This window comes from Rutidosis leptorrhynchoides, chromosome 10 (genome assembly GCF_046630445.1).
Source record: "Rutidosis leptorrhynchoides isolate AG116_Rl617_1_P2 chromosome 10, CSIRO_AGI_Rlap_v1, whole genome shotgun sequence".
In the NCBI taxonomy this organism is placed as follows: domain Eukaryota; kingdom Viridiplantae; phylum Streptophyta; class Magnoliopsida; order Asterales; family Asteraceae; genus Rutidosis; species Rutidosis leptorrhynchoides.
Window position 1 is genome coordinate 343,609,878 of NC_092342.1, and position 72,089 is coordinate 343,681,966.

At 35.4% G+C, this 72,089-nt stretch overlaps 4 protein-coding genes and 1 non-coding gene across 8 annotated transcripts; 1 reads left to right on the plus strand and 4 right to left on the minus strand.

Moving 5' to 3' along the window:
• Positions 1-12,829: 12,829 nt before the first annotated feature.
• LOC139872397 (SPX domain-containing protein 1-like) lies at positions 12,830-14,782 on the minus strand. Its single transcript, XM_071860263.1, has 3 exons — positions 14,218-14,782; positions 13,644-13,770; positions 12,830-13,551 (listed from the first exon to the last, which is right to left on the minus strand). Exons 1-3 carry the CDS (start codon positions 14,536-14,538, stop codon positions 13,094-13,096), a joined length of 906 nt encoding a protein of 301 aa, XP_071716364.1. The 5' UTR covers positions 14,539-14,782; the 3' UTR covers positions 12,830-13,093.
• Positions 14,783-17,098: 2,316 nt separating this feature from the next.
• LOC139873509 (uncharacterized) lies at positions 17,099-23,096 on the minus strand. Of its 4 annotated transcripts, none has more exons than XR_011767363.1 (10): positions 22,956-23,096; positions 20,806-22,377; positions 20,411-20,637; positions 19,990-20,322; positions 19,615-19,861; positions 19,336-19,464; positions 19,039-19,254; positions 18,789-18,912; positions 17,414-18,017; positions 17,099-17,334 (listed from the first exon to the last, which is right to left on the minus strand). XR_011767363.1 is itself a non-coding variant. In XM_071861437.1 (10 exons), the coding sequence occupies exons 2-9, from the start codon at positions 22,354-22,356 to the stop codon at positions 17,773-17,775; spliced, it is 3,072 nt and encodes a 1,023-aa protein (XP_071717538.1). In that variant the 5' UTR covers positions 22,357-22,377; positions 22,956-23,096; the 3' UTR covers positions 17,099-17,334; positions 17,760-17,772. The 4 variants fall into 4 exon arrangements, 3 of the variants coding, with proteins under 3 accessions (XP_071717538.1, XP_071717537.1, XP_071717536.1); XM_071861437.1 differs by having other exon boundaries at positions 17,760-18,017; XM_071861436.1 differs by having other exon boundaries at positions 17,099-17,576; positions 17,760-18,017.
• Positions 23,097-40,789: 17,693 nt separating this feature from the next.
• Positions 40,790-40,861, plus strand: TRNAR-UCG (transfer RNA arginine (anticodon UCG)). Its single transcript has one exon. It is a non-coding gene; the product is annotated as a tRNA-Arg (tRNA).
• A 4,735-nt stretch (positions 40,862-45,596) lies between these two features.
• LOC139871440 (early nodulin-93-like) lies at positions 45,597-46,351 on the minus strand. Its single transcript, XM_071859153.1, has 4 exons — positions 46,224-46,351; positions 45,955-46,016; positions 45,757-45,832; positions 45,597-45,682 (listed from the first exon to the last, which is right to left on the minus strand). The coding sequence occupies exons 1-4, from the start codon at positions 46,264-46,266 to the stop codon at positions 45,597-45,599; spliced, it is 267 nt and encodes an 88-aa protein (XP_071715254.1). The 5' UTR covers positions 46,267-46,351.
• A 21,834-nt stretch (positions 46,352-68,185) lies between these two features.
• On the minus strand, positions 68,186-68,710 carry LOC139871441 (uncharacterized). The gene has a single exon (XM_071859154.1). It carries the CDS (start codon positions 68,708-68,710, stop codon positions 68,186-68,188), a length of 525 nt encoding a protein of 174 aa, XP_071715255.1.
• Positions 68,711-72,089: the final 3,379 nt, after the last annotated feature.

The following is a 72,089-nucleotide window of genomic DNA, read 5'->3' on the forward strand; positions in this document are numbered from 1 at the left end:
AACGCAATGGATACAAGTACATACTAAATTCTACACAGAGTTTGAATCGAAAATCCCTTAGCTTTGGTAACTAGTAACTGCCGGTTATAAGAACCGGTGGGCGCGAGTAGTTGTATATGGATCCATAGGGCTTGATATCCCCGTCCGAGCTAGAGCACTAGCCTTTTAACGGACGTATGCTATTTGAGAAGCGTACACGTTGGTTTGCGTGTATTATTAAGATGATTATACAAAGGGTACAAATTATATATACGTTAAGTTTAGTTACCAGGGTGCTCAATTTTTGTAGAATATTTTGATAAACGTTTCTGGATGAAACAACTGAAATCTTGTGATCCACTTTTATATACAGATTATGCGAAACACTAAAACTATGAACTCACCAACCTTTGTGTTGACACTTGTTAGCATGTTTATTCTCAGGTTCCTAGAAGTCTTCCGCTATTTACTTATATGTTAGACAAGCTATGTGCATGGAGTCTTACATGGCATATTTATCAAGGAAACGTTGCATTCACCAAATCATCACCATGTATCTTATTTTGACTGCATTGTCAATGGAAGTACTATTGTAAACTTATTTACGGTGATTGTCTATATGTAGAAATCATCAGATGTCGAAAACCTTTGATTTAAATATTCATTTATGGTGTGCCTTTTCAAAAGAATGCAATGTTTACAAAACGTATCATATAGAGGTCAAATACCTCGCAATGAAATCGATGAATGTCGTGTTCGTCCATATGGATTTAGAGCGATCGTCACAATTACCAAATAATGGTAATCTAAAGTACAACGTTTACACACGTCCATTACATAATGGGTTACAATAATATATTACACCAATTTATTTTTCGAATGCAGTTTTACTTTAAACATTAACATACAAGCATGCTGACTCCAAATCTTGTCCTTAATTTAGCATGCAACAGCGGAAGCTCTTAATAATCACCTGAGAATAACATGCTTAAAATGTCAACAAAAATGTTGGTGAGTTATAGGTTTAACCTATATATATATATATATATATATATATATATATATATATATATATATATATATATATATATATATATATATCAAATTGTAACAATAGACCACAAGATTTTATTTTTCAATAACATGCAATCTGCATAAAATATCATTCATATGATGAACACCTAGTAACCGACCTTAACAAGATGCATATAGAATATCCCCATCATTTCGGGACTCTCATCGGACATGATAAATTGAGGTACTAAAGCATCCGTAACCCTGATGAGGCTTTTTGGGCCAAATAGATCTATCTTTAGGATTCGCGTCAATTGGTGGCAATTATAATAAACACCAAAAGAATGCAATGTTGGATTCTTTTCAAAAGAATGCAATGTTTACAAAACGTATCATATAGAGGTCAAATACCTCGCAATGAAATCGATGAATGTCGTGTTCGTCCATATGGATTTAGAGCGATCGTCACAATTACCAAATAATGGTAATCTAAAGTACAACGTTTACACACGTCCATTACATAATGGGTTACAATAATATATTACACCAATTTATTTTTCGAATGCAGTTTTACTTTAAACATTAACATACAAGCATGCTGACTCCAAATCTTGTCCTTAATTTAGCATGCAACAGCGGAAGCTCTTAATAATCACCTGAGAATAACATGCTTAAAATGTCAACAAAAATGTTGGTGAGTTATAGGTTTAACCTATATATATATATATATATATATATATCAAATTGTAACAATAGACCACAAGATTTTATTTTTCAATAACATGCAATCTGCATAAAATATCATTCATATGATGAACACCTAGTAACCGACCTTAACAAGATGCATATAGAATATCCCCATCATTTCGGGACTCTCATCGGACATGATAAATTGAGGTACTAAAGCATCCGTAACCCTGATGAGGCTTTTTGGGCCAAATAGATCTATCTTTAGGATTCGCGTCAATTGGTGGCAATTATAATAAACACCAAAAGAATGCAATGTTGTGCCTTTTCAAAAGAATGCAATGTTTACAAAACGTATCATATAGAGGTCAAATACCTCGCAATGAAATCGATGAATGTCGTGTTCGTCCATATGGATTTAGAGCGATCGTCACAATTACCAAATAATGGTAATCTAAAGTACAACGTTTACACACGTCCATTACATAATGGGTTACAATAATATATTACACCAATTTATTTTTCGAATGCAGTTTTACTTTAAACATTAACATACAAGCATGCTGACTCCAAATCTTGTCCTTAATTTAGCATGCAACAGCGGAAGTTCTTAATAATCACCTGAGAATAACATGCTTAAAATGTCAACAAAAATGTTGGTGAGTTATAGGTTTAACCTATATATATATATATATATATATATATATATATATATATATATATATATATATATATATATATATATATATATATATCAAATTGTAACAATAGACCACAAGATTTTATTTTTCAATAACATGCAATCTGCATAAAATATCATTCATATGATGAACACCTAGTAACCGACCTTAACAAGATGCATATAGAATATCCCCATCATTTCGGGACTCTCATCGGACATGATAAATCGAGGTACTAAAGCATCCGTAACCCTGATGAGGCTTTTTGGGCCAAATAGATCTATCTTTAGGATTCGCGTCAATTGGTGGCAATTATAATAAACACCAATTCTTAGGCTACCAAGCTAAAAAGGGGCATATTCGGTTCGATAATTCAACATAGAATGTAGTTTCGATTACTTGTGTCTATTTTGTAAATCATTTAGAAAACTGCATGTATTCTCATCCCAAAATTATTAGATATTAAAAGTGGGACTATAACTCACTTTCACAGATTTTTACTTCGTCGGAAAAAGACTTGGCCACGGGTCGATTCACGAACCTATAACAAATATATACATATATCTAAGTATGATAGAAATATATTCATATCATATTTTATTACGTGTTAACGATTTAAGTTGTTAAGTTAGCATTCCAACGTTAGTAGTCCACAATTAGTAGTACATAAATAAATAAATATATGCATATTATCTTGAATCAATCCACGACCCAGTGTATACATGTCTCAGACTCAATCACAACTCAAGGTATATATATTATTTTAGAATCAACCTCGACCCATTATATGCTAACTCGAGCATTATCGCATATAGTGTCTTATGGTTATTCCAAAATAATATATATAGATGATGTCAATAAGATATGTCAAAACATTGTATACGTGTCTATGGTCTATCAAGGTATATTTTATATATATATATATATATATATATATATATATATATATATATATATATATATATATATATATATATATATATATATATATATATATATATATATATATATATATATATATAAATATATATATATATATATATATATATATATAATATAGAATAAGTTAGTTAAGATATGGTTAGTATAGATTTGGTAAAAAAACTTTTGTAGCTAAAACTAGTAATTTTAACCAATTTTGTTTTACCCATAATTTCTTCGTTATAAATCCATTTTGAGTGAATCAAATGGCTATGGTTTCATAACGAACTGAAATTTATGAAACTAAACAGAAAAAGTGATGGTTTATAGTCGGATTTACAGGTTACAAGTCGTTTTTAAAAGAGGTAGTCATATCCGTCGAAAGAACGACATCTTGATGACCATTTTGAAAATCATACTTCCACTTTGAGTTTAACCATGATTTTTGGATATAGTTTCATGTTCATAAGAAATATCATTTTACCAGAAGAAAAACTTTTAAATCAAAGGTTAAGATAGTTTTTATTTTTCCAACCCAAAACAGTCCCCGGTTTTACTACAACGGCGTATGTCCGGTTTTACGGTGTTCTTCGTGTTTCTAAGTTTTAAATCATTAAGTTAGCATATCATATAGATATAAAACATGTATTAGGTTGTTTTTAAAAGTCAAGTCAGAAGGATTAACTTTGTTTGCGAACAAGTTTAGAATTAACTAAACTATGTTCTAGTGATTACAATTTATAATCTTCGAATAAGATGATTCTATAAGTATGAATCGAACGATGTTATGAACATCATTACTACCTCAAGTATAGTAGGTAATCCTACTGGAAATGATGAAAAAATAACTTGAGCTTCAAAGGATTTTGATGGCTTGGAAGTTCTTGAAGTAGAATCATGACACAAAAACAAGTTCAAGTAAGATTATTACTCGAATTAAGATAGTTATAGTTATAGAAATCGAATCAAAGCTTGAATATGAATATTACCTTGAACAAGAAAGATAACCTACTGTAAATAACAAAGGTTTCTTGATCTTGGATGATTACTTGGAATGGATTTACAAGATTGAGAGTAATCTAGCAAACTTGAAAGGGTTTTCGAAGTGTTCTTGAGTGGTTGTTTGTATGATGATTATAGATAATAACTAAAGCTTGTATTTGATAATTTCTTGCTGGAAAAATAGTAGTTTAGACGTTCATGGAGGAGTGTGTGTGTTTTGAGAGAGAATTGGAAAGAAAATTGGAATGAAATTGAGTGAATGATGAGTGGTAAGTGGTGAGTGGGGTTAAAAGGTGTTCTAGTTGGTTGACTAGTTCATGGTAGAAGTTAAACTTGATTAGTCATGCATGACATAATCAAGAGTGGAATCCCATGCTACTTCTTATTGGTATATACCCATAGTAAGTATGTCTAGAAGCTGTGTATAATATGGGTATGAATACTGTATGACTAGAATTGTTGATGAAAATGAATGGGAATGCAATTGTATGAATTTTTGTTAAGTAGAAGTATTTTGATATATGTCTTGAAGTCTTTCAAAAGTGTATTAATACATCTTAATACACTACATATATATACATTTTAATTGTGTCAATAAATCATCGTTAGTCGTTACATGCATGTGTTGTTTTGAAACCTTAAGTTAACGATCACGTTACATGTAATTAATCCCGTTGTTAATGTACTTAATGAGATTCTAAATTGTTATGTTATCATGATAACATAGTGTATTAATATATCTTAATATGATATATAAAAATTAAGACATTATTACAACAATAATCGTTACATATAAATATCGTTTTGAATTCCTTAAGTTAGTAGTCTTGTTTTATGTATATAGTTTGTTGTTAGTATACATAACAAGATACTTAAATATAATTTCATCATGTTACACATATATATATGTTCATATATATATATATATTATCATGTCATATACAAGTTATAACATTCGTGAATCATCGGACAAACTGGGTGGCCAAAGGTTAACACAAAATCCGTTTCAATTAATCAAGTCTTAACAAGTTTGATAGCTTAACATGTTGGAAACATTTATTCATGTAAATATTAATCTCATATAATACATAATCATGGAAAAGTTCGGGTCACTACAGTACCTACCCATTAAATAAATTTCGTCCCGAAATTTTAAGTAGATGGAGGTGTTGACGCATCATCTGGAAATAAGTGCGGGTATTTCTTCTTCATCTGATATTCACATTTCCAGGTGAACTCGGGTCCCCTACAAGCAGTCCATCGGATTTTAACGATTGGTATTTTATTTTGCTTAAGTCCTTTAACCTCACGATCCATTATTTCGACGGGTTCTTCAACAAATTGTAGTTTTTCGTTAATTTTAATCTCGTCTAATGGGATAGTGAGATCTTCTTTAACTAAGCATTTCTTCAGATTCGAGACGTGGAAGGTATTATGTACGCTAGCGAGTTGTTGAGGTAATTCGAGTCGGTAAACTACTGGTCCAACACGGTCAATAATCTTGAATGGCCCAATGTATCTCGGGTTTAGCTTCCCCCGTTTTCCAAAATGAACAATGCCTCTCCAAATACCTTAAGCATGACCATGTTACCAATTTCAAACTCTAAATCTTTTCTTCTAATGTCCGTATAGCTCTTTTGCCGATTCTGAGCGGTTTTCAACCGTTGTTGAATTTGAATGATTTTCTCGGTAGTTTCTTGGATAATTTCTGGACCCGTAATTTGTCTATCCCCCACCTCGCTCCAATAAATCGGAGACCTGCACTTTCTACCATAAAGTGCCTCGAACGGTGCCGCCTCAATACTCGAGTGGTAACTGTTGTTGTATGAAAATCTGCTAACGGTAGATGTCGATCCCAACCATTTCCAAAATCAATAACACATGCTCGTAGCATGTCTTCAAGCGTTTGTATCGTCCTTTCACTCTGCTTATCAGTTTGTGGATGATAGGCAGTACTCATGTCTAGACGAGTCCCCAATGCTTGTTGTAACGTCTGCCAAAATCTTGAAACAAATCTGCTATCCCTATCAGAGATAATAGAGACTGGTATTCCATGTCTGGAGACAACTTCTTTCAAGTATAGTCATGCCAACTTTTCCATTTTATCATCTTCCCTCATTGGTAGAAAGTGTGCTGACTTGGTAAGACGATCGACTATTACCCAAATTGTATCATAACCACTTGCAGTCCTTGGCAATTTAGTAATGAAATCCATGGTAATGTTTTCCCATTTCCATTTCAGGATTTCTGGTTGTTGAAGTAGACCTGATGGTTTTTGATGTTCAGCTTTAACTTTAGAACAAGTCAAGCATTCTCCTACATATGTAGCAATATCGGCTTTCATACCCGGCCACCAAAAGTGTTTCTTGAGATCTCGGTACATCTTTCCCGCTCCGGGATGTATTGAATATCTGGTTTTATGTGCTTCTCTAAGTACCATTTCTCTCGTATCTCCAAACTTTAGTACTCAAATTCTTTCAGCCCTATACCGGGTTCCATCTTCTCGAATATTAAGATGTTTCCGATCCTTTAGGTATTTCATTCTTCAAATTCCCTTCTTTCACAACTCCTTGTTGCGCCTCATTTATTCGAGTAGTAAGGTTAGTATGAATAATTATATTCATAGCTTTTACTCGAATAGGTTCCCTGTCCTTTCTACTCAAGGCGTCGGCTACCACATTTGCCTTCCCCGGGTGGTAACGAATCTCAAAGTCGTAATCATTCAACAACTCAATCCACCTACGTTGCCTCATGTTCAGTTGTTTCTGATTAAATATATGTTGGAGACTTTTGTGATCGGTATATATGATACTTTTAACCCCATATAAGTAATGCCTCCACGTTTTTAATGCAAAAACAACAGCGCCTAATTCCAAATCGTGAGTCGTATAATTTTGCTCGTGAATCTTCAATTGTCTAGACGCATAAGCAATTACCTTCGTTCGTTGCATTAATACACAACCGAGGCCTTGTTTTGAGGCATCACAATAAATCACAAAATCATCATTCCCTTCAGGCAATGACAATATAGGTGCCGTAGTTAGCTTTATCTTCAACAATTGAAACGCTTTCTCTTGCTCATCCTTCCATTCAAATTTTTTCCCTTTATGCATTAATGCAGTTAAGGGTTTCGCTATTTGGGAAAAATCTTGAATGAATCTTCTGTAGTAACCAGCCAATCTTAAAAATTGGCGTATATGCTTTGGAGTTTTCGGGGTTTCCCAATTTTTAACGGTTTCAATCTTTGACGGATCAACCTGAATACCTTCTTTGTTCACTACGTGTCCGAGGAATTGAACTTCTTTCAACCAAAATGCACACTTTGAAAACTTAGCGTACAATTTTTCCTTCCTCAACAATTCTAGCACTTTTCTTAAATGCTCTTCGTGCTCTTGATTATTCTTTGAGTAAATAAGTATGTCATTGATGAAAACAATGACAAACTTGTCAAGATATGGTCCACACACTCGGTTCATGAGGTCCATGAACACAGCTGGTGAGTTAGTCAATCCAAACGGCATAACCATGAACTCATAATGACCGTAACGCGTTCTAAAAGCAGTCTTTGGAATATCTTCCTCCTTCACCCGCATTTGATGATACCCGGAACGTAAATCAATCTTCGAATAAACCGACGAGCCTTGTAGTTGATCAAATAAGTCGTTGATTCTTGGTAGTGGGTACCGGTTCTTGATGGTAAGTTTGTTCAACTCTCGGTAGTCGATACATAAGCTGAATGTACCATCCTTCTTTTTGACAAACAAAACAGGAGCTCCCCACGGTGATGTGCTTGGTAGAATGAAATCACACTCTAAAAGTTCTTGTAATTGTCTTTGTAGTTCCTTCATTTCACTGGGTGCGAGTCCTTAAGGAGCACGAGCTATCGGTGCAGCCCCTAGTACAAGATCTATTTGAAATTCAACAGATCAATGTGGAGGTAGTCCTGATAATTCTTTCGGAAATACATCGGGAAATTCTTTTGCGACAGGAACATCATTGATGTTCTTTTCTTCGGAATTGATTTTCTCGACGTGTGCTAGAACGGCATAGCAACCTTTTCTTATTAGTTTTTGTGCCTTCAGGTTACTAATAAGATTTAACTTTGTGTTGCCCTTTTCTCCGTACACCATTAAAGGTTTTCCTTTTTCGCGTACAATGCGAATCGCATTTTTGTAACATACGACCTCTGCTCTCTCCTTTTTCAACCAGTCCATACCAATTATCACATCAAAACTCCCTAACTCTACTTGTATTAAATTAATCTTAAACATTTCGCCAACCAGTTTAATTTCTCGATTCCGACATATTTTATCTGCTGTAATTAATTTACCGTTTACTAATTCGAGTAAAAATTTATTATCCAAAGGCGTTAATGGACAACTTAATTTGGCACAAAAATCTCTACTCATATAGCTTCTATCCGCACCCGAACCAAATAAAACATAAGCAGGTTTATCGCTAATAAGAAACGTACCCATAACAAGCTCCGGGTCTTCCTGCGCTTCTACCGCATTAATGTTGAAGACTCTTCCACGGTTTTTCCCATTATTATGATCCTGATTTGGGCACATAGTTTTGTAGTGGCCCTTCTTTCCGCATCCAAAACAAGTAATGTGGGCATTATTTGTTCCTTTAACCACTGGTCCGTAAGCTTCACACTTCGTCGCACCATGACCTTTCTATTACATTTGGTACATACTACCCCACAGTATTTACCCGGATGATATCCTTCACACCTATTGCATGGAATTTTCTGATTGTTGTTGCCATTGTTGTTATTGAGATTGTTGTTGGGATTGTTGTGGTTGTTATTGTTGTTGGGACAGTTGTTGTAGTTGTTGTTGGGATTGCGATTGTTGTTGTTGCGATTGATGTTGCGGTTGTTGTGATAGTTGTTGCGATTGTGATTGTGATTGTTGTTGTTGTTGTATTGGTGACCCTTGTCACTATTTTCCTCCCACTTTCTTTTGACTTGCTTCATTTTGGTGCTGTCATTATCTTAGTGTTGTCCCCTTTATATCCTGCTGTCCTTTTCTGTCCATCCTGCAATGTCAGGATCGCATCGTGCTACCACGAGTGTCCTTTCTTCTTTAGTGTCACCATAGTACCTTTCTAGCCTTATCCGTTTCCTAATATGGCGCTATGTTCGAACTGCGCGATCAATGTTTGTGAGTTCTTTGTTAAAGTGTGACAAGATTGCACGCTAGTCAGTATAAGATATGATCTCACGCGATTTATGTGGGGTGACGCGTGCTGATCTGATACAGCGCATATAGATGTGCAGCTATGTGCATCATTAAGTTCCCCCAGTTCTATATTGCGCGCAATTTGTTGTGCGTGATGTAGAACTCTAATTATGCCTTATAGTGCGCTGAAAGGTGCATTTAATTCAAGGTGTTGTGCACGATGTAGAACGTCTGATGATGACGTTTAGGGCGTCGAATAGTTGCATTTGATGCAAAGAAACACTCGTGTTGTAGAATTTTACTCATGACATATAGCGTTTTTCTTCGACATTACAAAGGAGACTTTTTCTTCAACACAATTCCTTCTTGATACCCTCAATATGCGTTTGTTCTCAAATATTCTACATTTGTGGATACGTTTTTCTTGTGGGTGAGCATAATGTCACTGGAATCTGGGATCACAACAATCCTCTTATGGGTGATCATAATGTCACTAGGCTAACAACAAACTGTGAGGAGGTAAACACAAAGCCAGGGGATAGACTTTTCAAATACTAATTCTGAATGATGGAGGGTTCACCTAGATGCATAATATAATAATAGAAGTGCTCAACTTCACGAGACACGGACAAACCTGATCAAACAAGTTATAAGTCATTATGATCTTGTTACATATAACCCACAAACAAAATTTTAAAAAGTCTTGTATTCCGTGGCACAGAATTTGAGGTGAATGGTTGTTATTAGCTTTCATTTCATGTATGCATGAATTTTGATTTGCGAACTATGAATTACTATAACACTTTGTTGCAATATTGAGTTGTGATGTAACTAATGATATATTAATGGTTGTTCTGGTGAATGGTTGTTATTAGTTTTTGTTTCATGTTGCATTCTGTAATCCACTTCCTTCTTTTTAAGGTTTGTGAATTTATTGCTGTTATTTTAGTTGCCACAATTGTTTATGAATCGTATGGAGGAGGTAGTAACCTTTAGAACCTTAGACAGCTGTCAAAATATATACATGTAACGTTGTTGCTGGGCTGATTACAACCAGGCGCTGCAAACACATTTTCTAAGGCCTCATATGATATATTCATTCCTCATAAACCTGAAGGATAAGCCACAGAAAAAGGTAAATATACGGGGATTCTGTTATTCAATAATGTTCCTTATCATATCATCTATACCTTCTGTAATAGGCCTCCTTGTTCGAAACCGATAATGTAGAATTTTAACAGCCGCATCTATATGCGGAGAGTTAAATTATTATCTTTTTGAAACCAATACCAATGACATATAAAGATTTTCTATCTTAGATTGTTTATAAACTGAACATATCTGCTACAAAAACCACCATTTGGCTGTGTTCCTTTGGCAGTGAAGTTGAACTAAACGAAGTAAGAAATACAGTTTAGCAACTACTCTTTCTCAACTCCATATGTTAACGGGATGGTCAAAAATTGTTGTGGTGAATAACACGTTACCTATTAAAATAGAGTTTACTAGAGTTGAAGAATAAAACTGTCCACAGGTTTTGTGAGATTCGTCTTCTTTCTCATTAAATCCAAGTTACCTTTTAAAATATTGGTTTGTACTTTTGTCCTTTAACTTGTTGACTTTGTCAAAGGGCATCAACCACTTTTCGGTCAAATTTCTTATGGTGATTTTAGTGTTATCTAACAATCATTTTTAGGTAATTACGATTTACTTGAAAGCATGAGTTTTCTTTTTCTAGTAATACTTAATAATGGGTTCGGAGAGTATTGAGTGCACACCCGTAAGAGTTTACTAAACAAGGGTCGCCGAGCAGCACCCCGACCCAAAAAATTTGGGTACTATACAATATTACCAAAACTCACATCCTAATGGTTTTTCCCGTCAAAACGAATGGTTGTACCCATTTGTTTGGTAACCAGATTTAACCATTTTTCCCTCCAGGAAAACAGATATATGTTTTCATACGAAATACAGAGAAAATTCACATTCTCAATAATACTCTGATTTGATTTGTTCTTGCCTACAATCAAATTGATTTATTGTCTTATCTTAATTGAAATTTTGTGCAACCAAGGCTTGTAAGGGTCGAAATACTTAATTAGGAAAGTGATTCACGATTCAAGACACAATCATGGATTATCAAATTACAACCGGTTTTTATAACAAATTCTTCGCCCAGGATGTTTATGGTGCTAATGATTTGGCAATGGAACAGATGAATCATGTTGTTGGCATACTTAGCAAGATTTGCAGCTTGACCTATTTTAATATTATATTATATCATGCTCTGATAAGCAACTACTCATTCAAATATGATTATAATAGTTTATATTATATGGTCAGCTCGACTAAAATGTTCTTTGTTCCAATTAGTATATAAATAGTTAGATTTATTCTGCCAAATTTGACTATATATGTTATTGTTTCAAGAACGATATTAATTAATCTAATATTTATGACTGATTTAGGATGATTTATGCATAAAACTTTTACTTTGGGCAACTTTTGACCCATTTGACCAGGAGAACTTTTTGTTTCTTACCCTTCAACCTGGATATTTAATTTCTTTCTCTTAAGTAATTTCCAGAAACAGAGAGGATTGGAATCAGTGTATTTCGTCTGTGCTTTAGCTTAATCTCTTATCTCTATTTTCTCGTTAAAAATAAATCCTTGAGACTTCATGTGTTCCTATTCTCGACTATTTTGGGTATGTCTGACCACAACGTTCTGACCAGGTTTTGAATATTTCAACCAATTACAGTGCACCAGCTGGACACCAACAACCAACATTAAGACTGTTTCCGACCCTGACTGTAATGTCAAAGTCAGATTTTGCACTTTTTGGTGAAAAAGTGGATTTTTGACTGTGACTGTACTTGACCTCCGTTAACCCAAAATGTCAAGTTTTAGTGTCAAATATTTGAAAGATGAGGTGGTAAAATCTGATTGGAAATTGGGTGGGAAAAAATAAATTAAATATAAATATAAAATGGTAAAAATCTGTGATTGGCTCAACATAATTTCACGCACCAAACTTGTATCGTCAAAAATGCAACTGACGGAAGTGGCTTCAGAAATTGACGCATGGTTAATGGCGTCAGAAACTGACTCACGTTTGTTAACTAATGCTGCGTTAGTACAAGTCTAATGGATCTTAATCAAGGATTCAATTTACTCCCAGAGTTACTTTGACCCATTACCCAGAGAGCCAATTTAAGTATTTTCATAAGATGATTTAATCATATAGCCCATTACTGGGTCGGGAAGTAAAGCAATCAAAGATGACATAGGGGTCCTCCTGTGTGAAAGTTCAAAATTGCCATTCAAATGGATTGCTAATATCAGAATACTAACTTTAATCTTTAATAATAATAATCTTTAATCTTCAATAATACTCCATAAGAATAACCCTATTTATTATACAAACATGCAGAAATAAGGGTAGCCTTTAAAGGTTTTACAGAAAAGACAAAAGCAACAAAAATCTTGTGGTTAATCATCATCATCATCATCATCATCTTTGTATTTTACATCCTCTCCTCTGTTAGCATCTAACACAAAGCACCGATTGATGCATTTCAATAAAAACATGTAAAACAGATCACACGTACCCCTATACGCATATTATTTTGCTAGTTGTTCATGAAGAGGAAGTTTATTCCAAGTTTCATCTATTCCACTTACTTGCATAGGCGGCAACGAGAACACACTAACCGTAGAACTCTTACTTCTAATTTCTTTTAAAGCCCTCAAGGCCGAAATGGTGCTCTTTGTGTACAAGCTCTTCATGTATTCGAGCTCAGCAAGTTCTTTAGCTTTTGAAGATCCCTCGTTGGCGGCTGCACTGGTGGTGGGTCCCTCACCACCACCATCACCACCGCCACTATCACCGCCAGCTTCATCAAATGAAGCTGGCAGTTCAGTTAGCGGGAAGTGGCGGTCGAGCATAGCTTCACACTCCTTTACAAGCTTGTAAAGTAAATCTGTGGTGAAGAATGGTTCTTGTAGAACTTTTTGAATGAAAGGTAAACGAAGGAGAGCTCCGGTTCTTTTATCGTACTTCTTCAATATCTTTACTATTCCTGTTTAAAACAAACTTAATAAAGTCAATGATAAAATTCTAACTTTGGAATTAATAATAAAATGATTGAAGTATTTGAGAAAGATTAGTAACCTGTGTAATTAAGAGCACTATAATTCTCTAATAAAACCATCTCTCCATGAAAATCAACTATTTCTTTTCGTATCTTGATCATCTCTTCGTCTAAATCCTTGGCATTCATTACACTATCCTGCAATTCCTGTTGATCAAAACCAGATATAGTTACGAAAGATTGACTTCAAACTGATGGTCTGACTTTGACTTTTTTAAATTGACTCTTGTATGGAATAGATATGGAAAAGGGAGCCATTATATCCACCCCTTGAAAGTACTCAAGGGTCATTTTTAGTAGTAGAACATAAAAAAAAAAAATCTTATTACAAGACAAAAACCACTATAGTCTAAATGAACTAGTGAAGTCCCCTTTTCAAACACCCAAACAAAAACTCATAATATTCCATGCAAGTTAGAATTTCTTAAGAAATAATATCTTTAAGAGTAGCAACATAAAGTAATATTAATATCCATATCATCATTAATATTTTAAAATCAAATGATATGAATTAATCAAACAGATCTATGTCATCACAAATTACTGATAAACAAATCAATAATTAATAAATTGATACGGAGTAATTGATAATACCTTCAATTTAATAATATACTCTTCTTCTTTCTCAACGAAGAACGAATTGAATTTCTCAACTTCCTGTTCCAACAACTCAACGAAATCAATTTCTTCAGCCGACATCTCACCACCACCGGCCACCGTAGATTCATTGCCGGTGATCCGCGTTCTCTTCGCCGGTGGATTACAATCAACATCATTATTATTATTATCACCTGATTTCTGTTGTGGTTTAATGAGCTTCAAGCGTTTTTTCAATTCTTTGTATGATAAAAACTTGTCTCTCCATTCAGGTAATGTTTCTTCGATCTGATTGTTTAAACTCTTTCCGAATTTCATTATTGATTTGATTGAATGAGAATTTGTGAAATTGATTGGAGGTTTGATAATGTGTATGTGTAATAAAGAGAAATAATAAGTGAAAATAGGGAGTATATATATGTATAATAAATTGAATTGAAATACAATAAGATGAAGAATGAAGGGGTTAGAAGAGGGGAGAATATGCGGAAAAAGGGGAAAGCATATTCTGGACTAGAGAATATTTTTTAGTTATATTCTTGTTGTGGGAGCAGAAAATGACGGTTGCTCATGGTCCTCTACTTGGCTTCAAAATGAAGCTACTAGATCTCTTTAATTGTAGTTAGGCAAGTAGTATATAATTGTACTTTAATTAATTAATTGTAGTTTTAATAGATTTTATCAATTTAGCTAGTGACTTTTTTTTTTTATTAACTTTTCATTGCATCAGTGTATCATTTATTTCAACAAAACTTATCATTTTCCTTTTTTTTTGAACATGAGTAGGGGATCACGCGGTGACTTAAACATCACACGTTCATCTCTCGCAATTGTATAGCCGGCCATCAACTGGTGTTTAGGAGAAACTCGGCTCAATCCGAGGGCATGAGCAATAAAACTCGCCTCTCCCACTTTCTTCGCAACGTGATGTGCCGAAGGCACCTTTAATTGGAATTCAAAGGTAAAGGGACAACCTTATTTAGTTCGGTCGGTTTCATGGGCGAAACCGTGTAATGCACACCCCTATGAGCAATAAAACCCGTCTCTCTCACTTTCTTCGCAACGCGATGTGCCGAAGGCACCTTTAATTGAAATTCAAAGGTAAAGGGACAACCTTGTTTGCAATGATGCATCCCACGGGAGTCGAACTTCTGATCTCTCGTTAAGAGAGTCAGACCACTACCACATGAGATACAACACAAAGTTTAACGTCAATCAATATAATGAAACATATAAAACAAAAAATGAGAATATTAACTACGTAAAATTTTAGATTGTAGATTCTTTTAATTTTATTTATATAAATAAAATATATATATGAATATCAATTGCTAAAGTTAATAAGGTGAAGACAATGCGAGAATTTGCTAGCTAAAAAGTTAAGTGAGATAATTTATAATTACATTGACTAATGATGAGAGTTGCAAGATGTTGATTCCATCATGCAAGAAAATATCAAATAAAGAATGGGTCATGGGTCAGGATATAAGGGCATATTATGAAAGATGCTTGAATTTTCAAAGTAAAATGACTTTTAAAAAGCAGCAAAGAAAAAGGGTGATAAGGTTCTGGGCATATTCTAGGTTTGGTTCTTTTTGTGCTCTTTGGTTTAGCCAACATATATACAACTACCCCACCCACTTCTTCTTCCTTCTTCAAGTTTTTTTGATAAATTATATTTTACATTCTATCTTTCCTAATATATTATCTATTTATGTCATCTTCACCAATACTTTTACTTATTCGTGTTTTACTTTAAGCGTTATGGCTAATAGCTACATATTTTATCAATTTGCCACATATAAAGCCTTCCTTAAGTACAATTTAAACAAAGTTTATGTAATAGTCTTAACAATAAATTTAACAAAATAAACTTAAAAAACAGCAAACCTAAGAATAGTAGTCTGAACTTACAGAAAAATTCCAATAAAAAAGATATACTCCTCATCAGTGGCGGTTCTTTGTGTATCCAAAGGTGGTGTCCGTCCACCCTGAATTTTACGGAACAAAAATTTTTACACTAAAAAAAAAAGAAAAAAATTTACTAAAAAATAAGGTTTTTTTAGTGTTCGTCCCTGCTGGCTATGAAAAATTTACAAAAATTTTACACCCGCACCACCTGTATCCGAGTTCAAGTTCCGCCGCTGCTCCTCATCACAATGGAAAATGCAATTTTGCTTTTTTACTCGGTAAATGGTATATGACACCAATAAATACATTCCCACCGGTTGTGACAAAAGCTGCCAAGGTACCAAGAATCCAAGCCTTTGTGTCTGGGTAGTTTGTTCACCTTGGTACCTTGGTTACATCCCCATCGGTTGTGACAAGTGGCGAATCTTTGTACATAGCAATGGTATACGACACCAATAAATACATTTATAAGACCTCATATGGTTCTAAGTTACCAAGAATCAGAGCCTTTGTGTCCGGGTAGTTTGTTCACCTTGGTTACGTCCCCATTGCTTGTGACAAATGGTGAATCTTCGTACATATAGCAATGGTATACGACACCAATAAATACATTTATATGACCTCATATGTTTTTTTAAATTTATAGTTGTATAATATTGACCATTAATATTCGCCACTATTTTATAGTATGTGACCCATTCGAGTTTTATCCTACGTTCGCCACTGACAAATTGTTTAATCAACTTGACTCATGAGCTCATATCATCTTTTAAGAAACATAAGTTATGAAGAAATAAAAGGTTGATGTATGTATGATACATATAAACAATATCTTATTACAGGTCTCCTTCAATTGAGATTATACGAGTATGTAAGATAGAAAGAATAAGATCCACATAGAATGAATAAAGGAAATTCAAAGCAAACAGCTCCTAAGTTAAAGCTATAGTAAAAATATATCACTTCAAATCAAATGAACATGAATTGCATTACAGTGTGGTCAACAAGATTATCAAAGCAAATTATTCGTCAAAAAATAATATAAAAGTACTTACATGCCATGAACCCATGGCGCAATGTATATTGATCTCCACCTGAACATTTATATGTTGTTATTTTACGCGTAATGTTGCCATTACGCCTGTAACCAGTTTAAATTATTAAATAAATATGCCACACCAGCACTCCGACTAAGTGAAACCCCTGCAAATGAATGAACTTATTACTGTCAAAATGATCATAAACCTCAATCTAATATCAGATAAACTGAAAACATGTCAACCTCAACCCATTTGACCTGTCCTTTTACAATGGCGCAATGTATATTAATCTCCACCTGAACATTTATATGTTGTTATTTTACGCGTAATGTTGCCATTATGCCTGTAACCAGTTTAAATTATTAAAAAAATATGCCACACCAGCACTCCGATTAAGTGAAACCCCTGCAAATGAATGAACTTATTACTGTCAAAATGATCATAAACCTCAATCTAATATCAGATAAACTGAAAACATGTCAACCTCAACCCATTTGACCTGTCCTTTTACAAGATAGATTTTTTTACCTGTTCAGCCTATTCACAAGTTAATGGGTCAAAATCTAAAACAAAGCTTGTTATTCGTACCGGAATACAGGCTCTAACAAAGTGCAGGGCTGGTGACGGGTTCTGGCTGCAGGGCTTTCTGCACGAGTTCTGACTGTTCTCTCCCATGAACTGTGTAGAAACCAGTTGCAGTTGCAGCAGATGGAGCACGACCTACGTACTTGACATCATCGATAGTACCTCTATCGAGTGCCTTCATGGCGGTAGCAAGGCGTGGGGAAACGTAACTGTAGGCTCCCATATTCATTGGCTCCTCCTGGCACCACACAACTTCTGCATCTGAAAAATTGGGCAAAAAAGAGTATATCGGTCAAATGTGATGTGCTCAAAAAAATCTTTGAAATTCTTTAATGCATGATTGTAAAAAAACACAGTAAGATTGCCAAGTCTAGACATGATTACGCGAATCAACTCTGATTAAATACCGGATAATATAGATTCATGAAGTGGATGCATATGCGATAACTGTTCTTATGTGCATATGTGTTGTAAAAGAAATCAAGAATGTGATCGATGATTCATAGAACATGTTATGGGGTAATTTTGTCGAAATAGCTTATGCATACTGGTAGAGAATTGAGACCAACAATGCTTTATGAAACTACAGATGTCACATACAATACAAGCCAACTATTTTCCAAATGATACGTGAGTTCGCCTAAAATATACATTTTAAAGTGGTGATATCCCTCATTTGAGTCGATTCACGACGAGATTTTTATACTTAATAGCTTTGTATTTGATATCCCAGCTAGAAATCAGGACCGGAGCCTGTAATAGACCCTAAAAAATAGGAAAATGTTTGGTAATTTTGGCATCCTGATTGTAGCCTTGCAAACTGACGCAGTCCTGTCTCAAGCTGGTCGCAGTCTAGTTAGTCGTAGTCTGGGTCGCAGTCTAGGTCGTAATCTAGTTAGTTACCAAATCAAATCCGGGGGCAGTATATCCTTAAGTTAGAAAATCCTAGATTGACCCATTCATAGGTAAACGGGTTACAGGTGGTCAGTGGCCATGTCTACCAGCCTTATATCATTGGAAGTTTGAACTTACTTGGATAACGCTTTAGCTCTCGCTGGATGAGGTCATACGGGAATGGGCAAAGTTGTTCAACGCGACAGATTGCAATGTCTTTACCATCAACTGACTTCCTCTGCTCATCAAGTTCGTAATAAACCTACAAAATCCCAGCATCACTTAAGCAAAAGGAAGGATAAAAGTGCAAAGGATGCAAAATGGATGATCTAATACTGATACTTATACAGAATAACTTATAACAACGATCCATATATTGATTACAAACCTTTCCGGAGCAAAGAACTAAACGTCTAATTCCTTCTTCAAGATCTGAGTGGTCATTCTGATCCTTGATGAGTCGCTTGAACCTAGTCCCTTGTTTGTCAAAACCAGGGTGACCTTGAACATCATCAAACTCTGATAAATTTGACTTGCACTCTTTGTGACGAAGCAAATTCTTTGGTGACATCACAATAAGCGGCTTACGGAACTCCCTATGCAACTGAAATACAAGAATAAAATGTATGAAGGGTTTATCTCATTAATCTTTTAGTAGATTCTATAAAAATAAAAATATACTAACCTGACGACGCAGCACATGGAAATAATTAGCTGGCGTTGTAACATTAACAATCTGCATATTGCATGTTTGAATTTGATTGCGAAGGGTTGGTTCCATCTCCGGTATAACAAATGGATTATCATCACTCATCTGTCATTAGATTTTACAAGGTAGATCTTGTCAATAAAGATACAAACTACCATGTTATGTAGTAGTATAGTTAAAAGCTGATATAAGAGAGTAAAGGTTGCAACTTTGACCCATTAACATATAAAAGGGTCGATTTGGGTTATGTTTTACCTGAAGAAAACGTTCCAGTCTTGCACTTGAGTGTTCAGGGCCCTGACCATCATAACCATGAGGTAGTAACACAACTAATCCTGTCTGGCGCAGCCATTTAGCCTCTCCACTGCTCAAAAATTGGTCAAATATCACCTGAGCTCCATTTGAAAAATCCCCAAATTGAGCTTCCCACAACACAAGCGAATTAGGGTTTTCCATAGAGTAGCCCAATTCAAATCCCAGGACACCAAACTCTGAAAGCGAACTATTACACAATTGTGATAGTCAGAAACATGTTGAATGCTACACGTGTTGAACAGAGGTGGTCTTTATGATAAAAAAAAACAGTGTTATAATGCATTATTTTATGTCGTTATAAAGATTTGCGATTACCTGTTGCTTACAGTAAACATTTCCTCATTTTGATTCATCATTACATGATCCAATGGACAGTAACGCTCCCCTGTTTCCTGGTCGTGAACAATAGAGTGCCTATGACTAAAAGTACCTCTTTCGACATCTTGACCACTCAATCTCACATGATTTCCTTCCACCAATAACGTTGCAAATGCAAGGGCTTCTGCAACTGCCCAATCAACACCCTCACCAGTCTCGATCATCTTAAAACGATCTGCAAATATCTTCTTAACAGCTCTATGAGGCTTAAAAGTTTCTGGAAGAGTTGTAATTGCTTTCCCAACATTTTTCAAGATCTCTGGTTTGACCCTGCAGAAAAAAAAAAAAAAAAAATACACTTTTAAGTGAGGCCAAGCGACAAGCTTTATCTGAGTAACTAAAATAAGAAAAAACGTACCCTGTGTTACGAATACGTGAAAGCTGTTCAGGGGACTTAAATCCAGTCCAGTAAGCTGAAAGCCAGTCTCTTCTTTGAGGGACATAATCCTTGCTAGCAAGGAATTCTTCATTTAGGATTGCAGTAACCTTGCTTTGTATTCTATCAATATCTTCTTTAGTCGCTTGTCCTGTTTCTAGAAGCTTCTTCTGGTAGATTTCTATGGATGAAGGATGATTCCTGATTATCTGTAAAAACAAGTAACTTTGAAAAACTTAAAAGCAAGAACCTTTATGGTGAAATAAGACATTATCCAGAACAATAAAAAAAAGACTTATAGCAAAGTATAATGTGAAAAACAGGGAGCTTTTTTGTAAAAGTTAAAGTCCGAAAGCTTGTTGCCAAAGAGAACTAACCTTGTACATTTTGGGTTGAGTAAATGAAGGTTCATCAATTTCATTATGACCAAATCTTCTATAACAGACAATATCAACAACAACATCTGAATGAAACGTCTGGCGCCACTCAGCTGCCAGCTCACAAGCATGAACAACAGCTTCCACATCATCACCATTCACATGAAATATTGGAGCGTTCAAAGCTTTAGCGACATCCGTACAATACTGTGAAGATCTTCCTGATTGTGGATCCGTAGTGAATGCAACTTGATTGTTCACTACAATATGAATAGTCCCACCTGTAGTATAATTTGGAAGACCACTCAAATGCAAAGTCTCGTACACTACACCTTGCCCTGCAAAACTTCCATCCCCATGAATCAAAATACCCATGTTCTTCGTCCTATCTGTATCGTTCGAGTAATACTGTTTTGCCCTAGTTTTCCCAATCACGACAGGGTCAACAGCTTCTAAATGACTCGGGTTTGCAACCAAAGACAAATGGATCCGTTTTCCGCCTCGTGTCGGGCGGTCATACGATGTTCCTAAATGATACTTTACATCACCGGTTCCAGTATATAGCCCGACTTCATCAACTGGCTTCGTACCACCACTAAATTCACTGAAAATTTGCCTTAACGGCTTCCTAACAACGTTACCTAAAACGTTTAACCGTCCTCTGTGAGACATTCCAATAACAATGCTTTCAACACCGAGATCTGCTGACCGGTCAAACATCTCTTTCATGCCTGGGATTAAAGTTTCCCCGCCTTCAAGTCCAAATCTTTTAGCAGCCGTCCATTTGGTAGCTAAAAAGTTCTCAAATTGAGTACTCCAAATGAGTCTATCAAGAATAACCTCACGCCGTTCACTATTGTATTGAGTCGGGGTTGGGGTCTCAATTCTATCTCTCAACCAATTACATCGTTCACGATCAGCAATGTGCATGTACTCGTAACCAATACTTCCAGAATAAGCTTGGTCAAGCCTGGTCAATATTGACCTAAGTGTTTGCACGGGTCGATTCTCAGACAAGAAACCAGACATCCTCCATACACCAAGAAAAAACTCACGATCCAAATCAGCTTCAGTAAATCCATAAAAAGCAGGATCTAAATCATCAGGAACTTCCCTTTTTTCCAGACCTAACGGATCAATTTTGGCTTTCATGTGGCCATAAACTTGATATGCTCTAACTAGCAACAACAATCGCATACTCTCTTGAATCGTTTGACCAGATATACCTGGTGATGTAGCAGCCTGACCAACAAAGTTCTTGAAGAAATTGTCCCATGACTCATCAACGCTGTTCGGATCATTCTCCCAAGCTCTTTGAAGCTCTTCAAGGTAGACACTGCTGGTTCCATCTAAGAAGCTATCGGTCAACCGAGAAAGCGGGACCGCTCGAGGGACAGGTGCAGATTGTGCTTTAGACTTGAACACAGTTGTATGAAAACATCGACCTTCTGAAGGAAAAACACGTGTCCTTGCTGCATATGAACCACTCTGTGTTATCGTTCTCCTGATCGCAAGCTTCGATATACAAGATCCGGCCCTAAACCACGTCATCTTTTACAAATCTCAAATGCTCTGTTCCATTGCAAAACAAATTTATACTGTCAGAATCTAAGTAATAAAATCACCATGTATCGATGAATAAAATACTACTACATTACTAATTATAACTTGTGTGCAATCGAATTTAGAGTTCATCGAGTTTAATAACTTGACAGGAAGATACTCTCATTATCACTTTAAAGTAATGGACTAGTTGCTCAACCTATACTGTTTTATAATTAAATATATATGTACACTATTATAACCAACTCTGGAGCTAACAGAAGCAAATCACAGTTTAATCCCCAATTAACAATTAAGCATATGCTACTTTAATTAATTTAAATAATTTAATTAATTTAACTATTCAACTACAAAAGCTACACATAATCGCAGAAACAAATTCAACGAAAATTTCACAAATCAGAAACAAGATCTGCACAATAAATCAATACAATGATCTAAAATTATTGTTTATAGAATCGTATACGCATTCAGATTTATGTATCGGAAATCATTGTAGGTATTGTGATTCAAACAGGAAAGAGTAATTGCAAACCAGAAGAAGAAATTAAGTATAAGTAAGAATTAGTGGAGGAAAAATAACAAACCCTAATTCTTCGGAAGAATTGAATTGCTAATTTTCGAGCTCGAATCTAGAAAATGTAGATGGATTTTATTTTTTGCGTTGAATAAAAGCGTTGAATTTGAACGGACTTGAAAACAGTATAGGGCAGTTGCTGCGACTACGATTCCATTCTTACCGATGAAGATGGCTCCCACATGGTATTTATTTACTACAGCGTATTTTTATTTATTTACGGAGTATTATTTATTTATTTATTTACATTTACATTTACATTTACAATATACATAACAATCGGCACGAATGAACAGTACCGCTACAGTACCTGCTACAGTAACTTTTTTAAAACTTCGTTTGCTACAGTACCGCTACAGTAATTTTTCAGCTTCGTTTACTATAGTACCGCTACAGTAATTTTTTTTTTTTTTGCAAACTTCGTTTAGTATGTTCAAATTTTCTGGCCCAACGAAGTGGGCCAACGGCCACTTCCTAGTTTATATTTAGAAAAAATTTCATTCCTCGTCCCTGAACTTTACATCAATTTTGACTCCCTGTCCTTTTTCTTTTTTTTGTGCATCCCTCGTCAATTTCAGCCGTTTGTTCAGTCATGTGCAAAGCATGTGAGGGTAATTTGGTCTTTTTATTTTATTTCTTTTCTTATTATTTAAATTTTCTTTTCACCCTCATCCCATCTTCCATTCTTCCATCTTCATAATTTCCAAATTAAAAACACTAATTTTATACTTTTATAAAATCAACAAATCAAATTATAAATTTGTTATCCAATATCCATTTTGTTTAGTTTATCCAAAATCCAATATCCAGTATATCATCATCACTTTCTTCACTCTTCATTTATCGTTATCACAACCATACTTATAAGTTTAACTTCTTGTATCCTTGCAAGATGTCATTCATCGAATAATAATCCAATAAAATCGCAGATATCACGATTTCCATGAATAAAAACCTTCTCCATTTAAACTTCTTTCCTTATTCCATAAAATACATATTTTAATTCTTCCACTATTTCAAAACCACTCTTCCTAATTGACCATTCTCTTAACCCCAAATCCGGTTTATTTCTTAATAATTTAGCAAACTATCAGAAACACCTTTCTCCGATTCATATTTATTTTCTTTATATCAATATTTGAGCTTTTACCTAAATCCCCTATTGGGTTTCCATATAAACCAGAAACCCACCTAAAAGTTTGTAGCTTTACATAAAATTTTCAACCTGAAGATGAGCCCTTACCATGATTCACAAGTAATTGAACTCACCGGAAAAATCTTGATTTACAATCGTCACGTTGTCCGCAATCGTCATCTTTATATTCTTGGTGCATATTTACGCCAAATGGTTCTGGTGTCGCCGAGAAGAAGACAGGGTCGCCCCAACTGTAGTGACCCGAACTTTTCCATGTTTATATATATATTAAATGAAATTGTTATTTACAAGATTAAGTGTTTCCAACATGTTAAGCAATCAAACTTATTAAGACTTGATTAATTGAAATAGGTTTCATATAGACAATTGACCACCCAAGTTGACCGGTGATTCACGAACGTTAAAACTTGTAAAAACTATACGATGACATATATATGGTTATATATATAGTTAACATGATTTTATTATAAGTATGTATCTCATTAGGTATTTTAACAATGAGTTATATACATAAAAATGAGACTATTAATTTAAGAAACTCGAAAACGATATATATAACGATTATCGTTATAACAACGTCTTACTAGGTACATATGAATCATATTAAGATATTGATACACTTGGTTAATTATGTTAAATGATAAGTAAATATATTATTAAGTGTATTAACAATGAAATACATATGTAAAAATAAGACTACTAACTTAATGATTTCGAAACGAGACATATATGTAACGATTATCGTTGTAACGACATTTAACTGTATATATATCATACTAAGATATATTATATATCATAATATCATGATAATATAACAATTTAACATCTCATTTGTTATAATAAACAATGGGTTAACAACATTCAACAAGATCGTTAACCTAAAGGTTTCAAAACAACATTTACATGTAACGACTAACGATGACTTAACGACTCAGTTAAAATGTATATACATGTAGTGTTTTAATATGTATTTATACACTTTTGAAAGACTTCAATACACTTATCAAAATACTTCTACTTAACAAAAATGCTTACAATTACATCCTCATTCAGTTTCATCAACAATTCTACTCGTATGCACCCGTATTCGTACTCGTACAATACACAGCTTTTAGATGTATGTACTATTAGTATATACACTCCAATGATCAGCTCTTAGCAGCCCATGTGAGTCACCTAACACATGTGGGAACCATCATTTGGCAACTAGCATGAAATATCTCATAAAATTACAAAAATATGAGTAATCATTCATGACTTATTTACATGAAAACAAAATTACATATCCTTTATATCTAATCCATACACCAACGACCAAAAACACCTACAAACACTTTCATTCTTCAATTTTCTTCATCTAATTGATCTCTCTCAAGTTCTATCTTCAAGTTCTAAGTGTTCTTCATAAATTCTTCAAGTTCTAGTTACATAAAATCAAGAATACTTTCAAGTTTGCTAGCTCACTTCCAATCTTGTAAGGTGATCATCCAACCTCAATAAATCTTTGTTTCTTACAGTAGGTTATCATTCTAATACAAGGTAATAATCATATTCAAACTTTGGTTCAATTTCTATAACTATAACAATCTTATTTCAAGTGATGATCTTACTTGAACTTGTTTTCGTGTCATGATTCTGCTTCAAGAACTTCGAGCCATCCAAGGATCCGTTGAAGCTAGATCTATTTTTCTCTTTTCCAGTAGGTTTATCCAAGGAAATTAAGGTAGTAATGATGTTCATAACATCATTCGATTCATACATATAAAGCTATCTTATTCGAAGGTTTAAACTTGTAATCACTAGAACAGAGTTTAGTTAATTCTAAACTTGTTCGCAAACAAAAGTTAATCCTTCTAACTTGACTTTTAAAATAAACTAAACACATGTTCTATATCTATATGATATGCTAACTTAATGATTTAAAATCTGGAAACACGAAAAACACCGTAAAACCGGATTTACGCCGTCTTAGTAACACCGCGGGCTGTTTTGGGCTAGTTAATTAAAAACTATGATAAACTTTGATTTAAAAGTTGTTATTCTGAGAAAATGATTTTTATTATGAACATGAAACTATATCCAAAAATTATGGTTAAACTCAAAGTGGAAGTATGTTTTCTAAAATGGTCATCTAGACGTCGTTCTTTCGACTGAAATGACTACCTTTACAAAAACGACTTGTAACTTATTTTTCCGACCATAAACCTATACTTTTTCTGTTTAGATTCATAAAATAGAGTTCAATATGAAACCATAGCAATTTGATTCACTCAAAACGGATTTAAAATGAAGAAGTTATGGGTAAAACAAGATTGGATAATTTTTCTCATTTTAGCTACGTGAAAATTGGTAACAAATCTATTCCAACCATAACTTAATCAACTTGTATTGTATATTATGTAATCTTGAGATACCATAGACACGTATACAATGTTTCGACCTATCATGTCGACACATCTATATATATTTCGGAACAACCATAGACACTCTATATGTGAATGTTGGAGTTAGCTATACAGGGTTGAGGTTGATTCCAAAATATATATAGTTTGAGTTGTGATCAATACTGAGATACATATACACTGGGTCGTGGATTGATTCAAGATAATATTTATCGATTTATTTCTGTACATCTAACTGTGGACAACTAGTTGTAGGTTACTAACGAGGACAGCTGACTTAATAAACTTAAAACATCAAAATATATTAAAAGTGTTGTAAATATATTTTGAACATACTTTGATATATATGTATATATTGTTATAGGTTCGTGAATCAACCAGTGGCCAAGTCTTACTTCCCGACGAAGTAAAAATCTGTGAAAGTGAGTTATAGTCCCACTTTTAAAATCTAATATTTTTGGGATGAGAATACATGCAGGTTTTATAAATGATTTACAAAATAGACACAAGTACGTGAAACTACATTCTATGGTTGAATTATCGAAATTGAATATGCCCCTTTTTATTGAGTCTGGTAATCTAAGAATTAGGGAACAGACACCCTAATTGAAACGAATCCTAAAGATAGATCTATTGGGCCTAACAAACCCCATCCAAAGTACCGGATGCTTTAGTACTTCGAAATTTATATCATATCCGAAGGGTGTCCCGGAATGATGGGGATATTCTTATATATGCATCTTGTTAATGTCGGTTACCAGGTGTTCACCATATGAATGATTTTTATCTCTATGTATGGGATGTGTATTGAAATATGAAATCTTGTGGTCTATTATTATGATTTGATATATATAGGTTAAACCTATAACTCACCAACATTTTTGTTGACGTTTTAAGCATGTTTATTCTCAGGTGATTATTAAGAGCTTCCGCTGTCGCATACTTAAATAAGGACGAGATTTGGAGTCCATGCTTGTATGATATTGTGTAAAAACTGCATTCAAGAAACTTATTTTGTTGTAACATATTTGTATTGTAAACCATTATGTAATGGTCGTGTGTAAACAGGATATTTTAGATTATCATTATTTGATAATCTACGTAAAGCTTTTTAAACCTTTATTGATGAAATAAAGGTTATGGTTTGTTTTAAAATGAATGCAGTCTTTGAAAAACGTCTCATATAAAGGTCAAAACCTCGCAACGAAATCAATTAATATGGAACGTTTTTAATCAATAAGAACGGGACATTTCAGTTGGTATCCGAGCGTTGGTCTTAGAGAACCAGAAAATTTGCATTAGTGTGTCTTATCGAGTTTGTTAGGATGCATTAGTGAGTCTGGACTTCGACCGTGTTTTCTTTATAAATGATTGCTTAACATTTTTGTTGGAAACTATATATTATTAACATGTATATATTATGTGATATATTAATCTCTTAACATGTTTGATATTGTGTGATAGATGTCTACCTCTAGCACAAATCCCATTGACTCACCTAATAATAACGAAGAGTCGAATATATATTGGACTGATTCACAAGTTTCCGAAGAGGAACCGGAAGAAGAATCAGAACCGGAAGAAGAATCAGAACTGGAAGAGGAGGAACCGGAGGAGGAAATAGAACCGGTGGGGGAAATAATAAAACGGTTAAGTAAAAGAAAATCCTCAACCAACCGACCAAGGTTAATTATGGTCAATGGTGTTTCCGCCAAGGAAGCAAAATATTGGGAGGATTACCAATTCTCCGATGAATCGGATTCCGAAGAGAATTCCGATGATGTTATAGAAATTACCCCAACTGAATTTAAAAAGGCAAAAGAAAATAATAAAGGAAAGGGCATAAAAATAGAGAAATCTAATTCCAACCCCGATGAACTTTATATGTATCGTCAACCCTCGAAGTCCTTAAGTTGTAACAATGACCCGGGAACCTCTAAACCACCAGGTTTTTCTAAACCAATGTGGAGAACGATGACTCGTATTAGTGGAACATCATATATCCCTACAAACTTGGCAAAACGAACCAAAACCGAAGAAGAAGAAACAAGCGAGTCGGAATAAGATAGTTGTATTCGTGTGGTGTAATATATGTAATATAGTGTGCTTATGCTTTATGATATATGTAAAAATTGCTTGTATTAATAAGTATTTTTTTTTATGAATCTAACTCTTGTCAATTTTACAGTATAAAAACACAAAATGGATAGACAACCCAATATTTTAAGAGACCTACCCGGAGACATGATTGATGAAATCTTGTCTAGAGTCGGTCAGAATTCTTCGGCACAACTATTTACGGTGAAATCAGTTTGTAAGACATTCAAAGAACGTTCCAAGAATGTCTTGGTTTATAAGAGACTTTCATTTGAAAGATGGGGGATATCACATTGGGAAACCCATAAGTTACGATGTGTTTACTTTGACGCATATATTGCGGGGAACCCAAATGCTATTTTATGCAACGGGTTAAGAAATTATTTTGACTCAATGTATCCAAATATATGACTTCATGATTTAGAAAAAGAGGCTAACATGCAACATAAAGAAGCATGCTATGCTTACGGGTTAGTAATGTTCGCTTCTCACCAAAGTGAGAAAAACAACATCGGGATACAACTATTAAACAAAACGTTCCCACAAGTGACGGAGTCGGTAATTGGGGTAAGAAATGAGGTTTTTAGATTGTTACGGGACTGTTGGACATTACGTAACCCTCGTCCCTTTGACGATGTTACAACACGCTGTCTTATCAACGGCCATAACGGTTATGTTCCACAAGACCAAGGATGGGAAGTAATCCTAGTAAAACCAGAATGCATGACTTGTTTCTGGACGTATGAATTACTTGTCTTTATTGCCTTTGCTGAACGACTTGTGTACTAGCTAGAATTATCTTCACAACCATCTTGTATCAAATTTATTGTATGCTATATTTCATGCTATATGTAAAATAAGCGGTGTTGTAAGTTTGTAAAATATTGTGTAAAAGTTTGAACGCGAAATATTATTATAATTAGTTTTTCATATAGAATTGTAGTAGTTGAATTGTATATTAGCTACTAAGTATGAACTTAACGGGTAGGTACTACCCGAATTTAAACTTATAAAACGCTAATATGAAGAAAAAGCTTTTATAAATGAGTTCATATTATGCTACAAAATACTATTAACTACTCTTAATATTCTGTATGATTAACTTGTTCCATTTGACTATTTTGAAGGAAATGGCACCGACTACTCGACACACCGTGAATATGAATGAAGAGGAATTTCGTACTTTTCTAGCTTCAAACATAGCCGCAGTACATGCTGCGCTACATACCAACAATAACCTTGGATCTAGCAGTACAAGAAATCGTGTAGGATGCACCTACAAAGAATTCACTGCCTGCAAACCTTTGGAATTTGATGGAACCGAAGGACCGATCGGATTGAAACGGTGGACCGAGAAGGTCGAATCGGTGTTTACCATAAGTAAGTGTACTGAAGAGGATAAAGTGAAGTACGCTACTCATACCTTCACAGGTTCTGCGTTAACATGGTGGAATACCTATCTAGAGCAAGTGGGACAAGACGATGCGTACGCACTACCGTGGTCAGCATTCAAGCACTTGATGAACGAGAAGTACCGTCCCAGAACCGAGGTCAATAAGCTCAAGACAGAACTTAGAGGGTTACGAACCCAAGGATTTGATATTACCACGTACGAAAGACGATTCACAGAATTGTGCCTATTGTGTCCGGGAGCATTCGAAGATGAGGAAGAGAAGATCGACGCATTTGTGAAAGGATTACCGGAAAGAATCCAAGAAGATATAAGTTCACACGAGCCCGCCTCCATACAACAGGCATGTAGAATGGCTCACAAACTAGTGAACCAGATTGAAGAAAGAATTAAAGAACAGACTGCTGAAGAGGCCAATGTGAAGCAAGTCAAAAGAAAGTGGGAGGAAAACGGTGATAAGAATCACCAATACAACAACAACAGCAATTACAACAATAATCGCAACAATTATCCCAACAATCGCAACATCAATCGCAACTACAACAAACGGCCCAACAACAACAACAACAACAACAACAACAACAACAACAGCAACTACAACAATCATCCCAATAACAATAATAACCGCAACAACAACAACAATCAGAAGCAGCTATGCCAAAGGTGTGAAAAGTATCACTCGGGGTTCTGCACCAAATTTTGCAACAAGTGTAAAAGAAATGGTCATAGCGCGGCGAAGTGTGAGGTCTACGAACCAGGGGTTAATAGAACGAAAGGAACAAATGGTGTCGGAACGAGTAATGGCGGAGCAAGTAGTGTCGGAGCAAGTTATGCCAATGTAGTTTGTTATAAATGTGGAAAACCGGGCCACATTATTAGAAATTGCCCGAACCAGGAGAACACGAATGGACAAGGCCGCGGAAGAGTTTTCAATATTAATGCGGCAGAGGCACAGGAAGACCCGGAGCTTGTTACGGGTACGTTTCTTATTGACAATAAATCTGCTTACGTTTTATTTGATTCGGGTGCGGATAGAAGCTATATGAGTAGAGATTTTTGTGCTAAATTAAGTTGTCCATTGACGCCTTTGGATAGTAAATTTTTACTCGAATTAGCAAATGGTAAATTAATTTCAGCAGATAATATATGTCGGAATCGAGAAATTAAACTGGTTAGCGAAACATTTAAGATTGATTTGAAACCAGTAGAGTTAGGGAGTTTTGATGTGATAATCGGTATGGACTGGTTGAAAGAAGTGAAAGCAGAGATCGTTTGTTACAAAAATGCAATTCGCATTATACGAGAAAAAGGAAAACCCTTAATGGTGTACGGAGAAAAGGGCAACATGAAGCTACATCTTATTAGTAATTTGAAGGCACAAAAACTAATAAGAAAAGGTTGCTATGCTGTTCTAGCACACGTCGAGAAAGTACAAACTGAAGAAAGGAGCATCAATGATGTTCCTGTCGCAAAAGAATTTCCCGATGTATTTCCGAAAGAATTACCGGGACTACCTCCACATCAATCTGTTGAATTTTAAATAGATCTTGTACCAGGAGCTGCACCAATAGCTCGTGCTCCTTATAGACTCGCACCCAGCGAGATGAAGGAACTGCAAAGCCAACTGCAAGAACTATTAGAACGTGGTTTCATTCGACAAAGCACATCACCATGGGGAGCTCCTGTTTTGTTTGTCAAGAAGAAGGATGGTACATTTAGGTTGTGTATTGACTACAGAGAGTTGAACAAACTTACCATCAAAAACTGTTATCTGCTGCCGAGAATTGACGACTTATTTGATCAACTACAAGGCTCGTCAGTTTATTCGAAGATCGATTTACGTTCTGGATATCATCAAATGCGAGTAAAGGAGGATGATATTCCAAAAACTGCTTTTAGGACGCGTTATGGTCATTACGAGTTTATGGTTATGCCGTTTGGATTGACTAACGCACCAGCTGTGTTCATGGACCTTATGAACCGAGTGTGTGGGCCATATCTTGACAAGTTTGTCATTGTTTTCATCGATGACATACTTATTTACTCAAAGAATGATCAAGAGCACGAAGAGCATTTGAGAAAAGTGCTAGAAGTATTGAGGAAAGAAAAACTGTACGCTAAGTTTTCAAAGTGTGCATTTTGGTTGGAAGAAGTTCAATTCCTCGGTCACATAGTGAACAAAGAAGGTATCCAGGTGGACCCGGCAAAGATCGAAACCGTTGAAAAGTGGAAAACCCCAAAAACTCCGAAGCATATACGTCAATTTTTAGGATTAGCTGGTTACTACAGAAGATTCATCCAAGATTTCTCCAAAATAGCAAAACCCTTGACTGCATTAACGCATAAAGGGAAGAAATTTGAATGGAAGGATGAACAAGAGAAGGCGTTTCAATTATTGAAGAAAAAGCTAACTACGGCACCTATATTGTCATTGCCTGAAGGGAATGATGATTTTGTGATTTATTGTGACGCATCAAAGCAAGGTCTCGGTTGTGTATTAATGCAACGGACGAAGGTGATTGCTTATACGTCTAGACAATTGAAGATTCAAGAGCAAAATTATACGACGCATGATTTGGAATTAGGCGCGGTTGTTTTTGCATTAAAGACTTGGAGGCACTACTTATATGGGGTCAAAAGTATTATATATACCGACCACAAAAGTCTTCAATACATATTTAATCAGAAACAACTGAATATGAGGCAGCGTAGGTGGATTGAATTGTTGAATGATTATGACTTTGAGATTCGTTACCATCCGGGGAAGGCAAATGTGGTAGCCGACGCCTTGAGCAGAAAGGACAGAGAACCCATTCGAGTAAAATATATGAATATAATGATTCACACTAACCTTACTACTCAAATAAAGGAGGCGCAACAAGGAGTTTTAAAAGAGGGAAATTTAAAGGATGAAATACCCAAAGGATCGGAGAAGAATCTTAATATTCGGGAAGACGGAACCCGGTATAGGGCTGAAAGAATCTGGGTACCAATATTTGGAGATATGAGAGAAATGGTACTTGGAGAAGCTCATAAAACCAGATACTCAATACATCCTGGAACGGGAAAGATGTACAAGGATCTTAAGAAATATTTTTGGTGGCCAGGTATGAAAGCCGATATTGCTAAATATGTAGGAGAATGTTTGACTTGTTCTAAGGTCAAAGCTGAACATCAGAAACCATCAGGTCTACTACAACAACCTGAAATCCCGGAATGGAAATGGGAAAACATTACCATGGATTTCATTACTAAATTGTCAAGGACTGCAAGTGGTTATGATACTATTTGGGTAATAGTTGATCGTCTCACCAAGTCAGCACACTTCCTGCCAATAAGAGAAGATGACAAGATGGAGAAGTTAGCACGACTGTATTTGAAGGAAGTCGTCTCCAGACATGGAATACCAATCTCTATTATCTCTGATAGGGATGGCAGATTTATTTCAAGATTCTGGCAGACATTACAGCAAGCATTGGGAACTCGTCTAGACATGAGTACTACCTATCATCCACAAACTGATGGGCAGAGCGAAAGGACGATACAAACGCTTGAAGACATGCTACGAGCTTGTGTTATTGATTTCGGAAACAGTTGGGATCGACATCTACCGTTAGCAGAATTTTCCTACAACAACAGCTACCATTCAAGCATTGAGATGGCGCCGTTTGAAGCACTTTATGGTAGAAAGTGCAGGTCTCCGATTTGTTGGAGTGAAGTGGGGGATAGACAGATTACGGGTCCGGAGATAATACAAGAAACTACCGAGAAAATCATCCAAATTCAACAAAGATTGAAAACCGCCCAGAGTCGACAAAAGAGCTACGCTTACAGTAAAAGAAAAGATATAGAGTTTGAAATTGGAGAAATGGTCATGCTTAAGGTTTCACCTTGGAAAGGCGTTGTTCGATTTGGTAAACAGGGGAAACTAAATCCGAGGTACATTGGACCATTCAAGATTATAGATCGTGTCGGACCAGTAGCTTACTAACTGGAGCTACCTCAATAACTCGCGGCTGTACATAACACTTTCCACGTCTAAAATTTGAAGAAATGTTTTGCTAAAGAAGATCTCACTATTCCGTTGGACGAAATCCAAATCAATGAAAAACTTCAATTCATTGAAGAACCCGTCGAAATAATGGATCGTGAGGTTAAGAGACTTAAACAAAACAAGATACCGATTGTTAAGGTTTGATGGAATGCTCGTAGAGGACCCGAGTTCACCTGGGAGCGTGAAGATCAGATGAAGAAGAAATACCCGCATTTATTTCCAGAAGATACGTCAACACCTCCAACTGCTTAAAATTTCGGGACGAAATTTATTTAACGGGTAGGTACTGTAGTGACCCGAACTTTTCCATGTTTATATATATATTAAATGAAATTGTTATTTACAAGATTAAGTGTTTCCAACATGTTAAGCAATCAAACTTATTAAGACTTGATTAATTGAAATAGGTTTCATATAGACAATCGACCACCCAAGTTGACCGGTGATTCACGAACGTTAAAACTTGTAAAAACTATACGATGACATATATATGGTTATATATATAGTTAACATGATTTTATTATAAGTATGTATCTCATTAGGTATTTTAACAATGAGTTATATACATAAAAATGAGACTATTAATTTAAGAAACTCGAAAACGATATATATAACGATTATCGTTATAACAACGTCTTACTAGGTACATATGAATAATATTAAGATATTGATACACTTGGTTAATTATGTTAAATGATAAGTAAATATATTATTAAGTGTATTAACAATGAAATACATATGTAAAAATAAGACTACCAACTTAATGATTTCGAAACGAGACATATATGTAACGATTATCGTTGTAACGACATTTAACTGTATATATATCATACTAAGATATATTATATATCATAATATCATGATAATATAATAATTTAACATCTCATTTGTTATAATAAACAATGGGTTAACAACACTCAACAAGATCGTTAACCTAAAGGTTTCAAAACAACATTTACATGTAACGACTAACGATGACTTAACGACTCAGTTAAAATGTATATAAATGTAGTGTTTTAATATGTATTTATACACTTTTGAAAGACTTCAATACACTTATCAAAATACTTCTACTTAACAAAAATGCTTACAATTACATCCTCATTCAGTTTCATCAACAATTCTACTCGTATGCACCCGTATTCGTACTCGTACAATACACAGCTTTTAGATGTATGTACTATTAGTATATACACTCCAATGATCAGCTCTTAGCAGCCCATGTGAGTCACCTAACACATGTGGGAACCATCATTTGGCAACTAGCATGAAATATCTCATAAAATTACAAAAATATGAGTAATCATTCATGACTTATTTACATGAAAACAAAATTACATATCCTTTATATCTAATCCATACACCAACGACCAAAAACACCTACAAACACTTTCATTCTTCAATTTTCTTCATCTAATTGATCTCTCTCAAGTTCTATCTTTAAGTTCTAAGTGTTCTTCATAAATTCTACAAGTTCTAGTTACATAAAATCAAGAATACTTTCAAGTTTGCTAGCTCACTTCCAATCTTGTAAGGTGATCATCCAACTTCAATAAATCTTTGTTTCTTACAGTAGGTTATCATTCTAATACAAGGTAATAATCATATTCAAACTTTGGTTCAATTTCTATAACTATAACAATCTTATTTCAAGTGATGATCTTACTTGAACTTGTTTTCGTGTCATGATTTTGCTTCAAGAACTTCGAGCCATCCAAGGATCCGTTGAAGCTAGATCTATTTTTCTATTTTCCAGTAGGTTTATCCAAGGAACTTAAGGTAGTAATGATGTTCATAACATCATTCGATTCATACATATAAAGCTATCTTATTCGAAGGTTTAAACTTGTAATCACTAGAACATAGTTTAGTTAATTCTAAACTTATTCGCAAACAAAAGTTAATCCTTCTAACTTGACTTTTAAAATCAACTAAACACATGTTCTATATCTATATGATATGCTAACTTAATGATTTAAAACCTGGAAACACGAAAAACACCGTAAAACCGGATTTACGCCGTCTTAGTAACACCGCGGGCTGTTTTGGGTTAGTTAATTAAAAACTATGATAAACTTTGATTTAAAAGTTGTTATTCTGAGAAAATGATTTTTATTATGAACATGAAACTATATCCAAAAATTATGGTTAAACTCAAAGTGGAAGTATGTTTTCTAAAATGGTCATCTAGACGTCGTTCTTTCGACTGAAATGACTACCTTTACAAAAACGACTTGTAACTTATTTTTCTGACCATAAAACTATACTTTTTCTGTTTAGATTCATAAAATAGAGTTCAATATGAAACCATAGCAATTTGATTCACTCAAAACGGATTTAAAATGAAGAAGTTATGGGTAAAACAAGATTGGATAATTTTTCTCATTTTAGCTACGTGAAAATTGGTAACAAATCTATTCCAACCATAACTTAATCAACTTGTATTGTATATTATGTAATCTTGAGATACCATAGACACGTATACAATGTTTCGACCTATCATGTCGACACATCTATATATATTTCGGAACAACCATAGACACTCTATATGTGAATGTTGGAGTTAGCTATACAGGGTTGAGGTTGATTCCAAAATATATATAGTTTGAGTTGTGATCAATACTGAGATACGTATACACTGGGTCGTGGATTGATTCAAGATAATATTTATCGATTTATTTATGTACATCTAACTGTGGACAACTAGTTGTAGGTTACTAACGAGGACAGCTGACTTAATAAACTTAAAACATCAAAATATATTAAAAGTGTTGTAAATATATTTTGAACATACTTTGATATATATGTATATATTGTTATAGGTTCGTGAATCAACCAGTGGCCAAGTCTTACTTCCCGACGAAGTAAAAATCTGTGAAAGTGAGTTATAGTCCCACTTTTAAAATCTAATATTTTTGGGATGAGAATACATGCAGGTTTTATAAATGATTTACAAAATAGACACAAGTACGTGAAACTACATTCTATGGTTGAATTATCGAAATCGAATATGCCCCTTTTTATTAAGTCTGGTAATCTAAGAATTAGGGAACAGACACCCTAATTGACGCGAATCCTAAAGATAGATCTATTGGGCCTAACAAACCCCATCCAAAGTACCGGATGCTTTAGTACTTCGAAATTTATATCATATCCGAAGGGTGTCCCGGAATGATGGGGATATTCTTATATATGCATCTTGTTAATGTCGGTTACCAGGTGTTCACCATATGAATGATTTTTATCTCTATGTATGGGATGTGTATTGAAATATGAAATCTTGTGGTCTATTGTTACGATTTGATATATATAGGTTAAACCTATAACTCACCAATATTTTTGTTGACGTTTTAAGCATGTTTATTCTCAGGTGATTATTAAGAGCTTCCGCTGTCGCATACTTAAATAAGGACGAGATTTGGAGTCCATGCTTGTATGATATTGTGTAAAAACTACATTCAAGAAACTTATTTTGTTGTAACATATTTGTATTGTAAACCATTATGTAATGGTCGTGTGTAAACAGGATATTTTAGATTATCATTATTTGATAATCTACGTAAAGCTTTTTAAACCTTTATTGATGAAATAAAGGTTATGGTTTGTTTTAAAATGAATGCAGTCTTTGAAAAACGTCTCATATAGAGGTCAAAACCTCGCAACGAAATCAATTAATATGGAACGTTTTTAATCAATAAGAACGGGACATCAACACTTATATAATTTGATTTGTTTGATTTTATGAAAGTATAAAATTAGGGTTTTTAATTTGGGAATGATGAAGATGAGAGATGAGGATGAGGATTGGGATGAAAAGATAAGTTAAATAATAAAGAAAAGAAATAAAATAAAAAGACAAAATTACCCTTACATGCTTTGCACGTGACTGAACAAACAGCTGAAATTGACAGAATCTAGACGGGAGGACGAGGGATGTAGAATTGTGATACATTAGGGACGAGGAATGCACAAAAAAAAGAAAAAGGATATGGAGTCAAATTTGATGTAAAGTTCATGGACGAGGAATGAAATTTTGTCTATTTTTTATTTACATCCTTTTAAGTTTTCACTTTTCATTTTTTTCCCTTACAACCTTTTTTTCCATATCTTTGGAAATTCATAATTTTAAAATTCACTCTCTCACATTATTTTTTTCGTTTCTCCATTTTCCTTGCCTTAACTTTTACTCGTACTATTTCAGTTTTATACTTTAATATTTATTTCTAGTTTTTAATTTTATAATTACATGTTAACAAAACATCATAAAACGCACATACTAAAATTTGAGATCAGCTATGAACTTTCAAACATAATTGTTATTGAAACCCCTATTATAGTTAACGGATATACTAAACCATATATATTTACAAGATTGTTGGCATATCATTCATATCATTGTATTTATAATGCAATATCCATTTTTTTTTTTAAAGCAAGCATTTTATATACAACAAATGAAACACTACATCGAAGAAGAAGCATACAACAACCAAACGAACAACCTATACAAGGAGCTACAGACTATACAGAGAAAGCTAAGAATATATATATATATATATATATATATATATATATATATATATATATATATATATATATATATATATATATATATATATATATATATATATATATATATATATTGGTTTGATCAAGGGATAAGCAACTTTTGGGGTACAAACTGAATAAGTAAATATGGGCCTCCCATATCATAATTTTAAAGAAAAACTCTAATTTAATATGAAAAATACGGAGGGGTAATATGGTCATTTATTAAAAATCTGAACACTTCTTTATTTTAACGAATCTTGTACAGAGAGTATCACACATCTATCGCATTTACATCAAAAACCTAACGTCACTTCCAATTCATCTTCTGTACATATGACTGTACGTTTCTGAATCGCTAATTATCAGATCGAATCGAATCGAATTGATTCCTGATAGCAGATTCGACTGAATTTGATTGATTTAAACAAACAATGTCTGTGATTGTGTGTGGGAAGAGATCTCGAAGATTTAGAAATTTCGCCTAATTTTGCTTCCTGCTTCTAAATAACTTCGTTACTTTACTTCGAATTCTCCGGTTCGGTTTTCGCCGTTTGTTAATTCTCCACCGTCTCCGTCGCTCGTCGATAAACTCCGATCGGTTTTTCCATCCATGGATAAACAGGTTTGTTTTATTGATTCTGTATCTCCGTAATTGAATATCTAAAGTTTTTCCGTTTCGAATTTGAAACTACTTGTATGTGTATATTGATGCTAAATTGTTGAATTATTGTAGTAATAGTTTTTTAATCGATTGAACACTTGAAATATATGAATCAAGTAAATAAATTTGTGGAATTAATATTATATTATGGTTTGATACTTATACAGGCTGTCTAGTAGTTGGATTGATATATGAATTAGCAAACTTTTATTCAGTTTTAACGTTTTAAATTGTAAATAGAGACCTTACTCCTGATTGATAAGATTTTTATTATTGATGTGCATTTACATAGTGTCAATACTTGTGTGTCAACCGACATGAATTAACTCTACTTTCCCATGATAAAATAAATCATTTTGAAGTACCAACAATATGCTTTGATGTCCACCGTTGTGTGTAATACAGGCCTGTGTATTGTAGTGTCAGGTTGTTTTACATTGATTGGTGTTACTGTACGTAAAGGTGTTTGTGTATGCTCACTCAAATTCATCTTCTGGAGATTGGGATCGTGTTCATCGTTCTTCATAAACTTGAGTTGTTTTGGTTCATGGATAAATTTGGAACAACTTAGCAAAAAGTGTGACTGTAGAGTTGTTCTCATTCGGTTCAACTTATTGAATAATAGTTTTTGATATGAACTTCGGATGTGTAAAGTAGCTACTGCATTCAAGAACAAATCCGTCATATGTGGCATGGCGTGGTATAGCTGTAAGTGGATTCCATCTTCTTTACTTTACTGTTTATAGTCATAAAACTAGAGTCTACATCCTAAATTAGACTAGTACACGATACACTATTAAAGTATCGATCATGCATACCACCGCTTAGTTGAAGTTTTGTAATTATTATCCGAGCTGATGAAATTCTTTTTTAACAAAAGTGATGATCCTTTAGATTCAGTGTAAGTGTAGAGTTGTTCTCATTCATCACCTTCTTTTTTATCATTCATCACCTTATTTTTATCATTCATCACCTCTTTTTTTGTCATTCATCTAGTTTTTTTTATCATTATTCACCCCATTTTTTGGCAAATCTTTTATCATTCATTATATTCTTTTTATCCATTATTAAATCTTTTTTAATCATTGACCCCCTTTTTATCATGCATCACCTAATTTTTATCACTCATCACCTCCTTTTTATCATTCATCACCTCCTTTTTATCATTCATCACATTATTTTGTCATTTTTCGCTTATCATTCATCAGCTATCTTTATCATTCACTGGTATTTTTATCATTAATCAGATATTTTTATCATTCATCGGGTACTTTTTATCATTCATCATGTTCTTTTATCATTCATCGTTTATCATTCATCAACTACTTTTATCATTCATTTGGTATTTTTATCAATTATTGGGTATTTTGATTAATGATAAATGTTTGATGAATTATAATATTTTTTGATAAATGAGAAGTGTTTGATGAATGATAAACGTATTCTGATAAAAGATAAGTGTTTTTTTATATGAATGACAACAATTAGATAAATGATAATTGTTTGATAATTGGGCATTTGGTCTAGTGGTATGATTCTCGCTTTCGGTGCGAGAGGTCCCGAGTTCGATCCTCGGAATGCCCTATTCTTTTTTTTAAACTAATCATATTATATCAACTATTTGAAAATCCACTACTTTTGTAACTATATTAAAATGTTTGATGATATAAAATATTTTAATGCTAAGATAATCATTTTGTGATGAATGGTTATAGTTTTCTTATGAATAATAACCAATTTTTAAAAAATGATAACTATTTGATGAAAAATAATTTAGATGAATGATAATTTTTTCTAATGAATGATAAATGTTTGATGAATGATAATGTCTGATGAAATGATAACTATTTGATGAATGATAATTATTTTTCGATGAATGTTAAATGTGTTTCGATGAATTATAATTTTTTTTCGATGAATGATAATTATTTTTCGATGAATGATAAACGCTTTTCGATGAATGATAAATGTTTGATGAATGATAAATATTTTTTGATGAATGATAATTGTCTGATTATAATTGTTTTTTTATGAGTGATAAATGTTTTTCGATAAATGATAAATGTTTTTCTGATGGTTGGTGGTGGTTAGGGTGGTTGGTGGTGGTGGTTGGTTGTGGTGGGTGGTGGTGGTTGCTAGTGGTGGTTGGTGGTAGTGGATGGTGTTGGTGGATGGTAGTGGTGGTGGTTGTGATGGTTGGTGGTGGGTGGCGGTGGTTGGTGGTGGTGGTTGCTGATGGTGGTGGTGGGTGGCGGTGTTTGGTGGTGTTGATTGATGGTGTTGGCTGGTGATGGTGGGTGATTGGTGGTGGTGGTGGTGGTGGTGGGTGGTTGATGGTGGTGGTGATAGGTGGTGGTGGTGGTTGGTGGTGGTGGTTGTTGGTGGTTGGTGGGGGTGGTGGTGGAGGTTGTGTGGTGGTGGTGGTTGGTGGTGGTGGCGGTTGGTGGGTGGTGGTGGGTGGTTGGTGGGGGTGGTGGTTGGTGGTGGTGGTGGGTGGTTGGTGGGTGGTGGTGGTGGTTGGTGGTGGTTGGTGGGTGGTGGTGGTGGTGGTGGGCGATGTTGGTGGTGGGTGGTTGGTGGTGGTAGTGGTGGTGGGTGGTGGTTGGTTGTGGTAGGTGGTAGGTGGTGGTAGGTGGTGGTGGTGGTGGTTGGTGGTGGGTGGTGGTGATGGGTGGTGGTTGGTGGTGGTGGTTGGTGGTGGTGGGTGGGTGGTAGGTGGTGTTGGTTGTTGGTGGTGGTGGTTGGTGGTGGTGGAGGTTGGTGGTGGTGGTTGGTGGTGGTGGTGCTTAGGGGTGGTTGGTGGTCGTAGTTGGTGGTGGGTGGTGGTGGTTGGTGGTGGGTGGTAGTGGTTGTTGGTGTTACGTGGTTGGTGGCGGTGGTTGCTGATGGTGGCGGTGGGTGGTGGTGGTGGTGGTGGGTGGCGGTGGTTGGTGATGTTTATTGATGGTGTTGGTTGGTGATGATGGGTGGTTGGTGGTGGTGGTGGGTGGTTGATGGTGGGTGGTGGTGGTGGTGGTGGTGTGGTGGTGATGGTGATGGTTGGTGGCGGGTGGTGGTGATGGTTGGTGGCGGGTGGTGGTGGGTGGTGGGTGGTGGTGTTGGTTGGTGGTGGTGGTTGTGGTTGGTGGTGGTGGTGGTTGGTGGTGGTGGTGGTTGGTGGTTGGTGATGGTTGGTGGTGATGGTTGGTGGTGGTTATGGGTGATGGTAGATTACTGGTGGTGGTTGGTGGTGGTGGGTGGTGGTGATTGGTGGTGGTGGTGGTGGGTGGTGGTTGGTAGTGGTGGTTGGTGGTGGTGGTGGTGGGTGGTGGTGGTGGTTGGTGGTAGGTGGTGGTGGCGGTGATGGGTGGTGGTGGTGGTGGGTGGGTGGGTGGTGGTGGTGGGTGGTGGTGGTGGTTGGTGGTGGTGGAGGTTGGTGGTAGTGTTGGGTGGTGGTTGGTGGTGGGTGATGGTGGGTAGTGGTGGGTGGTGGGTGGTGGGTGGTGGTGGTGATGGGTGGTGGTTGGTGGGTGGTGATGGGTGGTAGTGGTGGTTGGTGGTGGTTGATGGTGGTGGGTGGTGGTGGTGGTGGTGGTGGTGGTGGAGGTTGTTGGTAGTGGTGGGTGGTGGAGGTTGGTGGTTGTGGTGGTGGTAGTGGTTGGTGGGTGGTGGTGGTTGGTGGTTGGTGGGTGGTGGTTGGTGGTGGTTGGTGGGTGGTGGTTGGTGGTGGTTGGTGGGTGGTGGTGATGAAGGTGGTTCATAATATGTTAACTTTTGTATAATTAATTGTTATTAGTTATAATTATTAAATGACTTTTTTACCCTTCCATGTATTTTAAGTTAAAATGAAGTTTTATGTTATTTTGTGGTTCACAATTACTTATCCGGTTTGTACTCGTTTTAAGCTTAGCCACGGATCGTGGCCCTATATGTATATATATGTATATATATATATATATATATATATATATATATATATATATATATATATATATATATATATATATAAGGACACGAACTGCTCAAAATGTAAGAAATGAGGCCCGAGAGCTTAACCGATCCCCGATCTATTATTCGAAGACGCGACAAAGAAACCCGGGTTTATTAGCCATTGATAGCATTCCAATGACGATTTCTTGAGCCGCTTTGAAATCTAACCGAAACTAGCCGTTTGAAATGATATAGTCAATATTTAGGCACCATGCATCTTTCATCTTTTATATATAGCACGTTCAAAAGAATGAAAAGCAATGGAAAAAAAAAGTTAATTAGTTCAATATGGTATCAGAGAGGTACGATCCTGGTTGAACCGCCTTAAATCGCCCCCTCCATGGTAGTCAATGACCACCTCCAATTGTTTTAACCCCCATCACATATATCCGATCTATAAATTCTTTATTCGTTTTAGTTACAAAAACCCTATGTACCCGTCTTTCTATCCTACCAACCCAGTCAATGTTTCTCTTTGATGCTTTGTTACCATTCACAGCCGTCTACAAATATCAACGCCTCTATTTTTCCGCGACGACACTAATTAATCCAGTTTAGTTGTTGTAAAATCACAAACTCAAAAGAAAAATAAACCCAACTTTCTCTCCGTGCAAAATGATCTAGATTCCTATTTAGTAGCAACAAGATCCGGGACGGCCCGCGTGATGCGGCGGGACCTTTCGGGTTGTATACTCATATTTAACGTAGTGTTATGTATTTATAGGAGCAAAAACGTGGTGCCGCGGGTGCTTTATATATGAAAGATAGCCCGAAATATTTAGTGTTTTCTAAAAAATGTTTGTTTCGCGTATAGCCAGTTGCTTTGAGTTCGTAAAATTATAGTTGAACGGTGATGTCGAAAAAATTTAACTCGCGTCGAGAAATGAGATACGGCCCGTTAAAAATTTGGGTGGTTTCTATATGTTTTTTTAATAAAATAATAATTTTATGTTTTATACCCCTGAGAAATTTACATTTTAAACCTTGAAGGGAAGCTGAAGTGAAATTTTGGTGGTGTTGTCGTTTTGATAACTAAAATAATAATTTTATGTTTTATACCCCTGAGAAATTTACATTTTAAACCTTGAAGGGAAGCTGAAGTGAAATTTTGGTGGTGTTGTCGTTTTGATAACATGGGGAGTGTCAAACGACTGAGTTTGGATCTTCTTTTGGTAGTATAAGGATAAATTCTTAATATATTTTTTTCTTTTGTTTTTATTTCTTTCACTTTTCTTTTCTTACATCTAATAATAATCGGCGTTAGAATCAGCCGGCTAGCCAAACTAGGTTCCAAACTCCGTAAAAAAAATTCCGTCAAAACTCTTTTTGTTTGTAGCGTTGAAGAACATCGTTATCGTTGACAAAAGTTGTTTATCAAAGTATTGCTCAATCTTTAGGCAAAACAAGTAACGCAAACGTTCTTAAAAAGGAGAAAGATACTTAGTCCTTAGACAATCCAAGCCACGACGTTATACGAAAAAGGAGACAACCGAAAACAATATGCGACCAAATCGAAGAGCATCAATCTATCTTCGTGCATTAAAAAATATATTCTATGCTATATATGGTTATCATTGCTAGCGATTCTGTAAGTTGCGATTCATTTTAACCGTTGGCTCCTTTCTCGCTCAAATTGTGAGGGGATTTTAATGGATATACTAAATCATACTCCGTATGTGTTATTAGAAGATAGCTGGCATATCATTTATATCGTTGCATTTATATAGTGCCATATCATTGTATTGATAGTAGGCACCGTGCATTTTGTATATATAGCACGTTCAAATGAATGGAAATCGATGAAAAAATAATTAGTTCAATAGTTACAAGTACAAAATCAGAATCTCACGATATTAAATTAAATATTGATAAAAGTCAAATGGAGTTCAATATCCTTTCTTTTTCTTCAATAAAAAATTAAAAATAAAAATAAGATCTTAAATATGGAAATTGGTTTTATAGTACATCACAGGTTTGATAACAACAGAATAAAATGATGGACAACAAACGCGTTACAATCTTCCACGAGAATAACATTATAGTCGGTCTCAATCTCATGCATTTTCAAGATCTTTATAAAAAAAAAAAAAAAAAAAAAAAATTAACACCACCGGTAATTACTTTTATTTATATAGAGTATAGATTTTGAATTCTGTGCGTTTGTTATGACGATATATATGATAGTGCAGAGGATTTATAAATCACTAAACTAGCATATTGCTTCATACTATTCATTTATTCCATTGGACTACATAAACGAAACGACATTAACTCCTGCAAAGCTAATTTATTTGTAAAGTTCTTGAAGTATTAACAGAGGATGAAAAAGAAAATAAGTAGCCTTTTAGTTTCATGCTTCATTATTCTTAAATGAGTTTCTTCGAGCCGATGCCAGAATGGTCTTGTCTGCAACTATAAAGTATGCTGCTCCCGCCACTGTACAAATTCATTCAAATTTATGTAAAATTGTGATAGAGATTATAACATATATAAATATGTAGCAAGTTAACCTGTGGAGATAATAAGAGCCTGGGCAGTGTAATTTAGATTAGCTCTTCCCCATGGCAGCTTTCTTGCAATTGCCACCTACATTATATATACACATATACATATATGGATTTGATATTGATATCAATATCGATACAGATATAGATATAGATATAGATATAGCGAAAGTGTATGAGCATGAGATTCATGAGTAGACTAACAGTTGGAATGGCAGTGACAATTGCAGCTAATCCAGCGGCCTTAGTTCCTGCAACAACTCCATCTGCATAACTCGCACAAAAAGTTACATACTTTAAGTAGCTAAAATGAAATGTAGTTAGTTGCATATGTTAGAGATAATCGGTTAATAGGTGCAAAACCAAAGTCAAACGTCCTAAAACAATATAAAGTAATGTATGCATATAAGCAAACATCCCTCCATCACTAGTTGGTTTAGTAATTGAACTAAGTAAAGATGGTAGAAATGTACCATGAGATTGCTTCTTGGCCAATTCGTGGTCGAATGAAGCCATCAATTTTAGGTTATCATAAAATAGCTACTATATAGTCTAATATGTGAAGAACTGAAGATGATGGTAGTCTTTGTGTATATATTGCTCCTATTTAGTTGATGGAAAAGGTTGTGAAATGATAAATGAGTATTTATAAGCATTATGGATAAGGTAACCAAGGTATAACGGTTGCACATAGCGACAATGTTATTTTATCCGAGGCAGGTACTAGTGGTATAAAGTGTCGAAAAACATAAATCAGATATGTTGTGCTGCAAATATTATTGATTTTTTCTTTTACACTTCTTTTAAATGTAAGATAACTTGTGAAGAAAAAAGAAAAAAAAAGGCTATCAGCCATCTTTCTACATATTGTTACCAACAATAGTTAAGCTGCAGTGATAAATTTCCAAGTTTATCAACTATAAAAAGTAAAACTACACTTCTGAATTTGGACCACCCTGCTACTATATCTACTAGGGAACTTCACCACCACACTATATAATATTATAATGTCAAGATTATATCTTATTTCTGTTACTGAAAATCTACAATAACTAATACAAAGTCATTTTATCTCAATTAATCTAAAAGCTAATAAAATTAAAAGATGTATTATTTACATTTTCTCTAGTTTATTCTGCTACTATATCTAATTGGGTTGCTAAATAACATGCTTTTTTTTTCAATCTTCTGTTAAATGCTTTTATCTTTTTAGTGTAACGAGTGAAGAACCCAACTGCGCGTTGCACCGGTTAGGTTATTGTGGTAATGATTTATACCGGTTCATGGAAGTGCATTATTTAATTATATATTCATTATATATCAATTAATTTGTACAAAATGATGTAACCTAGATTTTACATATGTAAGTGATCGTTTTTGTACGGAACATGATCAATCATCTTAGTACATAATATTTAACGATACTTGAAAGAGATTATATTAATATAAACACGTTTTTGTAAGTTATTTTTCTTAAATTTTTTCTTTTAGTAAAGAGGTTTATACGAAGATATGAAGTAACTGTGACTTTAAAGTGTATGTTGTTAGGTTAATCGGATTTACGCATTTAGTTTCAAAATAAAGTATTTATTTAGTAAGATTTAGTTACTAAAACTTGAGTATAAAGAGAACCGTCTTCGAAGCATGCATCTGCAAAGTGTGTCACTGAACTGTATCCAAAATTTTGAAGAAGCACAAAGATTCAACGTGTCTGCATTTCTTTAACATAGCCATAAAGGCTATGTTTATAAAAATTCTTTACATATTTATATACTCTTATTATATCCTAAATTTTAGTAACCTAAAATTTTGTCGTTTTGAATCTTGTGATATGTCGTTTCGGTATTAAACGCCACATTTTTTCAATTTTCCTTTTTTGTCTAAAGGCCATGAAGCTTATTTTTTCAATTTTTTTAAATAGTTTTAAAACTATATTTATTTTATAAGAGATTTGTACTAATTCTCGATATTTGTATATGTCATTATAAAATACTATTTTTTTAATATATATATATGGCATAATAATGTATTACTGTAAACGATTTTCCGCCGTAATGTACGGGTCAACTATCTTGGCCTATTAAATTTTACAGGGGTTAAATTCATAACTTTAAATTTTAAACTTAAATAAACAAACAAATCTCACCACAATTGTCATAACCCGTCCTTAACCCTAAGAACGAGTTAGATAACGTATGATTTCATTGCGAGGTATTGACCTCTATATGAGACATTTTTAAAAGAAAACTGCATATATTTTACATTACAAACCACAAATCTTATTTTTGATACAAGCTTTAGACGATAGAAAGATGATTATCGTTTAGCGATAATCTTCGACTTACAAACTTTACAAATAATGATAACAACACGATTTCTAGTATATTTTACAACACAAATCCTCGGGTATGCAGTTTTATTTTTGACACAAATATGCGTACGCAAGATCCTGCTCAAATTCAACATAATGCAGCGGAAACTTCTAATTATCACCTGAGAATAAACATGTTTAAAACGTCAACATAAAGTTGGTGAGATATAGGTTTAGTGCCGGCAGCAATATATATATAGACCACAAGATTTCATATATAAACAGTTTAATAAAAATATTCTAAGTGGTTGAGCACTTGGTAACCATACTTAACATTTAATCACGTCGCATATTCCCTTTATTATGAAATCTTACTACACCGTACCAAGTGTAGTCACGAAACGAAGTACTGTGCAACCGTTGAATACTGGTCGTCCAGTCCGGTTGGGGTTGTCAGGCCCGATAGATCTATCAACAGGATTCGCGTTTACAATACCGCTGTAAATATTAGTTACCAAGCTACAGGGAAGTATGCCAGTGGTACAACTCAACGTAGAATATATTTTTCAGTTACTTGTGTCCATAACGTAAAACATAAAATACATGTATTCTCATCCCGAAATATTTAGAGTTTAAAAGTGGGACTATATACTCACTTTCGTCTTGAAGATATGTAATTTCGACTTGGTCTCCGATTGATATCACAAACCTATCCATATATAGTTTATCAATATATTTCTATTTTAAACAATCGTCACATATATATACTTTTTATACTTTTAATAGTTTTAATAATTTCTTAGTCCGTAGTTAGCAGTCCGATGTTAGTAATTCAATTTTAATGGTTCATTTTTAGGTGTTTAATAAACCCTCAATGAAATAAATAAAAACCCCCATCGTATATGTATTGGTCGAGATTAATCTTGACCCATGGTACCGGTGTTGTCAAATGACGTGTTGCGTACATAAAGTACCGGTGTTGTCAAATGACGTGTTGCGTACAATCATGGGATCTTATGATTAATCTTCTCGTATTGTTTACGGGTGATCCTGAACCATATAAAATTAAATTATGAGTACATATATATAAAATATCATGTTATTTTAAAAAGATGTGATTTATTTAATTTTCTCCAATTATTTTCGTAGCTAAACTAGTCTTAGATATCCAATCTCGTTTTGGTCATAGTTTCTTCGTTACAACTCCGTTTTCGTTGATTCAACTTGCCACTTCCTTGGATCGAGTCCCTCTTTAAGACTATGAACTGTAAATACCTTAGTTTGTATTCGAAATCACAGGTCATAGGTCAAACTTTAGTGAAACTTATGAAGTTAATCATTTTTGTTACAAAAATATCATTTAATGACCATTTTTCTAAAAATACTTATACTTTGAATTAAATCATGAAATTTTTATGTGTTAACAAATTCATAAGAAATATCATTTTTCCAGAATATAAACCTCCAATTCAAAGTTCAAGATGGTTTTTAATTATCCAACCCAAAACAGCCCCCGGTTACACTCCGACGTCGTAAATTCAGTTTTTAAGGTGTTCTTTGAAAAACCAAGTTATACCTTGTTAAATTAGCATATATTTATGATATATTACAGGTCTTGAAGTATTTTAAAAGTTAAGTTAGAAGGATCTATTTAGTTTGCAAACAAGTTTGAAATCATTCAAACTATGTTCTAGTTTATAAACTCTTATATATATAGCTATAAATATATGAATTGAAAAAGAATTGAAGTAGAGTTTTTACCTCAAGTTTAAAATGTAAAGTTGCTGGAAAGAAGTAGTAAAATAAAAGTTGAGAGAGTTCTTGCAAGTGTGTGTGAAAATTGGAAGTAAAATTTGGAAAATGAATGTGTAAAAATGAGTTAGAAATGGTGCTTATTTATAGGCTTGAAAATTTGGTTTTTAGTGAAAATATCTAAGATAAGTTAAAATTTATTATGTCATGAATGACATATTATTCCAATAATTGAAGATTTCTATTGGTATATACCAATAGTAAATACTTCTAGAAGCTGTGTATAGTACCCTAGATATACGTATAGGATTATTGAGGAAACGGAACGAGAATTCAAATATAACTATCTTTTGTAAATATACTTATATTGTTTTATGTATAAAAGCCCTTTAAAAATGATTAAATACATTACTTATACGATATATGTATAAACATTATAAATCATCAGTATTTATGTCAAATAACGTTACGTATGGTTATTGTTTTGAAAACTTAAGTTAGTAGTTTCAAAATATACTTATGACTTTTTGTTATTAATACAAAATGAGATATTAAAACATCCTTAGATCATGTTAAATATGTATGTATAATTATCATATATTGTATAGTTCGTGATATCATCGGTCAAACTAGACGGTCAAACGTTGTGTAAAACTCTTTTCAAAAACATAAGTCTCAACAATTTGGATTGCTTATCATGTTGGTAAGGTTTAATTTATGTAAATATTAATCTCATAAGTATAGAACGATCGGAAAAGTCCGGGTCATTACAGTACCTACCCGTTAAATAAATTTCGTCCCGAAATTTTAAAATTGTACCTATTTTGCGTCATCGAGAAACAAGTGTGGATATTTTTGTTTCATTTGATCCTCTCGTTCCCAAGTAAACTCGGGACCCCTTCGAGCATTCCAACGAACCTTAACGATCGGTATGTTGCTCTGCTTGAGCCGTTTAACTTCACGATCCATGATTTCGATTGGTTCTTCGATGAATTGTAGTTTCTCGTCGACATGGATTTATTCAAGAGGAATGGTGAGGTCTTCCTTTGCAAGACACTTCTTAAGGTTTGAGACGTGAAAGGTATTATGTACTCCGGCGAGTTGTTGCGGTAACTCGAGTCGATAAGCTACCGGTCCAATGCGTTCGATGATCTTGAACGAGCCTACATACCTTGGGTTTAGTTTACCCCTTTTTCCAAAACGTATTACACCTTTCCAAGGTGACACCTTTAACATAACCATGTCACCGATCTGAAACTCTAATGGTTTCCTTCGAACATCGGCGTAGCTCTTTTGGCGACTACGGGCTGTTTTCAATCTCTCCTTGATTTGTACTATCTTCTCAGTCGTTTCGTGTATGATCTCGGGACCAGTTAATTGTCGATCTCCTACTTCATTCCAACCAATAGGAGATCTACACTTCCTTCCGTACAATGCTTCGAATGGCGCAGCTTTAATGCTCGCATGATAACTATTATTATACGAGAATTCTGCTAATGGTAGATATTTATCCCATCCGTTTCCAAAATCGATCACACATGCCCTGAGCATGTCTTCAAGAGTCTGAATCGTTCTTTCACTCTGCCCGTCAGTTTGCGGATGATACGCGGTACTCATATCCAAACGAGTTCCTAGGGCCTCCTGTAGTGATTGCCAGAACTTTGATGTAAATCTACTATCACGATCGGATATAATGGAAATAGGTATTCCATGCCTTGAAACAACTTCCTTTATATACAATCGTAATAGTTTCTCCATTCTATCCGTTTCCTTTATAGGCAAGAAGTGTGCAGACTTGGTGAGACGATCAACAATCACCCAAATGGTGTCGTATCCCCAGGCAGTCTTTGGTAACTTCGTGATGAAATCCATGGTAATACCATCCCATTTCCATTCTGGGATTTCTGGTTGTTGAAGTAACCCTGACGGCTTCTGGTGTTCAGCTTTGACTTTGGAACAAGTTAAACATTCCCCAACATATGTTGCAACGTCTGTCTTTAAATTAGGCCACCAATAATGTGTCTTAAGATCTTGGTACATCTTTCCAACTCCAGGATGTATCGAGTATCTTGTCTTATGTGCCTCATTTAATATCAACTTCCTTAATCCACCCAACTTCGGTACCCAAATACGATTTGCAAAATATCGAATTCCATCTTCCCGCATAACGAGTTGCTTCTCATACTTCTTCATTATTTCATTTCCTATATTTTCTTTAGTAAGTGCTTCTCGTTGAACTTCTTTGATTTGTGAGTTGAGATTCATGCGAATTTTTATGTTCATCGCTCGTACTCGAATTGGTTCTCGTTCCTTTCTGCTTAAAGCATCGGCCACCACGTTCGCCTTCCCGGGATGATAACGAATTTCACAATCATAGTCGTTTATTAACTCGACCCACCTACGTTGTCTCATGTTCAGCTGTTTCTGATCAAAAATATGTTGAAGGCTTTTATGATCAGTAAACACAGTGCATTTAACCCCATACAAGTAGTGTCTCCATATCTTCAATGCAAATACGACTGCTCCCAGTTCTAGATCATGCGTCGTATAATTCCGCTCGTGAATCTTTAATTGTCGGGATGCGTATGCAATAACTTTCTTTCGTTGCATAAGAACGCAACCAAAACCTTGTCGCGAAGCGTCACAATATATTTCAAAATCATCGTTCCCTTCTGGTAACGATAAAATAGGCGCCGTAGTTAACTTCTTCTTTAGTAATTGAAATGCACTCTCCTGCTCAGAAGTCCATTCATATTTCTTCCCTTTTTGCGTTAATGCTGTCAACGGCTTAGCTATTCGGGAAAAATCTTGAATAAACCTTCTATAATAACCGGCTAAACCCAAAAATTGACGTATCTGCGTTGGTGTCTTAGGAGTCTCCCATTTTTCAATGGCTTCAGTTTTTGCTGGATCAACCTGAATTCCTTTGCTACTAACAACGTGGCCAAGAAATTGAACTTCTTTCAACCAAAAAGCACACTTAGAAAATTTAGCATATAGCTGTTCTTTTCTCAACAACTCTAATATCAACCTTAAATGCTGCTCATGCTCTTGCTCACTCTTGGAATAGATAAGAATATCATCAATGAAAACGATAACAAACTTATCTAAATATGGACTACAAACTCGATTCATGAGGTCCATGAATACAGCTGGCGCATTTGTCAACCCAAACGGCATGACCAAAAATTCGTAATGACCATAACGTGTCCGAAAAGCAGTTTTCGGAATGTCCTCTTCTTTGACACGTAATTGATGATAGCCCGACCTTAGGTCAATTTTTGAGTACACACATGATCCTTGGAGTTGATCAAATAAGTCGTCAATTCTCGGTAGTGGATACCGATTCTTGATAGTTAACTTATTTAATTCACGATAATCTATACACATCCTAAAAGATCCATCTTTCTTTTTAACAAATAGAATCGGAGCTCCCCACGGTGAAGTACTTGGTCGTATGAATCCATGATCCAGTAATTCTTTTAACTGACTCTGAAGTTCTTTTAACTCGGACGGTGCAAGTCTATATGGAGCACGAGCCACTGGTGCAGCTCCTGGTACTAAATCTATTTGAAATTCTACAGATCTAAATGGAGGTAATCCCGGCAACTCTTCCGGAAAGACTTCAGGAAAATCTCTTGCCACAGGCACGTCATTGATGCTCTTCACTTTTTCCTTCGTTTCGACTTTATTAACATGTGCTAAGATAGCATAGCACCCTTTCTTCAAGCACTTTTGAGCTTTCAAATAACTAATGAGTTTTAGCTTTGAGTTACCCTTCTCTCCATAAATCATTACTGGCGTTTTATCCTTACGAGGAATGCGAATTGCCTTCTTGGCACACACAACTTCAGCTCCTATTTTGGACATCCAGTCCATGCCGACTATTACATCAAAACTTCCTAATTCTACGGTTATTAAGTCAATTTTAAACGTTTCTCCGGCTAAATTTATTTTACAATCACGGCAAATTTTATCGGCTTTAATTAGTTTACCATTAGCTAACTCAATCATGTACTTAGCATCTAGAGGTAATGATGAACAATTCAATTTAGCGTGAAAGTCTCTACACACGTAACTTCTATCAGCACCAGTATCAAATATAATAGATGCGGATAAGTTATTAATGGTAAACGTACCCGTAACAAGCTCCGGGTCTTCACACGCCTCTCTAGCATTAATAACAAATGCTCTCCCTCGTGCAGGTCCGATATTTTTCTCTGGATTCGGGCACTGGCTCTTATAGTGACCTTGTTTTCCACACCCATAACAAGTAATGGTAGCCAAAGCAGTTCTATTTGCATTGGTGGCAGGAGTCTTGGTACCATTTGTATTTGTAACGAGAGCCCTACAATCTTCAGCAAGATGACCCTTTCGATTACATTTGTTGCATACTACATTACAGTAGCCAGAGTGATGTTTGTGGCATCGGTTGCATAAAGGATTTTGTCCTTTATAACCAAAGCTTAAACCACTACCCGTACCTTGCGTGTTTTCTTGTTTCTTAAAAGATTGTTGTTGGTTACCTCGATCATAATTTCCATTCCACTTTCTTTTGTTACCTGATACCTTCACATCAGTATTGGATACTTTCTTATCCATGATGACCTGATCCATTAGCTCGTTTGCCATGGTTATAGCTTCATGAATTGTCTTAGGTTTCGATGCTGTAACATTTGCCTTGACCTTTTTGGGCAAACCATCTTTGTACATTTCAATCTTCCGTTCTTCGGTTGGAACCAATTCAGGACATAGCAAAACTAATTCCATGAATCGCTGATTGTAGTTGGTGATTTCAGTACCAATAACCTTCAGACTTCGTAACTCATCTTCCAACTTCCTAACCTCGTTCCTTGGACAATATTCGTTGATTAACATTGTTTTGAATTCTTCCCACGGAGTATCATAAGCTACATCTCCTCCTACAGCCTTCACATAATTTTTCCACCACATGAGTGCACTATCTTGTAAAGTGCACGATGCATACTTGGTCATGTCCTTTTCAACACAACCACTGATTTTAAACACAGTCTCCATCTTTTCTATCCACCGGGTTAAACCGATCGGTCCTTCTGTTCCACTGAATGATGAGGGCTTGCAAGCTTGAAAAGTTTTGTAAGTGCACCCCACACGAGGATTTGGGTTAACTGCAGCACCTCTTGCAGCCTCGACCCATAACATTCTGTCGTTCACTCGCTGATTGATGAGTTCCTGGATTTCTTGTTCCGTCATTCGGTTCAATCGCGCCATATTCTTCTATAAGAATGAAAAGAAAATAATTATTCACATGGAATATTATAGATGTAGTGTATATTTACAGTACATTATAGCTTATTAATAATATGAACCAGGTATTATTATAAAAGCCTTTTCTTCTTATTAGCGTTTTATAATTATATCTAGGGTAGTACCTACCCGTTAATGTCCATACTTAATAGCTTAGTACAGAATCAATTACTACCATCTAAATAATACTTAACCATGGAAAATTATTGCATTTCACACTTCACTATTTTACATATGCTTATCTTACATCGAACATTAAGCAAACCACACTAATAATATTATACAAAACATTATATGATCCCATGGTTTAATACGGCAGCGCATCGTTTGGTCTATTTTCTAGGACGTTTAGTTCCAATGAATGGCCTAACGCTTATCCTAGCTGTCTGCCTATATTTTGGCGGTGGGGCTGAAGAACTAGATGCCGGGACAGCACGAATAGGAATAGCGGGAATAGGGGTGGTAGTGTTTAGTGGAGTTGGTGCCACATCATCCTCCCTAAACTCGGGATTTGAATTTTCTAATTCATTAGCTTTTCGTTTCTTTCCTTGTTCGAACTTGTCTTTCGTAATTTCCTCGGGTTCACTTTCCTCCTCGGGTTCACTTTCCAGATTTTCTATAGTTGGTTCATCCGGAATTTGTGAGTCTTCCCCAAAGATATTATTTTCGTCATCGGATAGGTTAATGACTGGAACACCATCTGAAGATTCTGATTCGGAGTCGCTGAATGTGATAATAAGTTTTGAGCCCGACATCTATCACACCACAACTAACTCATTAGTACTACATAATATTTACATATAAATTTTAACCAACAGTGATAAGCAATGGTTTTTGAAATCAGACCCGGTCAAAGTCCAGACTTACTAATGTATCCTAACGACTTATCAGTTAGACACACTAATGCAAACCTGGTTCGCTAAGACCACCGCTCTGATACCACATGTCATAACCCGTCCTTAACCCTAAGAACGAGTTAGATAACGTATGATTTTATTGCGAGGTATTGACCTCTATATGAGACATTTTTAAAAGAAAACTGCATATATTTTACATTACAAACCACAAATCTTATTTTTGATACAAGCTTTAGACGATAGAAAGATGATTATCGTTTAGCGATAATCTTCGACTTACAAACTTTACAAATAATGATAACAACACGATTTCTAGTATATTTTACAACACAAATCCTCGGGTATGCAGTTTTATTTTTGACACAAATATGCGTACGCAAGATCCTGCTCAAATTCAACATAATGCAGCGGAAACTTCTAATTATCACCTGAGAATAAACATGTTTAAAACGTCAACATAAAGTTGGTGAGATATAGGTTTAGTGCCGGCAGCAATATATATATAGACCACAAGATTTCATATATAAACAGTTTAATAAAAATATTCTAAGTGGTTGAGCACTTGGTAACCATACTTAACATTTAATCACGTCGCATATTCCCTTTATTATGAAATCTTACTACACCGTACCAAGTGTAGTCACGAAACGAAGTACTGTGCAACCGTTGAATACTGGTCGTCCAGTCCGGTTGGGGTTGTCAGGCCCGATAGATCTATCAACAGGATTCGCGTTTACAATACCGCTGTAAATATTAGTTACCAAGCTACAGGGAAGTATGCCAGTGGTACAACTCAACGTAGAATATATTTTTCAGTTACTTGTGTCCATAACGTAAAACATAAAATACATGTATTCTCATCCCGAAATATTTAGAGTTTAAAAGTGGGACTATATACTCACTTTCGTCTTGAAGATATGTAATTTCGACTTGGTCTCCGATTGATATCACAAACCTATCCATATATAGTTTATCAATATATTTCTATTTTAAACAATCGTCACATATATATACTTTTTATACTTTTAATAGTTTTAATAATTTCTTAGTCCGTAGTTAGCAGTCCGATGTTAGTAATTCAATTTTAATGGTTCATTTTTAGGTGTTTAATAAACCCTCAATGAAATAAATAAAAACCCCCATCGTATATGTATTGGTCGAGATTAATCTTGACCCATGGTACCGGTGTTGTCAAATGACGTGTTGCGTACATAAAGTACCGGTGTTGTCAAATGACGTGTTGCGTACAATCATGGGATCTTATGATTAATCTTCTCGTATTGTTTACGGGTGATCCTGAACCATATAAAATTAAATTATGAGTACATATATATAAAATATCATGTTATTTTAAAAAGATGTGATTTATTTAATTTTCTCCAATTATTTTCGTAGCTAAACTAGTCTTAGATATCCAATCTCGTTTTGGTCATAGTTTCTTCGTTACAACTCCGTTTTCGTTGATTCAACTTGCCACTTCCTTGGATCGAGTCCCTCTTTAAGACTATGAACTGTAAATACCTTAGTTTGTATTCGAAATCACAGGTCATAGGTCAAACTTTAGTGAAACTTATGAAGTTAATCATTTTTGTTACAAAAATATCATTTAATGACCATTTTTCTAAAAATACTTATACTTTGAATTAAATCATGAAATTTTTATGTGTTAACAAATTCATAAGAAATATCATTTTTCCAGAATATAAACCTCCAATTCAAAGTTCAAGATGGTTTTTAATTATCCAACCCAAAACAGCCCCCGGTTACACTCCGACGTCGTAAATTCAGTTTTTAAGGTGTTCTTTGAAAAACCAAGTTATACCTTGTTAAATTAGCATATATTTATGATATATTACAGGTCTTGAAGTATTTTAAAAGTTAAGTTAGAAGGATCTATTTAGTTTGCAAACAAGTTTGAAATCATTCAAACTATGTTCTAGTTTATAAACTCTTATATATATAGCTATAAATATATGAATTGAAAAAGAATTGAAGTAGAGTTTTTACCTCAAGTTTAAAATGTAAAGTTGCTGGAAAGAAGTAGTAAAATAAAAGTTGAGAGAGTTCTTGCAAGTGTGTGTGAAAATTGGAAGTAAAATTTGGAAAATGAATGTGTAAAAATGAGTTAGAAATGGTGCTTATTTATAGGCTTGAAAATTTGGTTTTTAGTGAAAATATCTAAGATAAGTTAAAATTTATTATGTCATGAATGACATATTATTCCAATAATTGAAGATTTCTATTGGTATATACCAATAGTAAATACTTCTAGAAGCTGTGTATAGTACCCTAGATATACGTATAGGATTATTGAGGAAACGGAACGAGAATTCAAATATAACTATCTTTTGTAAATATACTTATATTGTTTTATGTATAAAAGCCCTTTAAAAATGATTAAATACATTACTTATACGATATATGTATAAACATTATAAATCATCAGTATTTATGTCAAATAACGTTACGTATGGTTATTGTTTTGAAAACTTAAGTTAGTAGTTTCAAAATATACTTATGACTTTTTGTTATTAATACAAAATGAGATATTAAAACATCCTTAGATCATGTTAAATATGTATGTATAATTATCATATATTGTATAGTTCGTGATATCATCGGTCAAACTAGACGGTCAAACGTTGTGTAAAACTCTTTTCAAAAACATAAGTCTCAACAATTTGGATTGCTTATCATGTTGGTAAGGTTTAATTTATGTAAATATTAATCTCATAAGTATAGAACGATCGGAAAAGTCCGGGTCATTACAACAATCTTCAACCGGCCTTATCTTCCTACTCATCACGAATTAAATTTCACCGCTACTACCGTTAAACTTAAAATAATTTTACGAACAAAACGAGACTAATGAAAGTTTTCAGCCTACAATCTAGAAGCTCACCTTCTAGATGTTCAAAGTAGCCTTCTTTGAACACCATGTAGAAGAAGCAAAGATGAACACGATGACGGCTGCACACCATCTCCGTTCACACCCTTCCACCGCCATAGAATTTTTACTATAAATAGAGGTGCAAACCTCAATTGTAAATTATCCCAAATCATTCAGAGAAGTGTAATCACAACCTAGAGAGTGTGTGTGAGCTTGAGAGTTTTTTTTTTTTTTGGTAAGAGTTTTGTAATACTCTGTAAATCTATTCTTGTGAGTAATAGAGTTGTTTTTTCTCTCAAATTTATATCTCCCAACGTCCAGGCGATCCCCTCTTCCTAACAAGTGGTATCAAGAGCTTGGTTAGAGACGTTGGTTGAGTTTTTGGGTTTTCGGAAGTTTTCTCAAAATTCAATTTTGAGTGTACCATTGGATTCGTCTCGTCGAACCGAGTCCAACGCAAAAAACGGCGACTTAAACGGAGTTATAACGAGCCCAGAAAACGCGGTCAAAGTTTGTCAACTCGCCGGAATCTCGCCGGAGAAGATGACCGGTGCCGGAATTTTTGCCGGAGAAGGCGATCACTGTAGCAATTCACTGTAGCAGCTGCGGCACTGTAGCAAGTCACTGTAGCAGTACTGTAGCGGTACTGTAGCAATTCTGAAATTTTACAATTTGGTCCCTGAAATTTTCAGAATTTCATTTTTTTGGTCCCTGAAGTTTATAAAAATTATAATTTTACCCCATAAGTGGAATTTAAGCCGCGAAGTGTCTATTCCACCATTTTCAACCGTTCCGGACGTAACGGTGATCTCTGTTTTCTACAATTCAACCCCGTTTGTGTTGAAAAATTATTTTTAAGGTGATAATGTCCACAGAAGAGTCAACATCATCTTCCGGAGCTATGATTATGCTCACAGCAACAAACTACACGCTGTGGAAACCTCGGATGGAAGATCTCCTTAGCTGTAAGGATTTGTTCGATCCTATTGAATTGAAGGGTATAAACCCTGATTCTGCCAAAGAGAAAGAGTGGAAGAAATCAAACCGAAAAACTATTGGTCAGATCCGTCAATGGATTGATCATAGTGTCTTCCACCATGTTGCATAAGAGACAGACGCATATGTCCTCTGGAAAAAGTTGGAGGACATGTACCAGGCCAAGACTGCTCGGAATAAAGCCCTGCTGATGAGGCGTTTAGTCAACATGAAGCTCAAAAGTGGAACTTCAGTTGCCGAGCATACCAGTGAGTTCCAGAGCTTGGTCAACCAGTTATCGTCTGTAGAGATGCCGCTTGGCGATGAAGTTCAGGCGCTACTGCTACTTAGTTTCCTTCCCGATAGTTGGGAAACGCTGGTAGTAACACTCAGCAACTCAGCCCCGAATGGCAAACTTACCATGTCAATGGTCAAGGATGCCCTATTCAGTGAAGAGGCACGGAGAAAAGACATGGGCACAGATCAGACCCATGCCTTTGTCACAGAGAATCGGGGGAGACAGCGAATGAGTAGCAAAAATAAATGGAGAGGCAGAAGCAAGAGCAGGGGCAGGTCAGCTGATGGCAGAAAACCAACATATAAATGTCATCATTGTGGATTAGAGGGACATATGAAGAAGAACTGCTATAGATTAAAAGAGGAACAAGGTCAAAGCAGTTCACAGCCGAAGAATAAGGGTGGAGAAACATTAGTTGCTATCACAGGTGATGTAGCTTATTGTTCAACCCATGATGAGACATGCCTTCACGTTGTAGTGACCCGAACTTTTCCATGTTTATATATATTAATTGAGATTGATATTTACATGATTAAATGTTTCCAACATGTTAAGCAATCAAACTTGTTAAGACTTGATTAATTGAAATATGTTTCATATAGACAATTGACCACCCAAGTTGACCGGCGATTCACGAACGTTAAAACTTGTAAAAACGACATGACGATATATATATGGATATACATATGGTTAACATGAGATTATGATAAGTAAGTATCTCCATAAGTATATTAACAATGAGTTATATACATATAAACAAGACTACTAACTTAAGGATTTCGAAACGAGACATATATGTAACGATTATCGTTGTAACGACATTTAAATGTATATATATCATATTAAGATATATTAATATATCATAATATCATGATAATATAATAATTTAACATCTCATTAGATATAATAAACAATGGGTTAACAACATTAATTGAGATCGTTAACTTAAAGGTTTCAAAACAACACTTACATGTAACGACTAACGATGACTTAACGACTCAGTTAAAATGTATATACATGTAGTGTATTTAGATGTATTAAAATACTTTTGGAAGACTTCAAGACATATATCAAAACACTCATACTTAACGAAAATGGTTACAGTTACTTTCCCATTCTTTTCTTTCATCAAGAATTCTAGTCGTATTCTTACCCGTATTATACACAGCTTCAAAACGTACTTACTATGGGTATATACCAATAGGAACTAGCATGGGATTCCACTCTTGATTATGTCATGTATGACTAATCAATTTTAACTTCTACCATGAGCTAGTCAACTAACTAGAACTCCTTTTAACCCCACTCACCACTCACCAATTACCACTCATCATTCACTCCATTTCACTTCCAATTCTCTTTCTAATTCTCTCTCAACACACACACACTATTATGAACGTATTTTTCCAGTAGTTAATCATCATCTTCATCAAAAATCACTTTAAGAATCAAGCTATAATCATCATAGGAAGAACACTTCAAGAACACTTCAAAAATCCCTTCAAGTTTACTAATTTACTTCCAAGCTTTCTAATCCATTCCAAGTAATCATATAAGATCAAGAAACCTTTGTTATATACAGTAGGTTATCTTTCTTATTCAAGGTAATATTCATATTCAAACTTTGATTCAATTTCTATAACTATAAACTATCTTAATTCGAGTAAAAATCTTACTTGAACTTGTTTTTGTGTCATGATCCTACTTCAAGAACTTTCAAGCCATCCAAGATCCTTTGAAGCTAGATCATTTCTTGTCACTTCCAGTAGGTTTACCTACTAAACTTGAGGTAGTAATGATGTTCATAACATCATTCGATTCATATATATAAAACTATCTTATTCGAAGGTTTAAACTCGTAATCACTAGAACATAGTTTAGTTAATTCTAAACTTGTTCGCAAACAAAAGTTAATCCTTCTAACTTGACTTTTAAAATTAACTAAACACACGTTCTATATCTATATGATATGCTAACTTAATGATTTAAAACCTGGAAACACAAAAAACACCGTAAAACCGGATTTACGCCGTCGTAGTAACACCGCGGGCTGTTTTGGGTTAGTTAATTAAAAACTATGATAAACTTTGATTTCAAAATTGTTATTCTGAGAAAATGATTTTTATTATGAACATGAAACTATATCCAAAAATTATGGTTAAACTCAAAGTGGAAGTATGTTTTCTAAAATGGTCATCTAGACGTCGTTCTTTCGACTGAAATGACTACCTTTACAAAAACGACTTGTAACTTATTTTTCCGACTATAAACCTATAATTTTTCTGTTTAGATTCATAAAATAGAGTTCAATATGAAACCATAGCAATTTGATTCACTCAAAACGGATTTAAAATGAAGAAGTTATGGGTAAAACAAGATTGGATAATTTTTCTCATTTTAGCTACGTGAAAATTGGTAACAAATCTATTCCAACCATAACTTAATCAACTTGTATTGTATATTATGTAATCTTGAGATACCATAGACACGTATACAATGTTTCGACCTATCATGTCGACACATCTATATATATTTCGGAACAACCATAGACACTCTATATGTGAATGTTGGAGTTAGCTATACAGGGTTGAGGTTGATTCCAAAATATATATAGTTTGAGTTGTGATCAATACTGAGATACGTATACACTGGGTCGTGGATTGATTCAAGATAATATTTATCGATTTATTTCTGTACATCTAACTGTGGACAACTAGTTGTAGGTTACTAACGAGGACAGCTGACTTAATAAACTTAAAACATCAAAATATATTAAAAGTGTTGTAAATATATTTTGAACATACTTTAATATACATGTATATATTGTTATAGGTTCGTGAATCAACAGTGGCCAAGTCTTACTTCTCGACGAAGTAAAAATCTGGGAAAGTGAGTTATAGTCCCACTTTTAAAATCTAATATTTTTGGGATGAGAATACATGCAGGTTTTATAAATGATTTACAAAATAGACACAAGTACGTGAAACTACATTCTATGGTTGAATTATCGAAATCGAATATGCCCCTTTTTATTAAGTCTGGTAATCTAAGAATTAGGGAACAGACACCCTAATTGACGCGAATCCTAAATATAGATCTATTGGGCCTAACAAACCCCATCCAAAGTACCGGATGCTTTAGTACTTCGAAATTTATATCATATCCGAAGGGTGTCCCGGAATGATGGGGATATTCTTATATATGCATCTTGTTAATGTCGGTTACCAGGTGTTCACCATATGAATGATTTTTATCTCTATGTATGGGATGTGTATTGAAATATGAAATCTTGTGGTCTATTGTTACGATTTGATATATATAGGTTAAACCTATAACTCACCAACATTTTTGTTGACGTTTAAAGCATGTTTATTCTCAGGTGAATATTAAGAGCTTCCGCTGTTGCATACTAAAATAAGGACAAGATTTGGAGTCCATGTTTGTATGATATTGTGTAAAAACTGCATTCAAGAAACTGATTTCGATGTAACATATTTGTATTGTAAACCATTATGTAATGGTCGTGTGTAAACAGGATATTTTAGATTATCATTATTTGATAATCTACGTAAAGCTTTTTAAACCTTTATTTATGAAATAAAGGTTATGGTTTGTTTTAAAAATGAATGCAGTCTTTGAAAAACGTCTCATATAGAGGTCAAAACCTCGCAACGAAATCAATTAATATGGAACGTTTTTAATCAATAAGAACGGGACATTTCACACGTCTCACGAGAAGAAGCGGAATGGGTGGTAGATACTGCAGCTTTCTACCACGTGACTCCATACAAAGAATACTTCACAACATACAAAGCTGGTGACTTTGGAGCTGTGAAGATGGGAAATTCCAGTTCCGCTGAGATTGTCGGAATTGGTGATGTCAAGATAAAGACAAGTTCCGGGAGCACAATCACTCTGAAGGATGTCCGCCATGTGCCAGATCTTCGGCTGAATCTACTTTCCGGAGTAGCTCTCGATAAACAGAGCTATGATAGTCATTTCAGTAGAGGCACATGGAAATTGTTAAGAGGCGCTATAATAGTCGCTCGAGGACACATTTGTGGCACACTGTACAAGACTCATGTGAAGATCTGCACAGACAGCATTAATGTTGCAGAAAAGGAGGCTTCACAAAATTTATGGCACCAGAGACTCGGTCACATGAGTGAGAAAGGGTTGTCTACCCTAATAAAGAAGGAGCTTATCAATGTAGACAAGGACGCTGCACTAGATCCTTGCAATCATTGTCTGTTTGGTAAGCAACATAGAGTCTCGTTTAATTCCTCTTCAACGAGAAGATCAGAGTTACTCAGTCTGGTACACTCTGATGTTTGTGGTCCCTTAGAGGTTGAATCAATTGGTGGCAACCGATACTTTCTAACGTTTATCGATGATGCTTCTCGAAAGGTGTGGGTATATTTCTTGCGGACGAAGGACCAGGTGTTCGATTACTTCAAACAGTTCCATGTCATGGTAGAACGTGAGACAGGAAAGAAGTTAAAGTGTCTTCGATCCGACAACGGCGGTGAATACTCTTCCAGGCAGTTCAATGCCTATTGCAGATCATATGGCATCTGACATGAGAAGACGGTCCCACGTACCCCTCAACATAATGGTATAGCAGAAAGAATGAACCGAACAATCATGGAACGTGTTCGGAGCATGCTCAGTATGGCTAAGCTGCCAAAGCCATTCTGGGGAGAAGCAGTCAGAGCCGCTTGTTATTTGATCAACCGATCTCCATCAGTACCACTGAATTTTGAAGTTCTGGAGAAACTTTGGTCTGGAAAGGATCCATCATACTCTCACTTAAGAGTATTTGGATGTTTGGCGTACGCACATGTATCCAAGGAGCTCAGGCAGAAGCTGGATGCAAGGACCACTCCATGCATATTCATAGGCTATGGAGATGAAGAATTTGGATACAGATTATGGGATCCAAAGGAGAAAAAGGTGATCAGAAGTAGGGACGTAGTGTTCCATGAAAGCCAGACAATAGAAGATATTGAAAAGCCCACAATATCTCAGAAGTCAAATGTTGCTGCTCAGGTGCCAGAGGCAACAACGAAATCATTCATGAGAAATGAATTTTCAGTACAAGAAGAAATGCCAGAAGTAGAAGATAATGAGGAAAATGACGGTGCTGAGCAGGGGGAGCCACAACCCCATATGCCAGACGTTCCAGCACCATCACAAGGTCAAGATGATGGTGGATCTCCTCAGAATGTTCCAGAAGTTCGTAGATCTGAACGAGGTCGGATTCCATCGAGTAGATATCCAGAATCCGAGTACCTTCTACTTACTGAAGATGGAGAACCGGAGAGTTTTCATGAAGCAGTAACTCATAAGGATAAAGAAAAATGGTTGCTCGCAATGCAGGATGAGATGGATTCTCTGCATAAAAATCAAACTTATGAGATTGTAGAACTTCCACGCGGGAAGAAGGCACTGAAAAATAAATGGGTGTTCAAGCTGAAAAAGGATGGTAGTGGAAAAGTGGTGAAATACAAAGCACGACTTGTAGTCAAAGGATTCCAACAGAAGAAAGGGATTGATTTTGATGAGATATTTTCACCAGTAGTCAAGATGACTTCAATTAGAGTCATACTTGGATTGGTCGCAAGTATGAACTTGGAGCTTGAACAGATGGATGTAAAGACAGCTTTTCTTCATGGAGATTTACATGAAGAAATTTACATGGAGCAGCCGGAAGGTTTTGAGGTTTCAGGAGATAATCTCGTAAGCAAGCTGAAGAAAAGTTTGTACGGTTTAAAGCAGGCACCTAGGCAGTGGTACAAGAAGTTTGACTCATGCATGGTGAGTCACGGGTACAAGAAAACTGCAGCAGATGAGTGTGTCTACATTCAGAAGTTTTCTGAAGGAGATTTCGTTGCTCTTCTACTTTATGTAGACGATATTTTGATCGTAGGAAAAGACGTAACGAAGATCAACCAGCTGAAGAAGGAACTCTCTAAGTCTTTTGACATGAAAGACTTAGGACAGGCTCAACAGATTTTGAGAATGCAGATAACCCGAGATAGGAAGAATAAAAGGTTATGGCTATCTCAGGAGAAGTATATTGAACGAGTGCTTTCACGTTTCAATATGAACAATGCCAAACCTGTTAGCATTCCATTAGCTAACCATTTCAAGTTAAACAAGAGTTCTTGTCCCTCATCCAAGGAAGAGATCGGGGAGATGTCGTCAGTACCATATTCCTCAGCAGTTGGAAGTTTAATGTATGCGATGGTGTGTACAAGGCCCGATATTGCTCATGCAGTGGGAACGGTGAGTCGTTTTTCTCTCGAACCCCGGGAAAGAGCATTGGGATGCAGTAAAATGGATTCTCAGATATCTTAAAGGTACAAAGAATCTATGTCTTTGTTACGGGGGAGCTGATCCAATCTTGGAAGGCTATACAGATGCGGATATGGCCGGAGATCCTGATAGTAGGAAATCTACTTCAGGATTCATTTACACTTTTGCAGGGGGAGCTGTTTCATGGCAGTCAAGACTACAGAGGTGTGTTGCATTATCCACAACTGAAGCAGAGTATATTGCTGCTGCAGAAGATAATGTGACAGTCAGAGTGCTCTAGATTTGAGCAAGAACTCCATGTACCATTCCCGTACAAAACATATTGATATTCGCTATCATTGGATACGCGAGGTAATTAATCGACAACTGTTGAGACTAGTGAAGATCCATACAAAGGAGAATCCTGCGAATATGTTAACAAAGGTGGTGACTCGAGAGAAGTTGGAGTTATGCAGAGACATAACTGGAATGTTCGTGGATTCGGCTGGAGGGGGAGAATTGAAAGTTTCCAGCCTACAATCTAGAAGCTCACCTTCTAGATGTTCAAAGTAGCCTTCTTTGAACACCATGTAGAAGAAGCAAAGATGAACATGATGACGGCCGCCCACCATCTCCGTTCACACCCTTCCACCGCCATAGAATTTTTACTATAAATAGAGGTGCAAACCTCAATTGTAAATCATCTCAAATTATTCAGAGAAGTGTAATCACAACCTAGAGAGTGTGTGTGAGCTTGAGAGTTTTTTTTTTTTTTTTTTTTTTTGTTGTAAGAGTTTTGTAATACTCTGTAAATCTATTCTTGTGAGTAATAGAGTTGTTTTTTCTCTCAAATTTATATCTCCCAACGTCCAGACGATCCCCTCTTCCTAACAACTAACTACGTCTGAAACGGATACCTTTTTAAAAACGCTAACCACAACGACATCTAAACGGGTCTTAACACAGGGGCCGTTTATCTCTTTGTACATACACAACGATACGTTAAATACGAACATTCAGGCCGAAAGCCCCCGCCGCATCGCGCGGGCTGCTCCGGACTAGTTTAAACTATAAAACAAAATTACAGCAACAAACGAGCCATAATTTTGGTCGTTATTTACTATAGTCCAAGAAAAACGATTAGATGGGAATGGCTAGGTGCTAGACTGCTAGCCCAATAATACTCGAGCGCATACGGCCCAAATGTATCAATATCTACCCTTTTATAACGTTGGCTCATATTACATCATCGTAAGCAATAATAAAAATTGGAATTCCTTCAAGTATTTCTTAAAAATTTTACCCAATAAAATTATAAAATTAATATTATTACAATAAAAGATAATCTGGGTGCAAGTTTCGTTACTTAGTTTCCTTATTTACGAGATCCATGTTTTGAACACAAAATCGGTAATATTTAACTTTCGTTTGAAAATATAAATAACTATCTAAACAACGAATGCATTAGAAGTTTTTTTTTATACACCAACCACATTTTATTTCTCTTTTTTTTTTTTAAGGCAACAATTTTATTAATATCCGCAATGTATAATGCAAAATGGGAAGCACCCATATACCCACACTAGACATCTCACTATCTACAAGGGCATTTGATATATACGGATGCTAAGGAGGCATCCAACATATACCAAAAGCTGATTGAACTCACTATTAAAACATTTCGCAACAACCATCTAGACAATTATACATTTAGGATTCGTTAGCCAAGAATGCCATTCGATCGCTAAGGAATTACAACGCTTCACAATTCACTCAAAGCTCTTAACTTGAATTTCATTTAGAGCCATCGGTGGATTCCAACACAATTTTTTGAAGACCATCTTGTTTCGATTTTTCCAAATAAGGTAACCGCATGTCCACTCGACCGCTTGCCGTATTTTAGAGCCAATACCGGTAGTTTGAAAAGAAGAATTACCCCGAAAAGCCGTATTGCTATCTAACGACCCACTAACAATATCGAACCATTTGTGAGTCTTGTCCCAAACCTCTTTGCTTTTTTCGCATTGAAAAAGTGCGTGTTGAACCGTCTTAATATCTTTATCACAAATGGGGCAACAAACCGAATGAAGGTCGATTCCCCTCTTGTCAAGTTCCGACAAAACCGGTAATCTACCATTTAATGCCCTCCAAATAAAGATCCCCACTTTCCTAGGAACAAGGTTGTTCCTTAATGTTTCCCTACCCGTTACTTTTGAGGTTATTAATTTTGACCGCACCAAATCCGAGAGAACCTTTGATGAGAATTTACCACTAGAGCATAGAGTCTGTAACATCCCGCGTTTTTCCGTTAAATTTATTTTAACACCGTCTTTTTTTTTTAAATAATATCTTTCGTCATTTAATTTGGCATCTTTCGTTAACTAACGTTCATAATATCCTCGTTATTTAATTATAAAGTCATCCTTTACTCGAACGTTTTTAAAATATTCGTTGGGTTAATTCCCGCACCCGCTTTGAAACTCGAGGGACCGAGATTGTCAAATGGGCAAACTAGTTGACTAGGTCAACTAGTCAACCCTCTTACCACATCCATTCATTTCATCTCCACCTCCCACCTCCATCCTCCTCTTTCTCTCTACTTCCCATTTTTGAACTCAAAACCCTCAAACATAAAATCATCATCTAAATCCGATTGGAGAAGCAAACATCAAAACAAATTACATTTTCGTGATCCTCTCTTCATCCTCTACATTTTGATACCAATATCATCAAGTTTGGGTAACATTTCTAAAACTCTAGATTTCTCTACATTCGTGTTTTTGACTTGAAATGGTGTTAGTTAGTGTCTATGGCTCATTGTGATGTCGTGTGTGTAATTTATATGCTCGATCTCGTTGTTTTAGTGTAACTAGCATGAACTTGAATTTTGGTGCGTTGTTCTTGAATTTAGGATGATCATATGTTGTTAGGTGTTAAAAGTTGATGTTTTAATTGTGTTACTAGCATCACTAGCTTCAATTTGATGTGTAGGTTGCCTTAGAAAACTTCATGAACTTGATTATTGATTTTGGTGAATTTGGGTTAGGGTTTGATGAACTTGAAATGGACTTTTGATGCATTGAATGCCATGGATTATTATTGGTAAGTGTTTAGTTGGATTGTATGTTTGATTACCTTCGAAACGGCATAACATACATGTAAATTGGTTGCTCGAATCATAAAATGCGTTTTTGGAACTTGAACTTTGATTATGAATGTTTAATTGCGGTTTTTGGTTGTTGTAAGTGGAAGTTTGATTGATGAAATGCGTTTAGTTGTTTTCCTTGTCAAATTACCTTTCCAACGATATATAGTATGCATTTTGGATGTTTTCGGTTCATAAAATATGTTAATTTGAGTTTTGGTTCGTGACTTGGACCATTTTTCTGCAAACTGCATGTTTCCCAGGTATTGCGCGCCGCGCATATACCCGCGCGCCGCGCAGAATTAGAAATCCCAGATGTTTGCCTTCGTGGTTAAGTTCTGACCAGGATTTACACTTGGGTGCGCGCCGCGCAACCCATAGCGCGCCGCGCATATGCCCAGCTCATTTTTGTTTTTATTTTTCCTTTCACAAAATGTTTCCCGCTTAACCGTAACTCCGATTAACATGAAACTTGGCCATTCTGCTCATAAATGATTTCTCATCATGGGAAAATTGTCGGATACCCGACCCGACCCCGTTGACCTTGACTTTGACCAAGTTTGACTTTTAGTCAAACTTAACCAAACAATTATACGATCGTTCTAACATGCTTAGTTACTTGTATCGTGCATGAAACTTGACTAATTGATTCACATGCTACATAATCGAGTCGTAACGAGCCATAGGACAAATTGAACATCTTTGACCGTTTGTGTTTACCGTTATTGATATAACCTATATGTTTAGGTCAAGACTAGCCTTGTCTTTGCACGCGTTTACTCGTTGAAGTACTTTATTAACTCTTGCGCTCAAGGTGAGATCATAGTCCCACTTTTTCAACAACTTTTATACTTTTAAATCGTGGGCTGAGAAAACATATACTTTGTTACATCTTGTACTACTTACTTTTATGTTTTGAACACAAGTGTGAAAACAAACATTCCACGTGCGAGTTAGAACAAAAATGCCTCAATTCGATTATCATTAGTTACACTTGCAGGGTGTAAGCGAGAACTTATATTGTGTGGCCATACGGGTTTAACAAACCCTCATTCGGACGGTTCGCTACCGTTATGCGGATGAAATATATTTTTGTGTTTTAGTGTGGGTTCTAGCACTGTGTGATGGGGTAACGTTGGTTAAGTTTCGATAATTGAGTGCTCGCGTATAACAACACTTTTGGAATGCAAATGATTTGGATAATCTACGTTATGGAAATACAAAATCTTGTGGTTCAAAAACAACGTTTAATACTTACTAAACCTATGATTTCACCAACGTTTTCGTTGACAGATTCTTCTATGTTTTCTCAGGTTATGAATGCTTAGTGATACATGCTTCCGCACTCTTTTGATACTTGCTTGGATGTCGAGTATACATGCACTTTGGAGCATCTTTTGAACTTATTTAAACTGTGTCGCATAGTTTTCATTTGTACTTATAACGTTGTAACTTAACTTGTGGTCAATTATCTTTGTAAACTTTGAAACAATGTTTACACTTGAATTGATGCGACATATTTTGGGTCAAACGTCTGTTTTAAAGACTTATGACCAGGTAATGGGACCTACGTAGTCGACGCCGTCACTTGACGATTTGTCGGGGTCGCTACAAGTGGTATCAGAGCCTTGGTTGTAGGGATTTAGAGTTCATTTGTGTCCACCCCGAGTCATAGGGTACATAGGTGAATCTAGACTACAACCGGCATATAGACTGAAGTAGGAATTACTTGACTATTTGTGCAGCTATACTCGAACTCTTCTATCATATCTAACTCGTATTCGATCTTGATCTTACGTTGATAAATTTTGTTGACGCGCCACCTTGACTTTATGAGGTAATGTTAAATGCACATGAGAATCAGGGTAATATAATTTCCGGGATTATATTACGGTGATTCATATGGACATTCCGACATTATGACATAAAGAATTTAAGGCGAGTCAAGGAAAATTTTCTCTACATCATCATTCCCTATCATGATTAGTATTATTGAGAATACTAATCAACGATATTCTTGTGTCTTGAAGGAACAATGCCTCCCCGTCGCGGGCCACGTAATGAAACTTCTGAACAAGCTTTTCAACGCATGATAGCCACCGCCATAGGTGCGGCTATGGCTAGTATCTCCTCCGACATTAATAACAACCACAACCACAACAACCATGGAGCCGGTAATTCAAACGAGGGTTGCTCCTACAAAACTTTCATGGGGTGCAAACCTCACACCTTCGATGGGACCGGAGGACCGGTTGTGCTCACCCGATGGTTTGAGCAAACAGAAGCCGTTTTTAGCATAAGCGGTTGTCGGGACCAAGACAAAGTCAAATATTCCACCCACACTTTTGCCGGTATCGCCCTCACATGGTGGAATACGTATGTGCTGTCGGTGGGTATCGATGAAGCTCACACTCTCTCATGGGCCGACTTAAAGAAAAAGATGATCACCGAATACTTTCCGCGCGAAGAGACCCGTAAGCTCGAACACGAACTAAGAACTTTAAAAGCGGTCGGGAATGACCTAAAGG

What these genes read in the sequence shown, in the direction of transcription:
- LOC139871441 (XM_071859154.1), bottom strand. Translation starts at nt 68,710, where the DNA reads ATGTTACAGACTCTATGCTCTAGTGGTAAATTCTCATCAAAGGTTCTC.
- LOC139872397 (XM_071860263.1), bottom strand. Translation starts at nt 14,538, where the DNA reads ATGAAATTCGGAAAGAGTTTAAACAATCAGATCGAAGAAACATTACCT. An exon ending in AGTATATTATTAAATTGAAG is followed by an intron (nt 13,771 to 14,217) that starts GTATTATCAATT and finishes TTTGATCAACAG; the next exon opens with GAATTGCAGGATAGTGTAAT. An exon ending in TAGTGCTCTTAATTACACAG is followed by an intron (nt 13,552 to 13,643) that starts GTTACTAATCTT and finishes TGTTTTAAACAG; the next exon opens with GAATAGTAAAGATATTGAAG.
- LOC139871440 (XM_071859153.1), bottom strand. Translation starts at nt 46,266, where the DNA reads ATGGCTTCATTCGACCACGAATTGGCCAAGAAGCAATCTCATG. An exon ending in GGCCAAGAAGCAATCTCATG is followed by an intron (nt 46,017 to 46,223) that starts GTACATTTCTAC and finishes CGAGTTATGCAG; the next exon opens with ATGGAGTTGTTGCAGGAACT. An exon ending in GGCTCTTATTATCTCCACAG is followed by an intron (nt 45,683 to 45,756) that starts GTTAACTTGCTA and finishes GAATTTGTACAG; the next exon opens with TGGCGGGAGCAGCATACTTT.
- LOC139873509 (XM_071861437.1), bottom strand. Translation starts at nt 22,356, where the DNA reads ATGACGTGGTTTAGGGCCGGATCTTGTATATCGAAGCTTGCGATCAGG. An exon ending in TCCATGTGCTGCGTCGTCAG is followed by an intron (nt 19,255 to 19,335) that starts GTTAGTATATTT and finishes CTTGTATTTCAG; the next exon opens with TTGCATAGGGAGTTCCGTAA. An exon ending in AGAGCTAAAGCGTTATCCAA is followed by an intron (nt 18,018 to 18,788) that starts GTAAGTTCAAAC and finishes CCAATTTTTCAG; the next exon opens with ATGCAGAAGTTGTGTGGTGC.